Raw genomic sequence first — 68,158 nt, forward strand, 5'->3', positions numbered from 1 at the left:
CCGAAATGGATACAGCAGCGCAAATAAGGGTGGCACACTTTTTCCAGCTTCAGCGGGGGGCAGAAGGTGAGGGAAGCTTTGCAGGAAAGAATAGCATTGCGTATCATCGGGAAATCCCCCAGGCGACGATGACTGGAGTGTGACTACCAACTAGCCTTCGAGCCAACCCAGCAACCCGGTTCTTTGCTTTCGTGAGGCCGTACACTACGCGGATCAGTGAACCCAGGGTGGGAGCAAGCAAATGTGTCCGCGTACAACACAACCCTACCGGTACCGCGATAGCCTACGTCCAAATCCGACTTTCCCGAACATGTAGTCATCGATGGGACGTGGTTCACCTCTTTTCTTGTTGTGACGCTACAGGCCCGAAAAAAAGTGTGGCGCAAAGAGATCCGTATTTCCTTCGCACCAGAGATGGCTTCGGAGCACGATTCTGGCACGCTGTTGACAGCATCGAAAACAAGGCGTCGGCGAGCGGAGGTCCACCGTGTGACGCAATCAGGCACCTCTACCAGCAACACAACGAAGATAATGCAGAGTTTGAAGCGGGCTTTGAAACATAAAAGGGCTGGTAGTACCAGTTTTCTGGTTGAGAGTGGGCTGCGAAATGTTGCCGCCAGGAGGAATCACTCGGCGCAACCAGACCCGGTCCAACGCAAGCAGGACAGCCTCCGACTCAACAGAGAATGCACGGGCCACTCACAGCCGCTCGTGGTGTTGAATTCATTTCCGTAGTCAAATATCGTATAATTCTGTGTGAGTGACAATCGTATAACCTCTCCGTGCCTGAGCCCTTTCGTGCGGCGGAGGACAAAAGAAGAGGAAACCCCGTCTCCCCTGCGAATCTCATCTCAGCGTACACTCTCCTGGATGAAATGCTGTGGTATTCCCGAATACTAATAATACGTGCAGTGGGCTGCAAGAGCGTACACGCCGCTTATCTCAGGACTCTTCGCGGCCAAATAAGCAAAGTAAGCGGCTACGATCCGTGCAGAAACAGTTAATGACACGGGGTGCGCCCAGTCCACCCCTCGCACAATGCGGGTATTGACAACGCAAAGGTTTCGGTTAAGGAATACTGTGAATTGAATATAAGAGCTCCCACTCAGACTTAGGGTACTGCAGAAAAGCCAACGACCGTCCCTCTATGAACATAGTCGAGTCTCACCTACAGGGCTACGCGGTGCTCGCCGGGCAGTTTCTCAAAGTAACGCACAGCCGCCCGATGAGGAGAGTAATACCCAAATTGAGACTCATGCCGGTGGCAGCAAACAATCCACTACATTGAACGAGCGCATCCATCGACCGTGGAATATATCTCTGACGTTGCTGTCTCTTCTTATGTATCGGTTTTTGGGATTTCAGGACGCATTAAGGGCGTGAGCCTGTGCGCTTCGTGTGCGATCCGGAATAGAGGGGACTACCGTAGCGGCTGCGCCCTACGCTGGAGAAAAGAGTATGGCGGATATGCTTCCCGGATCGTTATTCTGTAGTTCCTCCATTTGACCACCAAAAGAAGAGGACGGTTCACGCGAAGGGACTGCAAACCCAGTGCGATCTTCCTGCTTGCGATGGCCTCCCTTTGAGCCAGATGCAAGTTCGAATACTAAGCGCGCACTGCGACTGAAAGAGCCGGAACACGCAGGACCAGCATCACCGTGCATTCTGTATTTGAAGCTTCTGAATATCGCGTGCTCGGACTCCAGTTCCCCGTACAGCATCTAAAAAACTCATGGTTCGCCACCATTTACACAGTGCAGCTATCGCCTTCTCTGGCAGCTTGATTCGTAGTCTCACTTATGACAGGGCATTCCCGAACTTGGATGCGGCCGGTACCGGTAAGTGACCGTGGGGCGCCGTCGGCCGCTCTGATTTTCATTCGTCCGCTTCGGCGGCGACCAGAGGGGACAGTCACGCTTCGAGAACTCTGCAATACGAAAAGCTACGAGTCACGAGTCCCGGCAATTGTTCTATGCGAGCAAGTTGGCATCCTGTTCAGCTACCTGGTGACCACAGCAAGGTGTCGGTCTCATTACGTCAACCACACTCTCGGTTTTGCTGACGTGCTACGGTGCACAGGCTTCCACAACTGCAGATCTTCGTGCTTGGCACACGCTTGAGCATACACCGAGTGGTTGACGTAGTATGATCGTGGTTAGTCCACGGCGGCACTGCGGCTTGCAGGCAAGGTCGTGGACGCATCTAGCGCTTCGCCAGAGGCGTTAATAGACCCAATGCATATAATGGAAGACAGCCAGAAGGAACTCCGTTCTCCGGTGTGCCACTGCCACCTAAGGCGACTCCACGGGGGCAACAGCGAAGGCCACATCTAACTCCGCAACCCCCGAAAAGGACAAGGCATGTCTGCATAGCGTGTACCTCGCTTCTTTGCAGAATGGAGGTCCGGAGACGGACGTCAGATTTGAAGAACGCGGAGGGGCGAGAGGTTTCCGAGTTGTTTTTCTTCACACGAGCAAGAGCAACGCTCGTACCATCCTCGTGGTGCCCGCTCCCACTGCGAATCACGCAAATGTACAGTGATGTTACACGCCTGAGACGAGCTGGTTTGTGCTTGCGTTGCATTGGTGACTAGTCCCGCCCTAGATTCACGCTGTCAAGAACCGGTACCACTGCATTCAGTATCTTTGTGACCCTCCTCCGGTGCTGTAGACTGAAACAACTGCTCGCGTGATTTTGCTTCTGCTCATTCCAGAATCCATCCTCCTTGTGCCCCGCGGCGGTAACCATGAGCCGGACATTCGAACGCATGCCGAAGTCTCTTGCGGCACAGACGACAACGCCTCGTCGCCCAACAACTTCGCTCCGCGGGTCGTCAAGCTCACCCAGTTGAAAGTTCGGACGTCTGTTGGCGTGAACCTAAATCCTTATTGGTGTCGACGACACTTGGGCAAAAGGCTTGGTCGCTGACCCCTTCCCGCCGCCCCCCTCCTCGTCCCCACCAGCGGGGCGTCGGCGAGCTTGCTTTCACGTAGAGGACATCCGACAGCGGGGGGGGGGGGGGGGCGGGGGAGAGAGCCGGTCCTTCCGCGCTTTCGGCCATAAGCCGGAATCTGCCCGGAAAAACTTTTCTCTGAGGGAGAAGGGGGGCAGTTGGAAGCGGCGACTGCCCTAGTGCTTCCACAACCGCCTGCAGATGAGGGCAGTTCGCCTTGCAGATCCTTCCATTCTTTCTGGTATTTCTTCCACAACTCCTATTTTGGCGGCGTGCGGTCTGAAGCCGAAGTGGGTCCTCGACTTCCGCCAGTCGCGTCGACGTCATTCACACACTCTTTGCCTCTTTCTCCTTCCACCATTCCTGGCGTCTCTACCCTGGAGATTTTAGCAGCCGTCACCTACCACGAATCATATACTTCACTATGTTGTTGGAGCCGCACAACTGACTTCATCAGTAACTCTCTGCGTTCCCGCCCTCAATCGTCCCAGTAGAGCTTTCCTGCCCTTTTCTCGCCCCGCCGCTCCTACCAAGTTCCATTCTTTGCCGGGACGACCTGCAAAGAAACTCTTCTACATTTTCATTGAAGGGCACCCAGACACGGCCTTGGTGTTTTCGGTGTGCGCCGCGTCTGCGAGGCCTCCTCTTCCAGCCTCCACTTTTTCCACGTCACGCTGGAGGGAACTGCAGCGAGCGACATCACCAGACTACTCAATCGTGGCGAGCTAGTTTTTTTTGGGGGGGTGTTCGTTCCTTCGTTATTTCCCGGAAAGAAGGATTATGTCTTGATAAAAGATCCACCGAAGACGCTCCACTGTGGCTCCTAGTTTCGTTGATGCGGGCAGGAGAGGGGGTTTTGCAAGGCCCGTTTTATATGTACCGTTCTCTCTTTGCTGCTTGCCAAGGCACGGAGAGATCTTCAGGCGACATTGAGGTGACTGCGCACTGTTCAGCTCCCTGCCGTCTTGAAAACCGCACGTGGCTGTTTACTCTGTTTTAATATCCTTATCGTCGGTCGCTGGTGACGCGCGAGACTCTCTAGCCGCCGTTAATCACCGGGACTCTTCTTTGATGTCACTTCTCTCGCGAGTCGCGAAAGTCTACACCACATTGGGAACACATACTGCTTGCTGCTGCTCTCATTCTTGAAGTTTTCAGTCGTTTGTGGTCACAGATAACCTGATACGTTCGTCCACCTGAGCGAGCACGAGCTCCCTACATATACTCTACCGTGTTTGACTGTGAAGAACCATTCGTTTTCCCACCGGTTTTCTCAGTTGTGGTTCGTCTCATATTTTCGCATCGCGGATCTGAGACGTCGCTGTTGAGAGCATGGCGTGTCCTTCCCCCTACCGACAGGGGGCGGTGCCGCCTCCGTCGGCGGGCGCGGAAAGGCGACCCAACACTCAGCGGCCGATTCACCGAGCAGACCCGTATGCGTCTTCCCTCTTGGGACGACTAGCAAGCAAACTGGCTTCTTCTGTGTCGTCGCTGTTTTCTTCGCCGGCGGATCGGAAACAGACGCACGCTTCCGCTTCACCGGTGTCCACTGTCTCTTCACGGCTCCTGTCGGTTCCTGGCGCAGTCCCACTCCCAGACCCCGTGGCTCGGAGTGTTGCGTCTTCGGATGGCAGAATCAGGGGCGAGCGCACGTCTGAGGTCACGTCGGCGCCGTCGGCCGGGCGGCGACGGTCCCTGTTTGAGAGTTTAGATCCGTCTCTGTGGCCCCGGGACAATGCCTCGTTTCTGGCTTCGTCTGCGGCTGCTGTCGAACCCTCCCTACGACAGGCAAGCCTGTTGCGTCGTGCTCTGCCTGGGTACGCCTCTGGGGCGGAGAACCAGGAGGCCGTCTCCCTGTCGCCCTGTCCACTGAACTCTTCGCTCGCTGCGTCCTATGCGGCTCCCGCGTTTGGGTCGCGGGAAGGCTCGCGCGCTCACTTCCGGCACGATGCCGCGGTCAACCTGGAAGCCTCGAGAGCTCAGTCTGTGCAGCAGCACCAGTGGCACGTCCAGCACCAACTAGGGGCGTGGGGCCCGCAGCCCATCGTAGACGGGGTGGTGCTGACGGCGCCGTCAGCCTCGGGTCGCTTGCAAAGTGGCGGTGGCCTGGACGCCTTGGCGCCGGCTGCCCCCGGTGTCTCGGCTGGGTATGCAGACCACGCTCAGACTGCAGTCCATTCTTTGTCAGCCCTCCCCCCCTCGGTAGACGCTCACGCTCGTACGCGCTTCGCTCCCGGCGGCCTCGCGGAGGCGGGTCCCATCCGGAGGCCGAGCTCAGAGACTCGCGCGGCGCGCGCGATGGCGCCCCCTGCCCCCTTGCTGTGCCTCCATCCTCAGAGAGGAACCGAAGGCAGCGGCCTGCTGCGCCAGGAAGAGGAGCACCTCACTGTGGATCAGCTTCAAAGGCTGTATTTGCGGTGCCAGCCTTTGCGCTGGCGCGTAAGACTGCGGGAGCTCTTCCGCCAAGAATCCGAGAGCCCCGGATCAGGCCTCGCTGCAGAAGATGTGCACGGCGCCGGAGGCTCGCTGCTCGAGGGGACTGCTGCTGGAAGGAACGCAGGCGCACCTGAGGGGTCCAATCGCAGAGAAGGCGCACGCGCGGCTGTCGACGGTTCATCAGCTGCAGGGAGGGAAGCATGCGGAGAGACAGCCAGGAGATGGGGCGGTCTGGCGGCCAGCGGAGCAGAGTCTGCTGAAGTTCTAGATCGCCCGAGAAGCATGTCCCGCGGGGCAGCAGCGGAGGACATGGAGAGTGACTGCAGCGCAGGAACCAGGCCAACAGGCGAGTCGCGCGAGGCTGCCATAGTATCCAAGAGAGATGCAATGATGAGCTCTTCAGGCCCGCTACAGGGAAAGCAATCTTTTCTCGCGGAGCGCCGGGGCGCAGCTGTGGAGGGCGCTCGGGAGACCTCTACTGTTTGCGGCTCTCCTATGGGGGCCGCGAACGAGGCGTCTCGGCAGTCCCACCTGCCCGCAGACAGCGGGTCTGGGGACTCTGCCAGCCGCTCTCTTTTCGGAAGCGCGGCGGCTGGAAAAGCCGGCTTGAGCCCTGACGCGGGCAAGTCGGCTAGCAAGGACGAGTTGAGCGCCAAACACGCCTCCAGTGCTTTTTCGCTTCCTTTCGTCGGTGGCAGTGCCAGTAGTTCGTTGCCTTCGCTCTTTGGTGGTGCACCTGCAGAAGACAAGAGCAAGACGGTGCAGCCACTGTCTGGTGGTGGAAGCTCGAGTTCGTCGTTGGCTGGATCGAGCTCCGGTCTCTCGAGCGGACAGACGGCTTCGTCTCTCTTCTCCGGGAGCTCTTTCGGCGCGAGCAGTGCACTTCCGCCCGGCGCCCTTTTCGGAGGGAGCTCGCCTCCGGCGGCCTCCGCGCCACAAGAAATGCGTGTGGGAGATCGCAGTAACGAACACACTGGTGTCAGCCTTTTTGGCGCACAGAATAGCCACGAGAAGAATAAGGGAGACATGAAGACGGCTGGCCAAACCAGAAGCGACGCTACGTACAGTAAACGGGGGTCGACGTCACTGTTTGGAGGAGGCGTCAGCTCCTCTCTGTCGGGACCGTCAAGTCTCTTTGGAAACCCGCAGGTTGACGACTCGACCATTGGTAAAGACACTCAGAGCGTGCCTACATTTGGAAAACTGATGACCTCTTCGGCGGCGTCAGATATTCCGTCTGCGACGGCAGGAAGGGGGGCAAGCTTGTTTGGGGGGTCCGCGTTTTTCTGTGGGTCGGTGTCTGGTGCGGATGCGAAGTCGTCAGCGTCAACGCAGCCTCAGGGCGGCGAGGCTGACGATCTAAGAAAGGAGTCGCCTCTCCCGAAGGAAGGCGCTGCAGTCAGTGCCAGTGGAGAGACAGGGACAGCTGCGCTTTCCGAAGCGAGCAAAGACGAAAAGAGCCAGGGAACCAAAGACGGGAAGAATGCGGATGAACCGGCGACCCAAGGCGAGGCGGCCGCCACGGTGCCGTGGTGGCAACAAAACGTCGGAAAGGCTTGCCTGGTGCAGGTCGAAGATGACGGATTCGCCCCAGACGCGGATGACGATCCGGAGGAAAAGGAGTCCCCAGCGGCTGCAGGCAGTGGCCTAGCCCCGAAACACAGTTTCGCGACTCCTGCGGCAGGAGGCAGCCTTTTCGGAAGCGCCGCGGCGGAGCTGAAGCCGCCAGCAACGACGTCGAGCCTGTTTGGGACATACAGTGCCGCGTCGTCGACAGCTGCTCCTAGCACGACGAGTAGCGCAGGCGGGAGCCTCTTTGGAGGCGCCACGACGTCGAACGTGTTCGGGACACGTATGGCGTCCACAGGCACGCAGGGGACTGGTGCCCAGACTCAGGCGGCCGCAGGCGTTCCGTCGTCCCTCTTCGTTTTTGGTGGAGGAGGGGCTGGTGGATCGTCCACTCCAGGCGGCAATGCAGGGAAGCAAGCGACCGGGAGCTCTTCTGGCGCAGCCGGCGCCGGTAGCGCGTCGGGGAGCTTGTTCGGCAGTTCAGTATTTGGTGCCAGCTCTACATCTGGAGGGATTTCCGGAAGCGCAGGGGGGGGAGGAGCCACCCCCGCAGCAGGAAGTCTATTTGTGTTTGGCGGCGGGGCGGCTTCTAACACTTCAGGGGGCGCCTCAGGGGATGCGGCGCCAGAGACAAAGAAGTCGGGAACGGGACTGTTTGTGTTCGGTTCCTCGTCAGGCGCGTCTGAGGCAGCTGGCAGCATCTCGGGTGGTGCAGCAAAGCGAGGGCGGGACGGAGACAATGACGGAGCACCGGCGGCAAAGAGTTTGTTTGGCGGAGGCTCGCAGACTACATCGACAACTGGAAGCGTTTTCGGAGCGAGTTCAGCACCGTCGTCGCTGTTCGGCGCGAGTGCGCCAGCTGGTGGCAGCGGTGCTTCGATTTCATCGAGCCCGTTTGCCTTTGGAGCAAGCGCAGGGGGCGCAAAGGAGGCGGACAAAGGAGCGGATGGGACTGCGCTCGGTGCTCCCGCAGGAGGCAGCCTCTTTGGCGAGCGGTCGTCAACGCCTGTGTTCGGAGCGACTCCAAGCAGTACTGCTGGTTCGGGCGGCTCGCCACCTTCGGCCTTTGGACAACCGAAAACGGGGGGAAGCACGGGAAACCCCTTTGAATTCGGAAAAAATGCCCTCGGAAACACTTCAGCTTCAGCTGTCAGCACAGGTTCGCTCTTTGGAAACAGCGGAGGGACCGCTAGCGCGACCGGAGCCACGAGTCTTTTTGGGACGTCATTGGGCACGTCAGGCAGTGGAGGAACACCAGGAAATTTATTTGGCGCAGCGACCACAGGCTCAAGCGCAGGAGGCACGGGCACTCAGCGGTTGGGTACCATCACGGGTTCATCTCCGTTCGGGTCGGGGGGCCCTGTCGCGTCTCAAAATATTGCAAACGGAGAAGCGTTCTCAGGTGTGAGCCTTTTCGGTGGCGGCACGACTTCGCGGCCCTTCGCCTTTGGAGACAGCCAAGGGGTTGGAGCACAGGGACAGAGCGGGGAAGACGGAAACCCACTCTTTGGACCGCAGGCTGGAGGGCCTGTTGTACGACGTCCGCGACTCACTATTAAGCGGACCAAGAAATGAAGTATGTAACACTGGAGACGTCGGTAACAGCATCGCTGCGGCAAAGGTCGATGCCTGACCGTGTCCTGTCGACTCTCATCGGGAGGGAACAGCTCGTTTTCGCGGATGCCGGTTGGCTAAATCACTATTTTCTCCCTAGTTTCCGACGTTTCCGCTGCTCTCATCATCAGGTCTTCATGTCCAGCCGCGCAGTCCCACGTTTTCTCTCTGCCGGCCACGCGGTCCATGGAAAGAGCTATCATGGAGCGTGCTCATTTCTGTGTTTAGGTCAGCCCGCGCACGGGGCTCATCAAGGCCGGATTTGCATCCACCGAGCGGAAACCTCTGCTTCGCCGATATGTGGGTAAACACATGGAAAGTCCTGGCAGACACAACTGCACAGACAATCACGAAGCCGATTGCCTGGTGGTACCCTGTTATCTAATGCGCACTTGAAAGACGCCGTTCAATCGCGCAACTCCTCTTCGCCCGCTTCGTCACAAGGCGATCAATATCTTTTCTTGGGACTTTCTGATGTGCAAGAAGCGTCTCTCGACCATGACAGACGACGTAACTACGCGGCTGTTCTCATTCTCACTGACTGTCTATCGCATTCTCGAACGTAGCACTTTGCAGTTTTCGTTTGCGCAAGGCACACTGCCGTGTATGCATCAGAGCAAGCGTACAGCATGCTTTCTGGCACTCTCTTGGGATCTGAAGGAACCGAATACCCCGGATGCTAGCGGGGAGCAACAGCAGGCCGTGACAGTTCGCCTTGCCGGGAATGGGAATGCATGGCAACATATGAGGAAACACTGTCGTTCTATCTCCTTGATTTGTCTATTCAAGGGCACTCGGACACTGTAATTTGTGGAATGAATGGCATCGTGCGTTTAGGAGCACTGCATTAGTTGTTTTTCTACGTTAAAAAAATCTGACAAACTCTGTCCGCTGCACATATGGACCGCCAGGCAGGTACTAGTCGCGGGGAAGGGGTATGATACCATTTTTCCACTCCGTAAAGTGACAGCCATCCTGGGAGGGTAGACAAAAGATATTCATTTATTCGTGTAAGACATACAGGCCCTGTTGGGGAGAGCGGACGGTTTAACGATAAGCGTTACGTCTGTCGAAGTCAGTTTGCCTCGATAGCAGAAGTTGGACTCCCCTTTATCAAGTGGATAACTAGCTTTGGATGTTGCGCTGGTCAATATGGAGAGGAAAGAACAGGTATTCCTTGGCTCTCAACTGCCGTTGTCAGGACCCAATCAAGCGCACCGTAACGCTGCAACCCAAGAAGGACGAAGTGGCCATTAGCCATGCGGCTGTTCCCTGCGTGTACTTACACTTATGTGGAGCCTGAGCCGGTGTCTTAGCAGTGTGGCGCTGGCGGTAGCTTATGAAGAAATAGGGGAGAGTAGCTTTGCGACGGACATGACGTCGATACGCGGACGCACTGCGAACAATCACTTCCGACTTCTTAACCGCTCGTGTCCCAGACCCCGCGGAGACCCCAAAACGAACTGAAGAAGCAGGACGTCTTCCACTCCTATACTGCATTTACATAATATGCGCCAGAGGCTTGTCAACGCACGCGATGTAAATAGGGGTGTCGCGAGCAGTCGCTCTCTCTGCTGCAGCTCCGACCCAGCACTAGGCACACAGGGCCTAGACCGCGATGCTTGCACGCACTGAAGAATGCACTGAAACAGACAATCGTGGAGGCCACGAGATGCACTGAGCCTCGCTATAAGAAGACGGCTCAAAAGAAGGTCACTATCTTAGTTCAGCGGGTGCAAGGCCATGGAGCACTGAATGCACGTGCTGGCACTGGGGGCGTGGACTACGTCGCGCTTCAAGCCCCAGGCCCTGTCGCTACTTCACTTTCACATGCACGTGTCTCATTCCGTTCAACTTCACCGCTGCAACTTCCGAAAATTTCGCTTTAAAAAAACCTTCAGCGGGAACAGCCTACCTTTGCGCGCACAAACCTGGCGGCGTTATGAAGAGTAAAACTCGTAGGAACTGTCGAGCGGCAAAGAAACCCCACCACCGGCACCCCGGGTTTACACGGCCAGAGACGTCAGTGGGTCCACCGACGACTTGTGCCGCGGAACGTTGCACGGGCTTCTGGCTTGGATGCCAGCTACATGGCTTACATCTTTATTTCTCGATGACGGACAAAGTGTTCTAGCTGGATTGAGTAGGCGACGCACTTCATGCGCATTAAAACCTTCCGAAAATTGGGAGTTTCTCCCAGTGAATGAATCTTAACGCGGCGTCCTTTTCTTCCAGTCCCGGCCCTGACTATCGCCCCGTTCAAACACGAGACCGACCGCGTAATAGATTGTTCATGGAGGGCGCACCGCTTTTCTCCATCGCTGCTTTGCCTTTGTCATCGTAAGTGGCTATCTAGTCGCAACTGCTGCCGCGCAACACTTCCCGGATGTAGACGACTGCACGGCTCTCGCCGGAAGGGCGCGAAAGAGCAAAGCGACGGTAGCCGAAGACGGCGTACCAAAGGAACTGCCGGTTCCGGATCGTCCTGCGTTGCTTTACAGCCTGTGGTCTTTGAACATTTTCCGACCATGACTCTGCGACGGCGACTGTGGCGCCGTTTTCAGGCTAGATGCCTCTTGACGGAATCCGCTCTGCGGCCGTTGGTGCCGGTCTTGGCGTTCTCAATCACGGGCACACTTTGCGGTGCGGTCTCGCCTGTGACACTCAACAGGCTGGCGTCATTCGCAGAGGGTAAGAAAATTTGCAGAGCCTTACTTCGCAGCGTAGTTTTCTGTGGCACACCCAGGCCTCCAAACGCATCGAAGACTTGTCGTGCTCAGTCCTGGTTGCGGGATGACTGCGGCAGGTGGGACTTGGACAGAAACCCAAATTAAACTGAACCTACAATCGGAATGCGCCCAGGGGCAGACCCCTGCCTGAGTCTACCTGGCAGCTATTTAATACATGCGGGGGCGGCCTGTACGCGTTCCCTAAACCCATGGTATGCCAGGGCTCGTACGAAGTTACCGCACTCCGTTGGGGTTTCCAGAAAGCAGCATATACGGGAGAGACATCCAGAATACCGTCGAAGAGCCACAGGGGGATGTGAGAGCTGGGAGGATTGTCGCTTATAGGTATGCTGTGAGATGCACATTCGGATGGATCTGATGTCGTTCTTCTTGATCTCGCGTGTTCAGATACGCGAGAACGCCGAGCCACTGCGGTTCACAGCCCAGGAGGGCGTGGGACGGCTGCGACTGAAGCAATGGCATTCGATCCTCCGGGTTCTGATGAAAGAGAATTCCATGCGGAGAAGTCGTACTCCTCGGTTTCGGGTTCGGACTCTACTCAGAGCTCCACCCGCGCTGTGAAAGGCGGCCACGTTGCTGTCATGGTTGCTGCCGGAATCTGCGTCATCTGCGGTCTCTTCATGTGCGCGACGTATATCTACCAAAAGTGGAGACGCCGAGATGGCAACAGGTGCGCGGAGAAAAGAAAGGAATGAGGCGTTACTTACTTACATCGACCGAAACTGCGCATCGAGACACGCTCAGACCATTAGAGAGACGAATTCCTAGCACCACTGTGTGTCATTCTACGTATGGATTTGTTCGTCAATTTACCTGTTTCCGTGCCGATTGCGGCCTATGTATTCGCATCTGTTGCCTGTAAACATCCGCGCTGACTGTGCCGTTTGCGCTTGCACCTGAGTTCAGGACGTCCGAGACTAAACCTGAGACAGCGGAATCTGGTAGAATCCACAGGGAAGCTGCTTCGTCTCTCCGTGAAGACGATCAAACGGAAAAAGGAGGTACGCACGCCAGTACCGCACCCAGAACCCAAGGCTCCTTACAGTCCGAAAATCTAATTGAGTCTCGACACAGCAAGGATCTGGATCCTTCCAGTTTCATCGCTGATACCCACCTTGGCGACCCGCTGAGCAAAGCTGTGACGCTCCTCGCGACTGACACTGCGTGTTGGACCGCGACCTCCTCGATGATGCTGACCCGAATTCTCCGAGAAGACTCTTCGCTATCTGAGGAGGAGGAGGCTCTGCCTCCCTCGATACCTGTTGCCTCGACACTCGATGAAGAATGACGGAGCTGGTAAGGACGCCCAACCCGTACACTCTGGAACACCGGTCCAGCGTTTTTCCTCTGAACTGCGAGCCGGCTCGATTACCAAGCAGGATGTGAACTGCGGCCGCGGTGTGAGAAGAAAAGAACGACCAGGGACGAGCGATGGGCTACACAGAGTCGGGTGAATCCAAGAGAACAGCCCACAGCGGAAAAGGCAAGATGCTAGAGGGCAGGAGGAAAGACAATGGGCCTTGTCGGTCTGCCCAGCCGCTGTGTCGCAGTGGTAACGCAGGTAAGGGCTAATGTGAAGGCGCCGGGAAGATGCGGATGCCGTTCATTAGCTGCCATTCGTGCGCATGTGTTTTTGGGTAGACTGGATTGATCATGGGGTAGGTTTCAGCTGCACGCAGCACTCAGCCCGGCAGAGGATAGGCGCACGAAGGTGCACGTGGCTAGATCTCGGTGACAATTTTTTTAGTACCGCAATCACAACCCGGGAAGCCTCTCGTGAGTTCCTGAGTGCAAGAACCCAGACTTCCGCCTGTACCGTCTCATGCTGTTCCAGAGTGATGGAGGGGCGTTTTGTATCTTCGACGGCAAAAAGTGGCGCCGCAGCTGTGCTTCGGCCGCCTTGTTTTTCAGTCACCGTATATTGGGCCCCGTTGGTCGCCCAGTACAGGGGGCACCCATCGTAACGGAGATTGTGCAGTACAGTGGAAGTCGAATTTTTTTCGTTGGGATGGACAAGGTTTGTTCAGCACATGGAATCTGGAAGATACTCGTTGCCGCCTGTTTTACGTATGCGCATAGATGGTTGTTTGGTTCAGCGGTTAAGGCGGCACCACACGGCGTACGCTTTGTGCGATGATCCTCGGTTTTTGGGGTGCGATGTGGTTGAACGAGAGGTATTAGTTTTTGGTGGTCTGCCTTCTCGTGAAACGACTACAGCAGGCATGGTTGGCTTTGGCAGCTGGACTGCGGCTGCAGTCAGAGATCCTCCAGAAGGCTTCTTTTGTCTCTAGGCTTCTACTGAATGTATGATTCATAGTACGCGGAGCTCCACATTTCTGTGTCCTTCCCAGTAACATATTTGCTGGGACTGTACATGTGCAGCAAGAAGGGAACCGACACACCCGGATGCCGCCCTGTATTCACGCATCTGCTGTTCGATGAAGGTCTCGGACCGAGCATGAGTCTTTTTTTCAAGCAGGCGGGGACCCCATGCTGCATCTGTATATGATCGCCACTTCGCGTTTAGTCCGAATCGTTGCGCCTGGCGGGGAGCGCCCTGGCGTGTGTAGCTCTTGTGTGGAAACCCTCCTTGTATGGTTTCTTGTGCGGGCAAGGGAGCGAAGGGCCGCGGAACCCGGTGTAGTCCCTAGACGGATGACTACAAGACATCAGAGCTTTCATGGAAGTATTGTTCGTACACGAACACCGCCACAAACGACAGCGGAAATCTCCCAACTCACAGACGGTGGCGCCACGTGACGGCGCTGAAGTCACCCTGACCCTCGGGTTGACCCCTCAAGGCGTACGCCATGGTCGGACTCCAGGATGCCGATTCAAGCAGGGAAGGCACTTGTGAATGGAGACACTAAGACATAGGAGTGTTAATTTTCTTTGACAACCGCGAACTGCTGAACCATAGGGAGTCGGTGACGTCAATTCGCACAGTTTCCGGGCCTGCGAAGTAAGGTGGATGCTGCCGACCAGCACTGACAATAACTTAACGCAGCACTCAGTATCTACTCCTGAAGACCGTTAGGCTGGGGCACTTGCGGGCATGTTCGCGGAAGTGAGAGCGTGAGGCTGACACACTCGTGAGACGACCGGCGCTTTGATAGCTTATCCCTTCCATGAACTGACGCGAACTTCAGAAGTTCACATCAGTATCATCGTCGGAATCGCCTTCTGAGGCACATGCGCACCACGACACAAAGAAAACGAAATCGGCGTTGGGTTGGTACAGTTTGGCTTCTTGTGAATGCGTGAAAGGTCGGCTAGCTCATTTTTGCGTGGCGTAACGCTCTCCTCGTAGTATTCCCACGGGCAGCAGTATAATATATTGGCGAGGCAGGGAGAGCCGCGCCCACGATGACGTAAATTGGCTACGACAAGTATCACAAAAAACTGCCTTTTTGGTTGGATCCGTGAGGCTCTGTGAACAAGCACTAGCTGCCTGCATGTTCACTGAAATTATGCACCCCTCTGCATGTTGTCCGAGTTACCTTCTGCCTGTCGAATGCGTTCCATAAGTGCAGCCATCTCCTCGCTCTCGCTGTCCTCTGCATCTTCCTCGTCGTTAGGCCCGCTTGAGATTCCACTCTCCTGACCGTCTTCTTCTTGAGACTCGGTCTGGTGTTGTTCACTGAGGGGCGTTTCGTGTTGCTCGTTCCCTCCCACCTTGCTTCCCTCTCCGTTGTCCTCCTTACCTTCCCGGTTTTCAGCGGCCTGGTCGTCCCCCGCCCGCACCGTTTCTTCTCGTTCGTAGTCCACCTCGTCGGCGCGTTGGACACCCGGGTGTCTCTCTTCCGCTGTGGACTCGTGACTGTCTCCTGCATTTTCTTCAGTTTCTGTCTCTTCGTCCCCTGTCTCTTCCTCACGGCCTCGGTCCGGCGCCTTCTCACGTCGCGCGCCCGGCCGACCCGCGCTCCGCTCTGCTGTCTTCCTCACCTGCCTGTACGCTTCTGCACTCGCCTCGATGGCTCCGAGGATCAGCCGCGTGCGCATTGCCTCCTCATACACGCCCACCAAACTGGAGCCGCTGCCACTCTGTCCCTCCTCATTGATGAAAGACATTGGGGAGGCACCTTGCCAGAAGTAAGCAGCGAGTTTCTCAGGAATGCGTGTGCCCCGTTGCCCCTGAGGCTGGGACAACCTCAGACTCGGACCGCATGCAGCTTGGCGCAGAGTCAAACAGTTCTTCACTTCGTCCACCGCTGCCACCAGAGCAGACAGCCGGCTGTCGTCACCGGCGGACCACGCCGAACATGGAAGAGCAGAGCCCGTCGAAAAAGCACCCATCCACAAACTGCGACGCCAGCTCTCGACGAGACAGTCTAGCCTGCCAAGCACGGTAGAAACCGTCTCCAAAGCTCGCCGGCTCGGCTCCACGCTCCCACGCGCTGCACGTAAGTAGCCGACAAGAAGCGAGAAATGGTAAAGAAAAAAAAAAAATCAGAGTTTCTATTTCAGCATAGACATACGTGTGTGCACTCGCTCATCTCGACTTCGCCGACACTTTCGAAAAAGTGCCAACACAATCGCATAAATAAAATGGCAAATTCTGGGAACCCTGTAGAGCGGAGACGGCTCACATAGACGACAGAGGTGCGCCAGCATCCACAAGGAAGCAGAGAGTTCTGCGAATGCGGAGACCAATCTTCTACTCCTTTGAATCATCATCAGCAGATCTCAAAAAACCTCGGCGCCATTTTCCAAACTAGCGGATTTGCACGCGAGAGTCTCCATCAAATGCAACTCATGTGTGTTTACAGAGGTCAGCCTTGGCGCGTGCATGAGCATGCGGACCCGCCATCTGCTGCGTTGACCCGAGAGCACACGCAAACCTACAGAGAGAGGAGTGAAGCAGCTTCAACGTCGCCGTCAAGCTGCCCGTATCGGAAACGACCACCTCCGCCAGACGTGAGGCGAGCGAGAGACACGTGCTGGGGCCAACGAGGCCGCTGAGGACAAAGTGAACAGCGGCGGAGCCGCCGCGAAGGAGCAGGTGAGAGCGGTACGCCGGTAGACAGGAACTGTGGTACACAGCCGGCTGGTTCGTGCGAGAAACGATGCAAGCGGAAGCGCAACCTGATGCAACGGTACCGTGAGTACATGGAGGAGATGAAACCCTCAGAAAAGAGCCGGCTTCAGTGTAGGCCTGGGTTAAGGGGCGAAACAAGGACGCATAGGCAGTGCCAGAGAGCCCTTGAGTATGCATGCCTGGGCGCTCGGAAGTCCTGTCTGGAAACGGAAACGCGTGCGACGCGCAGGCGACTGCGGCCGTCAAGCGGAAAAAATGAAAAGGAAACATTTGAGAAAGAAAGGTTCTGGAAGGAGCGACTCATCCTGGACACAACGTTAGGCAGATGTTGCCGAATAGAAACAGGGGAAATCGCGGATGCACGAGTGCTCAACGCAGAGAATTCGGAAGTCACACCTGAGAAGAATGTCCAGACACAGGCCATCGGTAGCTCCCCGCACGCGGGTAAGGAAGAGCTCGCCGCGAAGAGAGCGCGAGGCTGCAAACATGCAAAGCAAATCGAACACATGGCGATTGGGGCCTTGCAACATGGTTGGACAGGGAACAACAGACAAGCGAAAGCGGCAGTACAGAGAGCTGCGGCGCGTGCCACGCACGTGCCCTTTCGACCAGAACAGTGCTGCGCACATCGGCAGCGACAGGAGACACTGTGGCATCTCGTGGGCGTGAGCGATGGAGGCTAAATGAAGAGCGAGACGCTGAAGCGACCAACGACTTGAAATGAGGAAGACACAGGGCGCGCGAGTCTGTGGCAGGAAGCTCCTCGACTGTGTCACGATATTCTGTTGAAGACGTTAGCCTTGGTCGCGGAAGCAGGCGGCCATCGCCCCTCAGTTCACACTGCCTCAGCACTGCTACTGAATGCCGCTCTGCCGATCAGCTAGCGAGGGATCTTTCATCGGCGGAGCCGCTCTACGCATGTCTTTTCATACTCCCTCCCCACAGGCGCATCCCAGCTTCAATCATCCGGCGGTGCTTTCCGCAGTGTTCGTTCAGTAGCTCGTCCGGCATCTCACCTTCTGTCTCAATGAGCATTGCGAGAAGCCTGCAGTTGTCTTGCCAGATGTGAAGCAGAAGGCGGAGGCCGTCTTCATCCTGGAGCATCGAGCCTGGAGGGAAACAGTAAACACGCGCGCGTGGCACGCATACATGCAGGTGGTCACCCGACATAACGGCAGCGGGGTGCTCGGATCTCCGAATGACAGCTCGAATCAGGCAGCAGTGACCAGCCGCGCAGGCCAAGGTGAGGACCCCCCTCTTCCCCCCCCCTAAGGTTTCGGGTTTTGGATGACCTAGGCGCGACGCACGTGTGCAACTCGAATGATTGCTTACCCTGCCCAAAAATGATGCCACCGGTCGAGGCTTCCTGCGCGCCTCCGCGCCTTCTCTTGCGCCGTTTGTCACGCCCGTCTACGCTGGTGACGTCGTCGCCTCGAGCATTATCGGTGTTCGCCGCTCGCCGTTTGCTCTGCTCGGCGGCGCCGCCCCAGGCCGCGGGCTGCTGCGACCCCGTTAGCTGACCCAGCTGGAAGAAGGGGAAGGCGTAGATCGCTCGGCAGAGCTCAACGAGACGCAGCCTCTTGGCCGTTTTGGTCCGGTGCGTGCTGGCCTCCGCCGACGACGGCAGCAGCGGCAGTGTCGAGAAAGCAGTGAGGGAGGGTTCGCCTCCTCGACGCGACGACGCCGACGCCTCGAGAGACAGCGGAGCTCCCAGCGCGTCAAAGACGCGCGCCGCCCACCCAAATGCGGAGTCAGCCAGCGGCGGAAAAAGGAATGGCGCCGCCGTGAAGAGAGAGCGCAGAAACGATAACATGACACCGGAGAAACGAGCAGCTAGCACCGACGGAAAGAGATCGATGCTAGAAGGCCTGCAGGCGCACGCAACACGGGAGGAAAACGGACTTGCAGGCGAAAAGACAACAAGTCACAGGACACCCAAACAGGCACGGCACGCATGATAAGAGACTATCGAGCCGAAGCGGCGCCTCACAGGTAACGCGCAAAATGCGGTTGCCATGCCGACGACGCTGTAGTGCGGTGTGGCAGATGATGTCGCCTTGCCTCAACTGGTAGAGCCCGGCGAACGCGAACAGGCATACATAAGCAAATCCACCGCAAAAGAGACCGCAGTCTGCAGCAGACCGCCCGGCCTCTCTTCCGCGCAGACACACGCCGTCTCGCCGCGCGCAAAGATGTCGCGGTTCGTGCATGTAGCACTCCTCAGCGTTAAAACCGCACGGATATGCAGTATACCAACAGCGATGCCTAACAACATAGAGAAGCGTGCAAAGCTCGACCCCATTCAGAGCGTTTCAACGGAGGGGCGCCGCAGGACATTAACCGCTGCAACGCAGCTACTGTCGGCTTCCAGCTGGCCTCTTACTGGAGCAGCCGCGTGGCGAGGGAGGCGAAGCCATCGACGCTGGCCGTGACCCCCGCGTCTCCCGCGACGTCGAGCAGAACTTGCATGCATTCGACGGCTGCAGTGAAGATGTGTTCCACGTCAGGACTGGTCGAGTCGCCTTTACGTTCGTACTGGTGAATCAAAGCGGTGACTTGAGACTCGCGGACAGCGTCTCTTTCTCCGGTCGCGGATAGCAGCGCGTCCCGAGAGTCGGTCTCGTCTCTCGCGCCCGACAAAGATTCAGCGTCCTCGTCTTCGGTCCGTTCGTCTTCTTCGTCCTCCGACTCCGCGCGCCTGCAGGATGCCTTCCGCTGCCTCTCCTCGTCCCTCCTCTTCTTCCCCTTGTTCTTTCCGCCCTGCGCGCCATCCCCCCGGTCGCCGCCCCGGTCGCCGCCCCGCTGCGGTCCTCCTCGCGATGCGTCCCGGTTGTCTCTGCGAGCCTTGCCGCCTGGGCGCGTGCTCGCGACCGTCGCGCGGTCATCTTCGCTCTTCGCTTCCTCCTGTCCTCCCTCCTCGCTCACCGCCGCTTCGGCATCGTCTACCTCGCTGCCGTCCTCGTCGAGCCGGCCGAGGTAGGTTTGTGCGCGCTCGCGGAAGACAAACAAAGCGCCGTCGAGGAACGCCAGCAGCAGGTCGACGCAGGGCGCCACGTTGAGAATGAGATAGCGTCCGCCTTCCCGCTCGAAGGGCGCGAGCGGCACGCCCAGAGCTCCCTCCTTCGGAATCGGCTGTCCGCTGCCTGTAGGGACACGTACGAAGCGGTGGGAAACGAGGCACAAGTCCAAGGAAGCCGGGAGCCGCGCTGACCCCACAACAAGCCCCCGACTCTAAACCCTAAACATTTTCTTTTGGGATCTCGAGTGCTGCGGTGCCTACAAGTGTTCGCTCCGAACTGTGACGGAAAACTGCACTCAGCAGGGTCGGGGCATGCGGCTTCCCCGGAGCACAGGTCTTCTCCGCGAAGACGAAGAGTGTCAAGGCAGGCAACAACGTCTTACCAAACAGAAGAAGGTCTCTGAGCAGCTCAATCGCGCGCGCACTGCGCTTGAAGTCTCGCTCTCGAGCCACTTGTCTGTCGCCCGCCGTCAACGCCGTCTCGCGTCCCCTGTGGGCTTCGGGCGCGTCCTGTCTCTTCCGCTCGGCGGCCGCAGACGCGTCGAGCGAGGCGTGCCAGAGCCCACGGAGGCCGTCACACACAGCGAACGTCTGCTCAAAAACTGTCTCGAAAGAGAGCAGCAAGCGCTCGTGCTTCTCGTCCTTCGCAGAGGCCGCTGCGGAGCCAGAAACCGCCGGCAGGGGCGAGGCGCCCGCCGCAGACGAGACCCCGGATAGCGACGAGGCCGAAGACGACGAAAGACGGAAAATCCATGACAGGCGACAGAGAATGGCGCGACCGTACTGCAAACGCACGGAAGCGCACACGCCCCAAGGACGGCCTTCACGACAGAGACAGACACACGGTCGGAACGCTGCAAGAAGCGCTGAATATACATATATATATATATATAGTTGTGTATCCACCCGTCTTCCCTATAAGTCTATCTGTTTGTCTGTCCGCCCGTTTATCTATCAATCTATCTCTATCTATCTATATCGACGTATCTATCTAGATGATATGCGTCCACACACTGGTATCGAGTTCCTCCGTATCGCCATCGCGAGTGGACTTTGGCTTTTGTTTCTGTCCATTCAACAGACGCATCTTGTACATACACGAGCATCAAGAGCACTCTGTGCACGTGACTCGACCGATAGCTTCAATATGCTTGCGACTTAACCTAGACAACACTGCGGGGGTTCCATGCCTTCCTGAATTGCTAACACATGATGACGGCACGAGGCCGAGGAAAATCTGCCCCTCGTAACTCCACTATTCAAGTCTGATGTATGGGACACTTTGAGAAACTCCATTCCACGCATGCGCCCGAAACTCCAGGAGCAACCGCTTTGTGCAGGGGCAGATGGAGCTTACAAACGCCACATTTTCATCTGCGTCAAAGGCGAGGTCGAAGCCGCGCGCACGGAGAGACGCCGCGAGAGAGACGAGCGACGACGCGAAGAGGGAGAGACTCGCGGGTTGATGCAGCACGTTGTGGAGCATGTCTGCGCATGCAGTCTGAAGAACATACAACGCGCGAAAACGGCAACGTCTGAACACTCCCCAAAAGGACACGCAACAGCAGGAACCCGAGGCAATAACGCCGAAAGCGTGGAAAACTCGACTCTTAAGTCACAGGCACACCGGACAACTTCACCACTGTGGCACACTGCGCGTGTGGATCGCGCATATTGTCAAGGCTGAACTACACACCAGGAGCCCACAGGAGAAGTCGCCGCAGGTGAAAAGGGAGACGACGGACGGCGGTGTGAAATCGGATGAACGCTGAGTCCGCCAACACCCCGTAAAACGTGCGTGTAACACGACGAAGGGGAGACGAACCAAGAAACCAGAAAATACGGTTCCACACGAAGCGCCACATGAGGCGAGCATGGATGCTGCCTCGTTTTTCCCGGAGGCGGAATGGCAAGACGCCGGTCGAGTGAGCCGCGACCAGCGACGCCCGCCCTCCTCCTCCCCCCCCCAACCCCCCCTCGTCCCTCAGAGGCGCTGTGGCCTTGGCGGGCGTTTACAGCCAGAGCCATACAGGCGCTTGTTCCCCTTCAGCTCCCAGGCCGCCGCCCCTACCTTCAGCTCCGTCCGCCGCTCCTCCTCAACAGTGGCGAAGGCTCCAGTAGGCGGCGGAAGCGCGAGGACGTCCAGCACGGCGGCGACGCTGTCGCGCAGCACGCGGCGGAGGCTGGGGAAGAACTCAACGAGCAGCGAGGCGGAGCTGGACGCAGCGAGGCAGGCGGGTGCAGAATGCACGACCGTGGAGGGCAGCAGGCCCGCAGAGGGGTGAAACAGCGCGAGAAGAGCGAGACGGTGAAGCAGGCGAACGAGGGACATCAGCGTCGGCAGGCAGAGCTGGCAACGAAAATGGCGCACACCGGACAGACATGACACCAAGGCGTGGGAGGCGCGTGTGCCGCGGCGCACACTCGACAAAGAGGACGAGTGGGTGCGTGCTGGCAAGCAGAAAGGCACATCTACGAGGGGTGCCTTGGTAGGTCAAAATATACACAGACGGGAAGAGACACAGACAGAGACACGTAGAGCGAGGCACCCAAAGGCGAGGACCCGCACCGCTGCATGGGACGCGACCGCGTATGCCAGCCTCCACAGAGCGGCGTGCCGAAGTGGAGCAGGCATTCGGCGCAGCACGGGCAATCCGACAGAGATACACGCAAGGGAATAAGGCGCCAGAACAACGAAAGCGCAACAGAGGATGCAGAGAAATGTTCGCGCGTGGCCCCGTTTCGTAGGTTTCCCTGATTCTGCGCAGTACCTGGTCTCGGTTCGCCTCCTCTCGAGCCCTGTTGGCAATCGCGTGCGTGAGTGCGTCGAGGTGCTTCACGAGGGCCTGTATTTGCTGGTACACGTTGCTTCCTTCGGCGCGTGAGTCCCTCTCGGCGCCTTCACCTGTCTCCTCGTCCTCTTCGTCGTCGTCGTCCTTCGCAGAGCCGAGCGCGAGAGTCTCGCTCTCGCGCTCGGCTCTGTCTCGCTTACGCCTTCTTCGCTTGGCAGCTCGGCTGCCCTCGACGCCGCCGTTGCCGCCATGCTTCCCCCGCCCCCCTAGCGAGGAGGTGAGCAGTCCAGACTCGCCGCTCTTTGCGTTCTTCTCCGTCCCCATGAGCAGCAGAAACTCCTGTGCCTTCTCGAGCCACACGTCTACAGCTGCGCACATAACGCAGATGCGCTCGCGCGCCTTCCTGGGGTCGTCCGTGCCCGCTGCATGCGCCTCATTCTGCTTGGGAGGCTTGTGGAATTTCTGCGTCTTCTCTGAATTCTGCGTCTTCGCCGGCTCGAGAGCGGTGGCCTCCGCCTCCACGCTAAAGCCCCTCAGGATCCTGTCACACGCGCGACCGAAGCCGCGCCTCTTTCCAGCGACAGAGGCGCTGCAGGGAGAAGACAGCAGGCGAAGCAACGCGCGGAGGACGGCAGACGCAGACAGCTGTCCAGCGTCGTACGCCTCGAGCAAAGTGGCGACTCGCGAGACCGGCGCTGCCGCAGAAGCGCCGGTGGGAGTCTGATGAGGCGCAGAGGGCGGAAAAGAAGGGCCGGGCGAAGCCGCGGAGGCCTTCCCGCGCATCTTGCAGGAGCGCAGCAGAACTCGAGGGCCGCGGAGAACGAGGAGATGAAACACAGGAGGGCGGTACGGCGCCTCAGGAGCGAGTCCCCGTGACGCTTGGGTGTGCGTTTGCTTGGAAAGCGTTTATGCCTCGAGTGGGCGCAGATGAGAACTTGCTTCGGCGGGAAAGCCGCGGGGTGTTTCCATCGAGTGACGTGTACCGAGGCCGGGTGGAGACCAACAGAAAGAGAGAAGAGCGAAGAGACGGAACAACGGAGGCGAAGGCGGGGAAGAGACACACAACTGAGAAGACGAGAAGTGGAGACAGGAGAAAAACGAGTGGAAGTTGAGGCCCTTCACCTCGCTCGCCCCTCAGGACCGCGTCGATGATGGAGCACGCGGCTTCCAAAGAAGAGGGCACGCGTAAACATGCGATGAATTTCCGCCTCCCATGCCGCACTGAGGGTAGAGGCATAGTATCGTATTTTTTTCACACTGAACGGAGCTAAGGGAGAAGCGCAATTCTCAAGCTGTAGGAAACATCTCTCGATGCTACGCTCCCACTGAAAATATTTGCCGTTGCTGCAGGTAGCTGTCGGCCTCCAGCGCATGCAGAACAAGCTGGGAGACTCACCGATAGAGTTTGAGGCTCTTTTTCATTTCGCCCTTCCGAGAAATATCTACTGTCTCTAAGAGTCTTCATCTCTTTAAACCTGGTTCGTTCTGCCCCTCGAGGACTTTGTCTGCTCCTTCCTTTTCTCTGAACTTTTCCAGCGCAGCTGCGCTCACACTCTTGACTTCGCGCTCGCCGCGTTGGGGAAGGCTCTTGTCTCTGCTTTGCCGTATTTTCAGTCTCTTCTCTTCGCACATTTCTGCCCTTGTCACCAGCGTGAAACGCGAGCGCCTTGACGCTCTCCGCATTCCACAGAAGACCGTTACAGTTCTTCTTATCGTTGCATGCGCTGCTGGCGTCGATGACGGCGCCTGAGACACGGTCTCCCGTTCAGGGATCTTTTTTTTCCTTCCCCTCTGAGATCTCCAGGGCACCTTCCAAAGCCCGAGGCACTCGCGACGGTGGGGAGGGGCTCCTGGAAGTGCCAGTACGGGTTCTAGAACTTGATCGTCTTTTGCTCCGTGTGCCGCGCGTCCGTGGTCGTTGGACGATAAAAGGAGAGGAAATCCCTTTTCTTCGCTAAACGACATTGGGGCGGGGGGTCTATCGCTTCTGATGAATGACGTACGCGGCTCGCCTTCATCGCTATAGCGAGAGCTGTATCGATGCTGCTGAAGTCTCAGAGTCCTGCATCCGCCGCCGAGCGCCCTGCGGTATTGATCTCTATCCACGCAGGTTTGGCGTGCGTCACGCGTTTCCAGACGGAATCGGCGGAAGTGCGCGAATAGCTTCGCAGCTCCTCGGTCTCGATTGAGGCTCCGCTGTGTCCGGTCTCGCCCATAGATCGGCATTTTCATCATTCTGCCCGTGCCTTCTGTCTGCCGCCTCGAGATCGTTTCTTCGCACGCGCCGCGTCTTTGCGTGTTCGCTCCGTCTTCCATTCAATTCTGCATCTCCACGGCGGGCGCCATTATCGAGGCCACCCTGTCACGTAGCGGCGTTCTTGCTTCCTCCGTCCGCGCCCACTCTGCTCCTGTCTCCGCGTGTCGTTTGCGACCTGCGTGCGCGTGGCGGCGATGGCGGGAGCCGCGCGGAAAGCCCGCGATCACATTCGGGGCGCCCTCGACGCGGGGGACAACAAGCAGGCTGCGCGCCTCGCCTCGCAGAGTCTGCTAAAGAAATCGAAGGCGGCGTCCGAAGAGGCCTCCGCCCTGGGCTTCAAGGCACTCAGAGCCATTGCTCTCGCAAGAGATGGTAGGCCCCGTGCTCGCTGTCTGCTTTCGTCGTGTCGTGTACTGCCGCTCTGCGGAGGCGGCAACTCTGCTGGAGGGCGGGAGGGAGGGGTGGGGGAGTGGGCGGGCGCGCGGAGCGATGCGGTCCCCCCCCCGCGGAAGCTCGCGCAGCTTTTTCGGCGCCCACTGCTGATCGGGTGCGCCCCGTTTGCTGCGTTGATTCACATCTGTGTGGCCTTAGCTCGACCAGCCAAGCCTGCAAAACAGACACGTTCGTGCTTCTTTCGGCGACCTGCGCAAGGTCTAAGATGCGATTATTTAGTTCTGGCGAGGCGCACGTCGCGGCGCGACGTCGCTGTGCCCTGACCCCTCTTCTCGCGCTGCCTAGATCGAGTCCTGTCGCGCCCTTTTTTCCCACGCGCTCCGCGCTCCATTTTCTCCTCGAAGCGTTGCGGAGCTGGGAGCCGCCGCATGCGGCCTGGTCGTGCTGCGGCACAACTTGGCGTCTCGTCTCCGTTCGCTTTGCGCATGCTGCATGCAGGCCAAGAGAAGGATGCCGCCACGTTGGCGCGAGAGGTGGATAGAGCGGCTGAGAAGGACGAGGAGACTGCCCGACTTTGCTCAGTCGTCTTTAAGGAACTGCGAGAAATCTGTAGGTGACACGCCGCGGCTCCGAGGCAACGACTCTGCGACGAGCGCAGGAGGACTGGGCGGTGTAGCGACGGCGCCGAGAGGCGTTTGCTGGTCATGTACTCGAACCTATCACTGCGTACTGCGTTGCGAGTTTCCGTCACTCGTATTTATCCGCGAACCACATGCATATTGATATGCATATTATCTACCTACCTATCTGTCTATCGATCCGTCTTTCTATCTATCGCTGTCTATGTATCTGTCTATATATATACATATGTGTATGCCTCTCTTCTATACCGTGAGTAGGACATTTCTCGCATTTCAGTGCCATCCTGGCCGAGCTTGCACCTTTCGTGTTTTGTGCCGTGTCGGTACTGGGCGCTGCGTTTTCTCGTACTCGTCAGATTACCTGCCGCCCTCTCGCATCGAGGCGCGGGAGTATCCGCCGCTCGAGGAGACCGAAGAAGTCGCGGCGTTCTTGGATGCACTCGCCGCCTCGAACACAGGCCACTTTGACAGGCTCCTTCCCGCCGCCCTGCGGCTCTTCAGCCGCTTCAAGAAGCCTCGGTATCTCCAGTGGGCGCTAGCCTGTATGCTGCTGCATGTGAGCCAGTCACAAAGATGCAACTCGTAGCGCTGGAGGGCTGGTAATGCGGGCGGACAAGGAGCAGCCGCTGTCGCCGCGCCCCCAGGATTCCGCGCTTAGGGGTCGAAAAAATGACCCCAGCGCCACGTCATTCTCCGCAGATACAGACCCACAGCAATGCATCTGACAACAGCAAAACCCGCGTGAACGGCGCATGCGTTTCTATGTCGGTCGCCTGTTGGCTATTCGGCATATATATATATATATATATATGAAGACGTGTATGTATATGAACTTACATCTGGACAGCCTTCTTTTCACGGCTACGGCGCAGTGTGTGTTCGTTCCGACTCTGTGTATCTCCTCGTTTCCATCTCTTTTTGCGGTCCCTGTCTTCCGTCCCACACGTCAGGAGATGTCTGCAAGCTCGAAGGCGACATGGGCACTCGCGGCGAAGCTTCTCGCAAAGTTGCCGGCGCTCGAGGCCTCTCCTGTAGATTCGCGATTTCCTCCGAAGGTCATGAGCACGCCAAAAGGCTGCTGCGACAGACGGGACTCATACGCGAGTAAGCGACCTACTGAAACATCCGTTCTGAAGAGTCTAGGGGCTAGGGTCGACTAGAAAGCGAAATCGGTGAGACGCGCAGCGGCGAAGCTGCGCATGTCTGAGGTGTCTCGGGGTCGATGTCGGTCCGACTTGCTACCAAATTGAAAGTGCTTTGTGGATCAGACTGCGCAGTCATCGCGGGAGGCCGAGTGGACTCTCGAGCGCGCGAGCGTTTTGGCATTTGCAACAAAACGCCGCAGCATGAGATGCCGCGCTGAGGGAGCAAACCGCCGAAGGGCACGAGAGCCACAGCCCCTGAGCCGCACATGCACAGCGGAGACACATTCTACTGTGTGCGGTGCCTGCTCCCCTGCTTCGAATCAGGGCCGTGCCCCAGAGCAAATTGGCACTAGCAGCGGCCGGTCCTCTCCTCAGCCAGCATTTGTCTACAAGATATGCGAATATCGCGCCGTTCACTTTGGAAGTGGCCGTTTTGATGTTAGTCTAGACGGAGTACTCTCGACTACCTCTTCACAGTGGTGATGGGGAGAGGAGGCGCTTTGCCGGGGGATCACCTCGCTCGTCGGGCGCGTGCCAAGGCGCGGCGTGCGTGCTACCAGAATCGCGGCTGGCTTCACACGGTCCGTTGCCTCAGTGGCTTTCGCTCGGTTGTTCTGCAGGCTTTATTTTGCGGCTCTCCGTGCTGCGCCAAAACGGCCAGCACACCGACGCACTAGGTGAGGGTTGTAGGAAACCGGGGGAGCTTGCAGTCGGCGACAAAAGATGCTGCGACGTAATACCCCTTGCCCGGTTCTGCCAGGCCTCTGAGTGCCTGGCGATGCGTGTCGGGGGCAAAGGCGTCGCTGAGGCGCAGGCAAACAGAGTGTGAGGACACGAACTTCACCTGCTTCGTCTGTGTGTGTGGACGGGCCGCAGAGCTCCTCGCTGCTCACAAAGATCTCTGCCTCTATCCCTTGGAAGAACTCGCGCTGCGGCTCCAGTTGCTTCTCGAGGTGGGTGCACCGAGCAGGTCTGGACTGCTCTCCTTACGTATCCCTCTAGTCGAATTCTACTCACATCTTCGTACTCTCCTTGCTGCCTCCAGGCTGCGTGTACGCGCAGTGGAAGACCTGTGCGTGGCTCGACAGGTCCGGCGCCAAATCTGTATCGCGGGCTGAGCCACTGGAGGAATGATACTCGGCGTTGCCGGCTTCAAGTCCTCGTAGCCTAGGCGACAGCTCTGTAGCGGGATCGCAGCTCTGTACATCGGGCGCCCCTCGAGCCTTGCGGCACCCGCTTTATTCAGTGTAGACACTAGTGTGCAATATGTCGCATTTATTTCCGAGTGTGCGTAATTCCATCGTCGCGTCCGGGAACGATGTCGCCGTATTCCGGCCGGCCGTCGGTCACTGCAGTGTCTTCCACCTGTGACTCTCTGTCCCATCCTCACCCTTCAGACCGCTTCACGCGCTCTCTGCGGATCCACTTTCGGGCGCGGGTATCCGCATATGCATGCGCATAGGTCTGCGTATGCTTGTGCCTGCAGGACGGTCAGCTGCTGGAGGCGTTCCGGGTGTCGGAGGCGATGCTCGAACAACAGTGAGGATGCATCGGCCGCTGGGCATTTGCGTTCGCAGCACGTCACCTGGTTTTCCCCTGGCGTCTCTGGACTCGCACGCGTTAGAACGTTTCACCAGCCAACCTGTGTTTTCGCTGGCTCTTTCATGTTCGTTCCCGCCGGCGGACGTGTGCGCATCTATCTGCGCCGAACGATGTCGTGCTCTCAACCATGCGCTACACTGCATTTCTAGCTACCATTCAACTACATATATATATATATATATATATATATATATATATATATATATATATATTGCGTGAATGAATATTTTTGGTGCAGGCATAGAGTGGGTGTTTCTCATACGCTGCGACGGGCGTTGCAGCTTCTCATTGCCGCTGCTGGCGCACGAACGTATTCCGGATCGGAGTGTGTTTGTCGCGTTGTTTCACACATGCGTCGTCCCGGGTGTCGATAACGCGCCAGCTGGCTGGTTGTCCATTCCCTCTGTTCGTTTCGGCAGGCCGTCTAATTCGACGTTTGCTGAGAATTGCATCAGGCTGGGGCTCAGCCTTGAGGCCGACGCGGAGGAACCGGAGAAAGCAAACTTCTTGGATCCGTGGAGGAGGAAGTGGGAGGCGGACAAATCCACCTCGTAAGCCCACGTGAACGAAGAGCAAACACTGCTCTTTCGTCTAGGGGTTTCCTGAAGTTGGTGGTCAAACCTAGTCGCTAATTCCATGCTGCAAATTGAGTTGAGAGTCGACGGGCGAGACGACCGCCCGCCCGAAAAGACCGGGGTTTCAGAGTCAGCATGGGCAGAGAGCAGCCCGGCCTCAAACCGAAGAGCGTGAAACGACATGCCAGACCAGTGTCGAACGAAGCCCTGGCGCACACTCGACCTCGTCTAGCATCAGGCCGCGCTCATCAACAGTGGCTAGATGTATCCGAGTGAGACCAGTGAGGGCCTCCTGACTGCTGCTGTCTCTTTTTGGAGGGTGAATGCGTCTCTGAAAGTCATGTCGCGGTCAGTCACTGAGGATTATCTTTTCGCCCAATGGACAGGGAAGAGTGACCCTTGCTGTAGGCGTCTGACTCCACGAAAGGCGAGTATAAATGCCTGTGCGTCTCTGAAACCGCTGCGGAACCGGGTCTTTCACAGACCGTCCTGCGGACTAGTACAGACGGCCAGCCTCCACAACGTGTCTGAAGCCTGTCCATTCCCTGGTGCCTCTCTATTCGCAGCTTCAACGCGGGCGAGGCTCTGCTCGCGCTTCACCGCCTCCGAGCTGTTCGCCCTCTGTGCCTCTCGCGGGTCTCTGAAGCTTGGACCGGTGCGATGCAGTGCGGCTTCTTTCGAGATCGCGTGTCTTCTATCCACCGTCTGACTGATTCTTTTCCATTCACTCGCAGTAGCCCCGCACACACTGCGATGTTTCTGCACCGATGGTGTGCGCGTGTTCCCTAGATTGCGAGAGTCTTCACTTACCCAGGTTCTGAAGTGTGACGGCACCCGACACACAGAAAGCGATGGCTGTCGGGTTTCCTGCTCGAATGCGCGACTTTTAGTCACGAGCCCTGAAGTGTCGGTTGCGCTGCGACGGGGTCGTGTGGGCGCTGGGTGGGTTGCGTTTGCAGAGACCTGTCTCGAAGAAGCATGGACCGACCAGGCGCGAGACGCGTGCATCACGGAAGTCTTCAGGTGAAAAATCCGTTCGTTAGACGTGTTTCTTCTCACGCGCGGCGGTATACACGCCCGCATACATGTGGAAGCACATGCATAGACATGTAAATGCATTCGCGATTTTCCGCGTTTTCCCAGACGCGTATATACACATATGTGTAGCGACGAGCGGTAGGCAGTGCAGCAGCGCGTAGCCGGACAGCGCTGGTCGCGTGCGTAACGGATGCAGATACAATATGCGGCGCGGCGCATCTGCTGCTGGGCGGTGCCCTCTCAGCGGGGCTGGAGCGATTCTTACATGTCGTGCCGCGGTGTCCGTATATCTCGGTATGGCACGCCCAGAGAGAGTCAGCATTGTGTTCTTAGTGGCAGAGCCCCAGAGTGGTACAGCCATGAGCAGTCGTTTCGACAATGCTCTCACTCTCGATGGCATTGAGTCTGAACATCTGACCCAGCCTGAGCGCGCACGAAGCTCCAGAGGCTCAGGGACTAAGTGTTGCAGTGTGAACTCTGGGCAGCCGTTCAGTGGCGCAGTACCATCACTCTGTTTGTTGTCTCCCTGGATTGTGCCTCAGCTTCGTGACTGCCCACGGACATGACGCCCGATGCTTCTTCAGCCTTCGTCGATTGCTCAGTTGCCTCGTGAGTGGACCCCCGCCTTCGTCGTCCCTGTGAACCTCCTACCCAGCAGCGCTACTTTTCCCTTTCTCGCTTGCATTTTCTCGGGGTGCTTTGCCCCTGCACCAGTGGCAATACCAAGCAAGGTCACTATGTTGAACTAGACGCATATGCATATCGGCATTTCTCGCGTGTCGGTCTTCTGAGAAAACACCGAAAAGCCCGCGTCAGCGACCCGCCAGCGGTTTCCGTTCGTCCGGGTGTGTGGACACGTTGGCTGCCTGATTTCCCGCGCGCGCGATTCAAGCGTCGCGCAGTCAAGGGAGCTTGCGTGTTCTTTCTCTTCCTTTTTTTCAGCCATCGACTATGAGAGAAGCGTGTCTGCGAACCCTAGAGCCGCTTCGTGCGCCGTGGCAGGTAGACCTGGAGACGCTGTTGGCGGCAGCCGAAGAGGCGCGGGCTAAGGATACGCAGGACGCGGACGCGAAGACGCAAGCGAGGCAGCGTCTCTCGCAACTCGAGAAAAGCTTGAGCAGGTTCATCTGCCTCGAGAAACTCCTGCACGGTACGCGCCTCCGTGTCTGCGGCGTGGGTTCTTGTGGTGCGAGCTCTACACGTCTTTGGTCTCTGAAGGGCGCCCTAGCGAACATGCTGGATGCTGCGGCACTAGTCTCTCCATCACGCCTTAGAGCCTTTGAAGCGCCCTAAACGCCCACGCGGACCCCTGCGATGTGTGGCGTCGCTTCTTTCTTTTCAGCCCTGGGTCGCAACCTCGCTGTCTCCTCCGAGAGTGCAGCGGCAGTGAACGCGTGGATTCAGCTGAGTTCCTCCTTCTACAACGTAAGGGCAGAAGCGAAAACAAACCTGAACGTTTCCAAGATCTGCTGCGCGGCTGGCTGGAGACTGCTATGCGTCTTTGAAAACGCCACACGCGCAGCAGGGATTCCCTCGAGCCATACAGCGGCTCGCGTTGAGAGAAGAAGACGCGGCCGGACAGCCAGCAGGAGGTACACCACTCTTGCTGGGGTCCTGGACCCGCACAATTCCTCCCTGTAGTCCAGCCTTGGTTGACGCGCGCACACGCCGATTTCTTTGCAGGCTGCGCCGGAGAGGAGTCAAGCAGCTGACGATTTGATTCTCCTCGCGGTGGATGTGCTCCTGGCGTTCGATGAACACGCATGCCGGCGCGGCGGGCTTCTCCGCTGTGCAGCGCAGGAGAACGGCGAGGCGGACGCGCATCCGGAAGAGAATGGGGATGCGTCGAGGCCATCGGACCCGCTTGTACAGAGGCGGTTCTTCTTCGCGGCGCTCACCCTGCTGTCGATGGTAGGTTACGCTGCGGAACGTGTGCCGCGTCTCTGCTCTTGTTTAGGATTCCGGGGTCCAAGAATCCCCCAAGTGCTGCCCCGCGCCTGACTCTCTCTCTCTCTGTCTCTTGCGTATAAATATATATAGATATCTATATATATACAGACAGATAGATGAATAGATAGATAGATAGATAGATAGATAGATACGTATATGAGAGGCTGTCGCTGGACGAGGTGTCGTGTGATCTGCGCGTGCGCTGTAGCGGCTCGGTTTCACAGCCTTCACCCTGCTCTATGGTCGTTGCTGGTCGTTGCCAAAGTGCTGGACTTCTTCAAGGTAATGCATACTACACTGCGGGTCTTCAGGCGACCTGTGTGCGTGCATTGCCTTCATCGAACTGCGTTCTGTTTCTTCAGGTCACCGCGTGTCGTGACCCCCTTGCCTCTTCGCTCCCGGCCTCGTCTGCTTCGTCGTCCTCGTCCTCTCCGTCGCACCGCGTTTTGCTTCAGTGGTTGACAGGCTGCGTTGGGTTGATTGAGCGGAGCCGCAGTCTGTTTGTTTCGTCGCTGGATGTGAAGAACGTCATGCTGTATTCCCTGGGTCACCCGCTCTTGCTGCCGCTTTCGGACTACGGCTTGTCTGCCGAGTTCCTCGCCCTGGCAAAGCGCCTCCAAGAATGCAACGAAGAGAACATAACTTCGCTCTCCGACGCACTCACAGCGTCTTTCGAGGAAGGCACGTACGCGGCTCTCCCCGATTTCGTCGCGATTCGGTCCTTCACCTCGTCCTCCATGCTCGCGTCCCTCGCCGACCAAGACATGCTGCTCCACCAGTCTTTGGCTTCGTCTGCTGTCCCTTCGCTCTCGCTGCAGCAGTACGCATATCTGCTATCCTGCAGAGACGGCCATTCGCTCTCGGTCTCCCCTTCGGCTCTCCCGTCGCTGCTGCGGCTGTTCCGGGCTGCGCGCTGCGCAGAAGGCGTCGGCGCCACAGGCTACGCCGCCGACTTGACCGCGCTGGGCCTCTCGTTCGTAGGCCGCAGCGGCGAGGAGGCAGAGCTGAAAAACGCGAGACTCGCTCTGCTCCCCCTCGACAAAGAGACAGTTGTGGTCAACCTCTCCATCCCCTCCTTCTCCGCGGCGCGTGTCCGCGACCTCAGCGACCCAGTTCAACGCTCACTCGCGCTCCACTACGCCAAGAAGGAAAAGACGCAACAAGGCGACAACGGCGTCCCCTTCCTGTCCGCAGAGCATAGTCTGCAGCTAGCGACGCTATCAAGCCAAACGTGAGGGCGTCCGCTCAGCGCTTGTTGACAGCTTCGCTCACTCTGGCCTGCGGGCCGCCCCGTGTCCGGCTCCCCCTAGATGCTCCACGTCTCGCCGGTGCTGACTCCATATGCACCTTCCGTCGCGGCACATGCTGCGACGCATACGTGCATGCATACATACACGAGCAGATATATACAAATGTGGATGCACGTGCGTTTGTCTCGCCTAGGGGATTAGACGGCTCGCGTGCCAGCCAGCCAACACCTACCGGCGTCCTGCTTACCGGTCGCTACACCCGATCGTGCGCCTTCGAGAACTGCCTGATGTGCGGGCTTCTGGTCCCTTTCCGGTTCCCCCCTCACGGCGGGGGTTCGGTTTGCTCGTTGTGCGTGCCTGCTTTTCCCGGCTGCAGACTGGTCAGGCCGTGGACGCCAGTGGCGCCGGCGCGCCTTGTTGGCGCAGAGGCGCTGGAGACGCTGCCTCGCACTCTCCCCGCAGAGGTGCTTCGGCGCCTCCAAGCCGAAGACGACGCGCGGGCGTCCTCGCCCGTCGGCGCGAAGCGCGAGGGCGAGTGCGAGGGCGAGTGCGACAGCTTAACGCGATACATGCTGCAGGCTCTGTACGGCGTCACGTGGACAGACGAAACGAGCGCGAAGGGCAACGCGATCTGGGGCAGCAGCGCCGTGAGGGCTAGCCGAGCGACGCTCCTCGTGGCGCGGCTGGTCGAGGGCGTCCCGCAGCGAATGCGGTGCGTGTGCGTCGAGGATGGGAGGCCCGGCTCGGGCAGCATGTTCAGGACAGGCGCTCTGTTGGCGCTCCCGACGCGTGGTCTTTTGAGGCTGCACGAAACGCAAACGGTGACAAAAGAACGTGTGTGTTTTTGTCTGGTGAAACTGCGCATGTGTCTGCACTAGGTCGTGGTCAGGGTTGTAGGTGTAGGGCGAGCAGCTTGCGTGTCGCCTGTAGCTGCCGTCTCTCGGCTGTCCTTCACGAGAAGATGTGAAGGACCTCGCGCTGCTCACTCTTGCCCTGTCTCCTTCGCTGCGTCTCTTCCCAGTCTGCGTCGCTTGACGCACCTCGCGCTGCTGCCGCCTTCACTCTCCTCGTCCTCTTCGTCTCTCGCTTCCGTCTGCCGGAGCTTGAGGGCAGAGCTCTTGGCAGTGCTGCTGCCTGCGCCTCCGCTTTCTGCGTCGTCTCCTGCCTCGGCTCCTCTGGGCGCCTGCTGGCCGTCTATGAGCGTGGCGCTGCCGACGGCTGCTGCGCACGACGCGCTGGGGCGGGACCGCGCGGAGTTTTTGGTGCGCGTGTGGCTTCAGGCGGTGGATTTACTTGAGGCGTCCTACGATCCGCGTCGCCTAAACCGCAAGCAGGTGCGTCGCACCTAGGCTCCCCGTCTAGTCTGCGGGTGACAGGGAATGGCACGCCAAGATTATTCAACGGAGGACAAATCTTCAAGTTCACGGAGGCAGAGACAGACAGCCTCAGACAGACGCGCTTGTACGTATACGCTGTGTACAAAACCCACGTGCGAAAACGAAAAGGAGGAAGCTGGTGCGACTGGGGTCTTGTTCTCTGCAGGCAAAAAAGAGGCAGTCCGAGAAGGGCCGAGACGAGGAAGAACAAAATACGGAATGCAACACATTTATGTCGCATCTCGAGACCTTCGTACGCGATTCTTCGGGTGAGATACCAAGAACGAGAATGCAGCTGCTTAGACGTCTTGATGCGTCTCGTGTGCATGCACACGCTCCGGTCGCAAGCGGCACACGCCGTGTCCGTCGCGCAGGTAGTCTCTGTTCTCAGGGCCTCGTACTTCCAACTTGTATATGATTCCTTTACCTGCCGGCGGAGGCGGCGCGGCATATTGCATGGAAGAATGACGCTCGTCACGCGCAGGTACAAACAGCGACTCTCGTGCCTGACCAAATCCGGACACATGTGCTCGCAGGGATGTGGTCTTGAGCGTCGGAAGCTCAGTCTTATGAGTGGTTTCGCAGTCTCGCGTGCGCCTTGGGAAGCCTTAAAGGCTGTGCTACCCAGTGTGCAGCTCTTTGCAGTTCAAATGCCTTAGCGATTATATCAAGCAAGTAAGAGTGTGAATCTGGTGACGCCTCCGTCGGCGTTGACTCGAAGGTGTGTGACGCGGCGACCGGCCGCAGTGCGTGTGGGTTCGAGGCTCCAGGCATGCAGTGTGTGCAGCCCGAATGCTCGCTCCTCATGCTGCGCAGTTCACTGTCTCTTCACGTGTGTCAGGGCTTTTCTCCGGCTCCCTGAGTTCTATCCGGGCCGGCTTCGACGCCTTTTTGGAAGCAGGGCGAGCGAAAAGACACGGCGCGGCTTCTGGTGGCCGTGGACACAGTGCAACGAACGACAAGAAGGCGGGGCAACGTCGAGACGCGCTAGACGGCGGAAACAACGAAACACTCGTGGGGCCGCAGGTGCTCCCTGTATGGGACGCGTTCTATGCTCTCGCGTCCTTCGCAGCGTTCCCGCTCGCCCTCGCGGCGGCGGCAGTCCGGAATTTCCTGGTGCGGCTTCGTTTCAGCGACGCCGCCCTGGAGCAAATTCGCTGCAGAGACGCGCTGTCTCGTCGTTAACAGTGCATGCGCAAGGCTAGAGACGGACGCAGAGACTCGCATGTGTCCGCAGGGTCTAAATTCGCCCTCGCCTTAATAACGGGTGTCGGTTTCACGTTATCCATGGCTGCATCTCGAGACGCCTGGTCATTCGTCTCGCGCATGCAAATACCAGTGGCTTTCCCTGCCTATACATGTGTATAGGCAGGGAAAGCCACTTAAATATCTGTGGGATGTTACTGTGTCTGCAGCGTGTTGAGGTGTTAGTGTATGCGTTCGTCGTCACGGGGGTGTGGCCTTCTTGGATGCGCGACCTGTTGTGTACTTCTGCTTAGACTGTAGGAGGCGGTCGCGGCGAGGGCACGCCCACGCGGCAAGCTGTCTTGAAGAAGGTTGCGGCTCTCGTTGTCGATATCGAAGAGACACAGACCCAGGTGAGCCACGCGCGCGCGAGTAGGTGTAGGCGCACACCTGCTAGCCGCAAAACTCCAGTCTCATGATTGTGCGAAGAGACGCTGCTCGCGTGCGTGGACGGAGCTGAAGGTGGAAATCAGAAAACGTAACGCCAGTCGTCAACGCTGAAGTCAAGGCTGCAGCGAGCATGCGATCTGGTAGGGAAGATGTCCAGTGCGATTGCCGTGGGAGCCAACCACAGACAGGAGCATGGCAGAGGACCCGTGGTGCGGGTGCGGACGTGAGGAGTCGCGTGCGGTGAGACACGGATTGAACCAGAATGATTTATAGCAACAGCGATGAAGAGCGTCTCTGAGTTGGCGAACATATGTGTGCGGTGCGACTCTGATATTCCCGCCATCTTCGGACGCTGAGGATCCTGATTGGTGTGCGTTTTTTTGTTGTGTTGCCGCGAAGGTCAAACTCCTTCTCAGAGCGGCAAAAGATGCGGAAGCGGGCGGCAGTGAGGAAGAGGGCCCCAGTCCCGTTTGGGCGAACGCGCACGTCGTGTTGAGCGGAGAAACAGATCAGGTTATTCGCTTCCCGTTTACGCAAACTAAGGTACGTGCTTTCTTTTCCTCTGCAGTCAGCGTATGCTGAAACGGTGTGCAGCGTGTTCGTGGTTACCGTATTAGGTTTTCCGCTAGGCGAGGACGGAAGCTTTGAATGCTAGATCTGGGGGGACATGCGATGGAGGTCGGTGCCTTGCCGGCGGCAGCTAACAAGCTGTCACCTTCTTTTGATACAGTGTGCATTCCATTGCTCGTACGCACCCACACTCGCCGTGGACGTCTGTCTGCTGCACCGCGCGAGTCTACTCCTTGCGGACTTTTTCTGTTTGCGTTGCCTTTCAGGCGTTTGCCTCGGCCGCTCGCATGCTCGCAAGAGATGCCGTTGTATCCTACGTCCAGATTCTCTCTTCCATCTCCAAGGTGAGTCGCCCATAGCGCATGTTTGCATTTCGTGCTTGATCCCAGAAAACTGGAGGCGCGGAATTCTATGATTTTCGTGAGAGACACAATGGAGGGCACCCCTTCGAAAGTAGCGGCAATTACCTCTCTCTTGTCACATTAGCCACAGACAGTGGGAACAAGACCCCGCTCACCTGGCATACCGTACGTTGATCAGTCAGTGTGCACAGATCATGATTTTTTGGTACGTGACTCGAGCACATATCAGTGTCCGTGATGAATAGGCAGGCCTAGGACGCAAGATGTATTGCATCTTTATCTGCGTGTCCGTTTGCCTTTATTCTGGTATAGAAATCGTTTTCTTTCACGCTTTTCTGTTTGTGTGCGGATATGTGTCTCAGGCTCTCGCTTCCCGAAGAGCGTGGTTGCACGAAGCGGCCTCCTCAGTTCCGCAGTAACTGTCAACTAACTCCGTTTGCTGGTGCCGAATGCCAGTTGTCTTGGACTTATGTCGAGTCGCAGTCGCGATTGTACTGTGTGCGGAATTCCCAGTGTGAGCTACAACGAGTCTTCTGTATATGCCAAGTATTCTTTTCTTTCGGTTCTCTGTGTCGAATTCGTTTCGTCTCTGCATCGTCTCTTGCTTGGTTGTGTCGTTGAGCCTATACGATGCTGGCAGAGGAAGTCTGCGGTGGAGCGTGTGCGGAAGCGCATGCTTGTAGAACGCGGGATTGCTGATTGGTATCTTTCGTCTCGGTTGTCTCAGGGATTCTCTTCCCGCTCATAGCTACACCCTAGCAGTCATTATATTGGAAACAAATTTTTGCATCCCACGAGTGAAATTATGCGGAGTTGCGTATCCTCTTAACTATCGGCATGTCGGGTTGTAGCGGGAAGAATATTACCTCGTTTTACGAAGGTAAACAATTTATTCTAAAGGGCGACGCACCTCCACATGTCACCATATCCTGCGTACAAAGCAGGTATAGGAACATAAAGATCAGCTAGGCCATGTATCGTGATTAGCACACTGAAAGGAGCTAACGTCTCGTAAAAGTGATCCACGTTCCAGGCATCAGTATCTGACTGGTGTTGCATGCCTGGTGACTTATACTATGAATCTTGGTGGTTCGCACAAACACACACACACACTCCGACGGTCACCAGCATGGTGCTCAGTGTCTGGGAGCGACGTACAGGTCACGGAGATGCTGCGGTCATGTGTGTTCGAATTCACTAGTAACGAAATGCATTTCCCTTCTTGAATCCCCAGCTTGCCCCCAGCTATGTTGTGCGTTATTTCTAGAGCGAGTGAACAGCGGCGCCCTAGCAAGGCATTGTGAGGAGACTGCTAGTGTCGTATCCGCAGGTTCTACAGAACTTTGTCTACAATAGCGCACCACTGCATGGCATGCCACGGGGGTGAAACACGTTGGAGTTACTCATCCTCCAACAGTGGGCGATGGGGCGTCTAGGAGAGCTGGGTGCTCGTTGCTGAGGCATTATGCGGCAGCTCCTTCCTTCGGCTGCCGCGCTTTATGGTTTGTCGTTGCCTCTTCGTCGCCAAGCCAACGCTCGTCCCGAGTACACAGCAGACACCATGTCACAAAGTTTCACAATAGAGGGTCTCCTAACGTTCCGTATGACAGCCGAGTACATAGCATAGTACAGCAAGGGGAAGCGTCAAAATAAAACTCATGTATCACAACCGGTAGTGGGGTCTGACAGCCGCTGGAAAAATAATGCGATAGGCCGCGGGTCTACCATTTCAATTTATATAGATGCAAAACGGTAAGGAAAGATAGAAACAGGTAGGGACTAGCACAGAGAGAAGTCGAGGTACACGGGATGTATCTATGTATGTGCTGCCGAGTCATCCATGAGGTGAAGAGTCCCTTCCTACCAATATACACATGGCCGGTCTCCTCTCCATTCTGTGCGCTCGGCTGGACAACTACCTGAATTCCTACACTTAAAACGAATAAGCCAAAGAGCGGCTTCACACGAATCTGCCTTCCAAGCGTTCCGATGATCCCTTCGCTGACACCGCTGCTTTTCTCCGGCAAGCATGACTACGCGCATGACGCGTGCAGTCGATGAGGCCAGCCGCCAGCTGCCAGTTACATTGCAGACAAGATCTTTCAAGGAAACTCTAATTCAATGGGCAGAAGAAAGCAGAGATTGACTACTGCTGACGGAAAGCGGAAAAAAAGTGTTTCTGCGCGCGTGAAGGCGGAAGGACTTCTCACTTGCATGCGCAGACAAGGACGACGCTGGAGATGCAGGGATTGACCGCGCAAAGCTTCTGTGTGGGTCGGTGTACCTCTCGCACAGATCGCAGATGGGCACCCGATTCGATTTCATCCTTTGCGCATTTCTTCTGCTTCTCCGACCCTCATTTACCGGTTCAGGAGGAGTTCGCACGCAAGATCGGAGAGGCGCACGCAGCCGGGGCTGGCTGGGGTCAGTTGCCTCTGCGGACGTCGATGCACCTCGAGGGGAAACTAATTGCGCGATAGTTTTCGTTAGAAAGCGTTTTTTAGGGTAGCGAACAGGAAATTCTTCTGCCTTCTCCCGGCGGGGGAGCGGTCTCGTGGCGTGCTGGGCTCAGCCCTGGTAGGCCGCGTGTGTTTCAAACGTATTGCACTGCCTTCAACTGACCACTCCTCGCCGCACACATTTCCTCTCTTCTTCTGCGTCAGCGCCTTCCCTCTTCGCCTTCTTCCTGTGTCTGTGCCTTCTCTGGGAAGTATAGGGGCCTCTCCCTCTAGACCGCTGGCCTAGGGAGACTCAACTGCGCAAGAGACGCGTGTAACTGCGAAAATAGAAAACCCTGACTTCCTTCTACCGCCTCACACATCGTCTCAGGATGCCGTCGATGGTCGCCTTCCGGGGGGGAGGCAGGCCCTCGACAAACGCTGCATCTTCCTTCCGTCGTCGTTGCTGTTTTCGGTCGCCCTCTTCAGTTTCGCCACTGCCGCTCAGAGGAAGCCAGGTGCCTGCAGGCCGTCTGGTCGCTTCGTCTGGTGTTCGTGCAGCCGCGAGGCAGCCTTCGGGGCTTGCTTCCGCGTCCGCCGGGTTCGCTGGGAAAGGGATCTCGCCTTCGCGTCAATGCGGTGCGTCTACGGGCTTTCTCAAGTCTTCGACTCGCATGGGAAGTCTCGCGGGCGTAAACCCTTGTTATTCGTGTAGACTCCGGTCGCTAGGTTCCGTGCGGCAACTTTCCACCTCCTCTGGAGACGCGCCGCTTCGGCGTCTGCCTGGTGAAAGTCCCACGTCCGCATCAGTGAAGCAGCAGCGCAGCGCTTCCGCCCGCGGTAGTTCTTCATCTTCCCTCTTTCCTGCGTCCTCCACCGATTCGGCGACGCAGTCTCCAGGCTCTACGCCGTCCTACCTTCCGTCTGCGTCAAGTTGGATGCCTGCATTCGCCGTTCGGCCGCGACCACAGCCCGGAGGGGTGATCCCGTCTGTCCAGCCTCTCGCTGCGCCCTCGGCTTCCGCTGCCTCTCCATCCTCGTCGCCGTCTTCGTCTCCTTCGCCGTCCGCGTCTCAAATCCCCCCCGCCTCGCAACCTTCTAGCTCTCCTCAACGTCCCTCTTTCTCTTCCGCGCGGCCTTCCTTCCCTGCCTCGCCTCACTTCCCACCTCTCTCCGTGCAGCGTCCTGCACCGTCGCCGTCTGCTGCCGCGCCGCAGCCGCATTCTCCTGCGTCGCCTCCGCAGTTATCGGCGGGGGTCGCTTTCCCCTCTCGTCCTCTGTTTCGTGCTGCGTCGTCACCCTTCTTCGTCCGTCTCGCGGGCGCTCCAGCGCCGCCGCCGCATCTTTTGCAGGGGTCGGCGTCGAGCGTCTCCGAGGCCGTGAGGCCCCAGGCGCCCTCTGCCGCAGGAGCCCCTTGGGCGTTGCCGCCGGTCTCCTCTGGGACGCCCCCTCAGGCGCAGCAGCACCCTGCGGGAGGCGCATCGCCTCATCCGCCCGCGGCTCTTCCTGTGGTGCCGCACGTCCCGTGCCATGGCAAGTATAGCTACCACCGGCCGCCCATGTTCGAGGAAGGGGCGAACCATGACGACGAAGTCCAATGCTTCCATACGTCGCTGGAGAGCGACGGCTCGCTTTTACTCTCGGGGGGGTCGCCGATGGGCATTCTCTCGTCTTCGGTTCCGCAGCGCGTCACGGAGGAGTTGCAGATTCAGCGGATCCACCGCGATGTCTCCAGCCGCTCGCTCCCGGCGCCAGTCTTGGTCGGCCGTTTGTATACGCTCGCGTCCTTCGCCGCCAAGTACACGATGGTCTCCGCTTGCCTGTCTTCGGCGTCATCCACTTCGTCCTTCGTTCCAGCAAACTCGCTCTTTGCGGGCTGTCTGTCTCCCTCGGGCGCTGCGGCTGCGGCTGCGGCTGCGGCGCGCAAGGCGGCGCCCCTGTCCCTGGTGTCGACCGCAGGGCTGGTGGCGGGAGCCCTGTGGGGCCGCGTGCCGGAGCTGGAGGTCACCGACGTCCCTCCGCTCCTCGACGGCGTCTCCGTTCTGCTTCTTCTCCACCAGCAGCAGCTGCAAAGAGAGAGGCAGAAAAAAATGGAGGCCCTTGTGGCCGCCCCGTCGGAGCGACAGGCTGCTGCTCCGAGCAGCGATGGAACTGTCGAGTCAACTCAACAGATGGAGCGCGACTCGGGCGCAGAGGAAGAGACTCGATATGGCGCGGCCGGACTCCAGCTGCGTCTTGTGGCTCGAATCCTGCTCGATCGCCTTGAAGAGCTTCTGCACCTGCTCCGAATCGATGAGGTGAGTGACGAGTTGCCCGCAGGAGAAGGGGTCGCGCTCCCTCCGCCCCCGTTCTCGTGAACATTTCAACGAAGACGCGATGCTTGGGGAGCGCCGGTTTCACGGCGGGGGGGGGAGGTCTTCCCTCTCGAATGCAGCGCCGCTGCAACACGCTTGATCTGCTCGTTGTGCGTATTGAACGGGGTCATATGTGCAGGTTGCTCGGCTGAGGTGGAGCGTCAAGCTTCTTACCATTCGATGTTGGGGTCTGGCGGAGATTTAGCGGCGTTTCCGTGTCGCCCCTATAGGGCCAGGGCGTCTCTCCTTTGTTTTTTATCACGCTTGTGTGCGGCTGCCTGTTTTTTGTTTTCGAAAACTCAAAGGTATCACGCGCAGCATGGCACGCCGCGTGCGTTCTCCCGCCCTCCGTTGTCTCGCCGTTTTTTTTCTACGCCGTGGACCTGCGCATGGGAGACGCCATCTGCCTCCTTGCGTCCGAAGGCGCGAACAACCCCGAGCTGTTCGACCAGCTGCTGCCTGTCGGGTCTTCCTCGAAGTCACTCGCCAGTCGCCCAGCGGTTCCCGCAGAGCTTGGCGCGGATGGCGGAGAAGAGAAGGCGCGGGCGAGACTGGCGGCTTTGGCACGGGTTCTTCATCCCTTCGCGGCAAAGCCGGTGAGAGACGCAGAGAGCAGGGCGACACGATGCCGAGTCGCCTCAAGCGACTCAAGGTCAAAATTCAGTTAGGAACGCTAGTTCACCGTCAGATGTAATACGTGAGCTGGGTTAAGAACGTCTGGAGACAGTTTGTTCCCTATCTACCATATTATCTAATTGGTTTAATTTTCTGACAAACGGCTTTTGGTTTGATTGAATCAAACCAAATGGCTGGAGGCCGAAACAACGCTCGCTTGTCTGCGCGCCCTGGGATCTCGCGACGCGAAAGGGCGTACTCAAAGTGATTCTCTCAGGAGCGCTGGGCGTGAAGAAGCTGCACGCGCTGTGACCGTAGCGATACAGGTCTTCCGGCGTCAGCGTTTGCAATGCCAGCCGTGTGCGAAGGGTGTGACACATTCCTGCACAAGTACATAAACACGTATATATATATATATATATATATATATATATATATATATGGATAGGGTTCCATCAGCTCAAGCTGAGTGCTGCGTGGTTTTGAAACGTGTCATGCATGGGCGCCGTATGACAGCCTGCCGGGCAAGTGCCGCTTGCCGAGGAGCAGAAGACCTACGGATCGAAACGAGCGCATGCAGAGATGGGGAATTTTCAGAGCAGGCGTTGAGCTATCGGACCGAGCATCAGAAATCTTTTGCTGAGGACCTGCCGATTTTTAGCGCGGCTGTGAGGAGAGCAGTCTGTTCTCCATTTCGGCGAATTCGGAAGGTCTTGCATTATCAAGCCACATTTCTGCATCACACGCTGGACGCTCGCGTCTCGTGGAAGGGGTTGTACTCGCTCCGTGAGCGCTGTGCTCTGACGAGGCTACTCGCCGTGTCTCTTTTTTGCCGTCATGCTTCAGCTGATTAACAAAGTCTCCTTTCTCCGGAGTGCGCCGATGTTACAAGTAGTGTCCCGCCTGCTGGAGGCGACAAAAGGTGAGAATTGAAAGCACTTTTGCCAGAGGGCTTGCCCACGTCTTCCCGTAGCCTCATGTGTAGATTGCATTTGTGTGTCTGGACTGTATGGAATGACTTTTCATGCAGACGTGCGAGCAGACATACTTGTGGCCCAGCCACCAACCCACCCTTCGTTGGGGAAGCTGACGCCCAGCGCGGGGGTGCACATGAGCGCGTTGGCGTGACTGCGGGAGTTGTGGCGGTGGTCGTTTGTCAGTGAGCCCTTCTTCTCTTTCCACCCGAATCTCCTGTGCGTGTTGTGGCGCTCCAACTTCGTGTCAACGAAGCAAGCAGCACTCCTGATGAAAGCAGCGCGTTTCTCTTTGTCCGATTGCTTCGACAGATCCTGACTCTGACACCCTCGTGCGCCTCCTCCATCTCTACGGCCACTCCGTCCGTAAGTCACGCCTGCGTCTGCGTGGAAAGGCTGAAGCCGTTAATGCGTGAATGTCGACACTCAAGAAGGGCGACCCTTTCCGTGTCTGTCTGTCAACTCTAAACAGGAGGCACCTGTGTTGCATAGTGCACCGCCCTGCGCCGTGCAGTCTCTGAGGAGCCTCGGGAGACTCGTGTGACGCTCGCGAAGCTTCTTGGACATGTAGCGCTCCTAGAGTTTATGGGGTAGATACGGAAGCCGACACGGAGGCCGCTTCTTTCCTTTTTTTCTTCAGTTTTTCCGACAGCCAGATCTTCGAACTTCCGCAGCTCGTTTCCCAGCCGAGTCCTAACGCAACACTCTTGTCCTGAGTGCGCCGTTGCCGCTTGAACCTGGCCCCTATGTGATAGCTGTGCTGCGTAGCCTACCTCTGTATTCGGAGGTTCATGAGCCAAGCACTGCTGTATGCTCTATCCATAAACTGTGTCGAAGGGTACTTTTCCCGTATTCATCGAGGAGTCTTCTGAGGTCGTTTGTCGGGTGGATGTCGTCACTCAACCGTGCTTTTTGTGTGGCCTTGTGAAAACCTTCAAGAGGCACGCCGATTGGTGACGTCGATCCTCTCGAGGCTAAATATCGAGGGAGACGCCGACCTGCCGGACGCAGGTGAGCTGGCTTCCCCCGTCATCTGGTTCGCGTTGTAAAGGAACACGAGTTTCAGGAACACAAGGATCTGAATTTTGGTGTCCATTTGTTGCTTCGGCATTTCCACGTGTAGGAACGTCCGTGGAGTGTACATGGAAACGATTCCGGATATCAGATCAAGAGAACCAGATTCCCGATGAGTGCAGTGCGCCAAAGCCGGGCAAACCGGACTGACTGTATGTGAACGACTACACGCCGTTTCCCTGGTTCTCCTTGTCGCAACCGAAATTGGTCAGTCCTTCTTTCTGTCGAGAACCAGCCCATACAGTTTTGTCCCTCCTTTCGTTCGCTGTCGATGCAGTCCTCGTCGATGTGTCCCTAGCCGCTGGTGCGGGCGAGCTGCCTCACAACCTAACATCTGCATGCGTCCGAAGACTTCTTTCCCGAGCTGCACAAGGAATGCATACGCACGCCTTGGCGGAAAGCGTCCTGGCGCTAGCAGGTAACCACGAAGCTCAACCGCATCCATCTATATAAATGTATACATGTGCGTCGCATATAACGTTTGTTGTGCTGCGACTTTGTGCTGACTCGCTGATGTGCCGGCATGAACGTCTATTGCTATCCGACTGCATGTAAGGGCACCCGCGCATATGGAGCATGTGCGGCGCCTTCACCCCCGTCGTTCTGGCATTAGGGCACATGAAGCAAGTATGAAAATACGCCAGGGGAGTTGTCTGTAGACTGGTCAGGACTGACCATTGAAAACAAATAGACGTACGAACGACTCTGTTTGATTTCTTGGAGGCGGGCCCGATAGAGCGTCCCTTCAACTAAAACGGTTTCTTACGTTTGGGAACTCGAATGAGCATCCGTCGGGTGCGTGGCCTCTGTGTCTTCCTTGTTTGCTCATGTCTGAATTGCTCGGTTCGCATTCCCCTTGGTCGCACGTCGACACCATGTAGCTTCTCACTCGTGTTCGCTGTGTCCTTTCCGTGCAGGTCACCTTACACTTGAGCAGCTGTTAGATTTAGCAACGCCCCTCCGCGAACGTGCGGAGCTTCTCAGCGCCAGGCAGCAAGCGGCGCTTCTTCTCCTGTACTCGCAGTCTTGTGTTGCAGCAACGGACCTTCTCCGAGCACTTGAAACAGTGAGTGTGGCGCATCTCTCTCGCGTGAGTTGTGCGCCTTTCCGTGGTTCCGTTACTGTAGTTCTCGGCTTCAAACGACTCTCGAGTTGCTTTGGGCAGTCAACAGTCTGTATAGCCCTTTTTAGAAGTCGGCGCTACGCCTTCTCGGCAGGCAAATGACCGGGTACACCCGCGCTGCTGTCACAGGTTTAGTGTTCGTTTTCATTCACTTCCCTTCTCTGTTAGCAATATTTCTTTCCCGCTCTGCGTACGGCAGGTTCGTTTTTTACACCCCTCAAGGATGACTCGGGGTCGCGGCTGTCATGCCAAATCAGTGCCGGCGTTTTCGTGTGTGCTCACGCAGCACCTTCTTGCCTCCATGGAGACCCTTCCGGTGGATCTCTTTGCGCGAACGGCTCTCGCATTCTCAATGAGCACCTCCGTCTCTCTCCTAACGGTCAATAAGATCGCGGACACGGTGCAGGCTCATGCGCTTGCCAATACGATCTCTCCAGAACGGGTATGTCTCGTGCGTCGTGTTTCCCTTGCATATGTCACGCGTCTTTCTTCATTGGTCCCCTTGTGTCTTCAGTAGAATGGACCTCAGGCCACCACCGAATGACGGAAGTCCGTATCTGGCTTGGTCGGGTGAGGTTGGTCCGTGTACTGTATGGCATCCGAGATGGCTTCGGCGCGAGATCAGATCTAATCTGCTCACAACATTATCGTGGAACCCAGATCTTCGGAAGGTCTCACTACATGGGCCGGCGCAAGGGGAAAGTACAGCTGCACGATGTGACGACAGCCGCATTGCTTCTGGGGAATGTGCGAGCTGCCCTTACTCTCTTGCTGCCCCCCTGCTCGAGGTTGATCGACTCAGTGACCCCCGTGACGTTTTTTGTCTTTCCGCAAGCGCCTGTAGCCGCATCTGTACTTGACGAGGTGAACGCATGCATCCCACCAAGTACAGCATGTACATCTATCACACCCTGCCCGATAAACGCCATATCGGGCTGAGAGTTGTACGGACCGTAGACGGAATGGGCTGAGTCAAGCCAACGTCAACGTTCCCGACAGGGCGGCTGGGGCTTCCCCACAGCGAATAAACTCGTCATTCTGCTTTTCCTTCATTATCTTTCTGTAGTGTGTGTGTCCCTTCGTAGCTTGTCGACGTGACGCTCGCTCTGGCAGTGGCTGGGCGGCAGAACCTGCGCTGCTGGGACGCGTTTGGAGTTTCCACCCGGATCGCCGACTTCAGCTGGAGATCTCTGCCTATCCTGGCTTGGATTTTTGCCATGACAGACTATCGAGAGGTTTCGGCGTGGCAGTCCATCGCACTGCTGTAAGTCTCCCATTCCAGACCAAGAGGGGGGAAGCTTCAAAGAAACGTTCTGTCTGACTACATCCGTCAGGCACAAGCTTGCAAGCTTGCTCTCTTTTCGATCTTCGGTTGAGTGTGACTGCAAGCAGTCTGGCTTTTCTGCGTCATGTGCAAGGCGCGCCCACTGCAAGCACCCGTTTGCTTGCCTTGTCGGTGGGACGCTGCGCTCTGCATGACTTGGCGGAGCTCAGGGTGACCAGGCCTCGCGCATGCAGAGTCGCTCAAATTCGTGCACTTCACCATAGACTGGGCAGGTCTATGCTCAAGGGCGAACTGCGGTTTGTTTGTTTTCTACCAGGATCCCTCAATTTGCCGCAGAGCTCTCCATGGTGCAGCGGAGCCAGCTATACGAAGCTTTCACTGCCGCTCGTTTGATCGGATTCTTCAACGCGCAAGATCAAGTACCCGAGCTGACCACGCGCTTGGCGAGCTGGAGGCGATACTGGACTCGCTTGAGGTGCCTTCCTTCATCTAGTTCAAAGATCGGAGGGAGACACGCAGTCGCTACCGGACATGAGAAAAGCGAAGATGATGAGAAAAGGCACGTTGGAAACCCGACAAGTCCCGTGCCGTATGATGCTATGTTTTACGTTGCAAAAATTCCATGCGTGCAAGGTCGCGAGACCGAGCTGTACCCTATTCCGTTTCTTGTACCGCAGTACAACCTAATCTTCGAGCCGCTTGATGCAACTCCGATACACCAGGTGAGGCTACAGAGAAGACGTTGAGAATCATCGGACTAGCACCCAACAGAATACTGTCGTCTGATGATCATTGCTTGTGTTTGCGTCAACTGTTGTGTTCACTGCGCAGTGGGCGCTTATTCGTTCTCTGTGTGGGTCCACGGTTCTCGCCAAACCAGGCGCCTGCTGCAGATACTTCACGATCGTGCAGTTGGATTTTCGGCCAACTGTGCTTTCTATCTGGGGCTACTAAAAGTTAGTGGTCCGACTTGTTCTCCCGGTTTTTATGAGCCGCGTCATTCGGGCTTGTTTCGAGCGCATTCGCGAGCTCGGTTCTTAAGTGCTTCCCCGCTCTGTGAGACGGTTGTGACTTTTGATCAGGGAACCGGTATGAAGCTTGGAGAGGTGGCGCTGCGCCATCGCGTCTGGTCTGCTATGGGATTCAGCATTTTAACGGTGATGCACTCCGAGTTCCAGCAGTTTTTTGAGTCCGCGCGTGTCGTGGACCGTCCGGAGGCAGCGGGCGATGCCAAGTCGGACGATGGCGATGTCCAGAAGGCGGCAGATCTTCAGATGGTTCTTGAAGACGGGCGAAAATTCAACGTGGGAGCAGCATCGAAGTTCCTGACGTCCCGAATCGAAAATGTAGCGCGCCAGGCCTCCACGTTAGACTGCTGGCTGAGCGTGTTGAAGGGAGGGGCGCAGATGCAGCTACAAACTTCGCCGCCGGTCGCCCCTTCGCACGTTTCCCGGCAGGCCCCGCAAGAGCAGCATCAGTCGTGGAACGGTCATTAGCCCAGTTCTACGGTTCACCAGGATGGGCAGTGTAGTGGAAGAAGCACTCAGGAAATGTCCAGTTTCTGTCGTAGCGTCATGGCGTGGTGGTTCTCTGATACGGCGGAAACTCGAAACTATGTCGGGGCGGGGCCTGTGTGTGGAAAGAGATCGTGAGCAGTGCAAGGAGACCAGTCTTCAGTGCGAGCAGTATAGCTGAAATTCAGCTGTGTCACAAACAATTCAGTGTTGACTTCGTCGCGGGCGCCGTTCTCGCGCCCGTGCTCTAAAGCGAACTATCGTCTTCTCCATCGGAGTATTTGGCACGTTGGAGAGCTCAGACCAGACCACGGTTTTACGATGGGGGCAGTCTGGCGCGCTAAAGGGCTGTCTTTGTCGATGCAGCTGTCAGCTACATGCATTCCGTTGAAGGCTGTCGCCGTGCATGCGGTGCTACAGTCGTACTCTTTGGAGAGCCACAAAACAAGCACACTGAGTCGCAATCGCGATACCAAACGAAGCGGTTGCTGAAGCTAAACGCTGTGTCGCACTTAGACTATTAAGTGTCCGGAAAAAGGGTGCTCACCTCAGCAAGGTGGACATGGGGTGGACTCGAGGAAGATCGTCGGGATTCTCTGTTTAACCGGGGGGTATGAGCGTGTGTGGTCTGTACCCGTTGCTACTCTGATAGGACCCAGTGCAAGGGAGCGGGGGTTCCGTAGGAGATCGTCAAAGAGGGCGGAGCTAGTGCAACGTGCCCTCAAGTTTTTTCGGTATCACTGTCTTTGGACACTGTTTTGTCGTGAGAGAGCGTTGTCGCATATTCTGCTGTTCTATTTTGCGACTGGAAATTTAGGAGCGGCTGTTCTTGTGCAATTCTCAGACTTAGACTGTGCGAGAGAATTCGTGCACGTAGCGCGAATATCCGCTATTTCGTGGTTGCAGCGCTAAAGGTATCGGTCGACCGGATGTGGTTTCAAAAAAAACCGCAAACATGCGAGGATCCGGTGAGCTATCCGCTCACCAGAACGTCACCTCGGGTCCTCGGGTGCCCGGGGAGCATCTCCAGTTAGCCGGTACAACAGAAAGCACAGTATGGTTTCCACCTGCTTGCGTCCTGGGCGGTGCAAGCACCAAGTGAACGATTGCATCCTGGCACTTATAGCCGGGATGACGCCTCCGCCGATGCATGTTGCTACATAACCTACACTGATGTTCCACAGCCAGCCGAGGAGGCTTGGCAGCGGCGAAGGATGACTCTCAGCTTGGTGCCCCCCGAGAAGATGGGAGGTGGACGATCTGCTTTTTGAGCCTTCCACGGCAAAAAAGTTTTTGACCGGCGAAACCGCAGGCCTGCAAAATCGAGGACGCCCGTGCAAAAACCAACAAGCGACGGAATTCGCGAAGCTCCACAACTGCGGGTCTTGAAATTTTCGAAGGCTCTCGGAAGCAGCGGAATCGGGAATTCGTTGCTCGAGTTGTTCTATACTGCACGGCAGCTACGCAACATAACGTCAACGCTTGATGTTAATCGTGGATTTATTCAAAAAGGACTGCAGATCATAGTTGTGTTTAGAGGCGTTCGTGTTTCCTGAGTGAATCGCAAGTAGTCAACGATAATGGCTTATCTTCGTCATACGCCCGTTGTCGCGATTCTCTCGCTAGCTGGTCTGGCGCTGAGTTTCTATTGTATCCATGTACAACAGCACTCGGAGACAAAGCTTGCTTACAAGCCGTACTGCGACATTTCGTTGAACATGATGTGTTCGAAGGTCGGTCACAGCAGTCCGGAAGCACGTTGTTGAATCGGGGGGTCGGACGGACGAGGAGAGAGCGGCGCTAGTACGGAGGAGTTCCTGTTTTTTCCAAAGAATTTTCGTCGGTGCGGTGGCACATTTTCGTGTGTATAGAGCTATCGGAGCTAGTGTGTTGGTTTACGATGTTCCTTCTGGTTCATGCTTAATGAGCAATCAATACCAGTGCAGAAATTCCGAGGTATGCAACCGCTTTGCATTCTGATATCATGTTCTAAAACGACACGAGGAACCTGTACGTTGGTGCAGGACCGAGCCGCCTCATACATCGGCAACTGCTTAACTGAATAGGTGATTTTCACTATCTCAGCCAAACTAGACTCACACGCGTGTTGTATGCTGCTGTCGTCTTCCTTTGTCCCTTTTAGGTCGCGCTAAGTCCGTATAGTCATCTGCTGGCGCTTTACGGACTTGTCGAGCCCCATGGGCCTATGGATATTTCAAATGGGCACCTTGGTGAGAATCCTTACAACTAAACAGCACGATGCGGTCTGTTTGTCGTGTGGATGCAATTGACTGCCACTGCTATCGGCTTCTGTGTGTCGAGAAGTTGTTCTTTTGCGGCTAAAGTGTGACGGCCACTTCCAGCTAAGACGCACAACTACATGGTTGTTGGATTCCTCGAAACGAGCTGAACACGTATGCGGGTATGTACAATACTGCGTAGAACGAGTGTACGCAAGTGCTCATCATCACTGTTGTACGCTTTTCCATCTTACGCTGTGCGACGGCAATGTCACTCAAACCTTGACCGTTTCCTCCACTAAAACTGCACAGCGGCAAACTCACTTCGCCATTCGGTTGCGGATCTTCAGTTCGTTACCCCGCCAAAAATGGTATCGTGCCACACTGAGTGCTACGCAAGTAAAACGGCAAACGCGTGTCGCTCACCTCTGGTTGAGAGGAATCTTTCGAAGTTTTGTGCGTGTTGCGTGTCCTTTCCTGCAGGTGTCGCCTTCTACACTTTCATGCTGACATACCCCCTGGGTAAACATGTGTGCACAAGCGTCTATTTCCTTGCAACAGTTGCTGCTCTGGTAAGCATTTCCACGCGTTTGACCGGTCTTTCTGTGGTCGTCACAGGCCTTCTTCAATGCGTGTGGTTGTGCACAGGGGGAGCGCGTCTTTAAGCAGACATTATTTGATGCATTTATGAAAACACCGGCGTCGAGCCCCGCAGTGCATGTATAATAGAGTACACATTGGCTCAAGTTTTTTGGGTACGCGGCTAGTCGTGGATACAAGGGAAGAATGCATAGATACCCGCGAGGGTGGGTCAATGCTGGGGGATAAACAGCTTGCACTGGACGCTGTTCTGGACGGTAGAGCCACCAAAGGGCAAGCTGTGCGAAGCACAGTGACGCACTGTCCTTCGAGGACAACAACATGAGCCGAGTGGCGTTGCCTGAGGAGGAATTGTAGATGAACCCAGTACCGAGGACGGCGATTGGTACTGCCCGCTAATGGCGCCGCTCATGTGGCATTCGGAGACAGAATTTCGCTCTCGCATTGGACATGGGTAGTACCGTGGCACTTTTCCATTTGATGGCAGGGCGCCTGAGCTGTGTGTGTGTGTGTATGTATGTTAGATGTTCTCGGGGTACCTGTGCTACGTTATGTACGCAATCCTATCCAACATCTCTATCATTTCGGCAGGTGTCGCAGTGGTGAGTCAAGTGCGATTGGCTGAAGCCCGTTGTGAGAACAGTACACGCTCCTTTCCAGTGCTGTGCGCACCAGAGACAGCACGCAGGATCTTCGGCATTAGCATACAGCTGCTTCCAAAGGTCTGGTCTGAGAAACGTGTTATTCGTCGCTGTAGGTTGTATCAGCGGGCTGTACGGCGGTACATGGCTTCGCCTCATAAAATTGGTTTTGTACCGTGCAGAATGCACTTGCTGAGGCCTTGTCAAACCCCTGCCTGCCCCGAGTGGCTTAACGGGGTTTAGTGTAACGTCAACTATGAGTCAACGTTAGTAGTGCTGAGATGGGGGCATTCACGCCCAGTGTCTGCCTCTGTTATTTTCCGACCATACCTGTCTCAGATAAACGCCCTACTGTTTGCGACCCTAGTTGGAGGCGGTCGTGCGGACGAGGTTACGGCAGAGGAAATTGCAGGGCGTGAGCATCGTGTCGAGGAGCCTGCAGTCCCTCGGCGAGAAGAGAAGAAGACGAAATAGGTCGTTGGTTGAGTCCAGTCCAGATGTCTATGTGTGGGAAAATGCTCAGGGATTTCCTCGGGCACATGGGGTATGGGGTACCCCGAGTGCGTTGAGGTGGCATACAACAAAGGCGCTCGATAAATGCTTATATATATCTTTTGCTTTGAAGGCAAATTCGGAAGGGATGCTTGATAAACTTGCATGACGTTGATACCCCGTAGCTGTCGACGGTCTGAAAGCTCCGGCTCTGCTCGGCCGTATTCGGAGGGGATGATGTTCTCTCAATCATTCTGGCACGGACGGTTCGCCTGCTCGACCACCGTTAGTCTTTACATTGAGTTGTCAGACCATATGTGCAGGTTTTGCAGGAGTACTGAAGCAGCAGAAAGCTGCATCTGGCTTCTAAATGGCGACCACATTCGGTCGCATAGCTTCTGGCTCTGGATCCGCCCGCAGTCTGTGCGTATTCGAGCACGAACTACTACCAACGCGTCAGCCGCCGAAGGAGCCAATCACTCGTAGTCACTTTCATATGCAATCGCCATTCATGATTCAAGGAACTCAGGAATTGTAGTTCTCAGCAAAAGCCAGTCACTTTCACACGCAGTCGTGGTTGCGATACATGAACAAAAATGCTACCGATGTTCGCACTTTCACCACTACTTCCGCATATGTCTCAGGCGTGAACAACGCGAAATACGTAGCCTGAGATAAGAACAACACATTCTACTGGAGACTTTAAAGACATTTTCCGCGACAAAGGTCATGAGGGAAGAATGACCTCGGAACAGAAATGCAACATTGGTTCGTATGTGTACATTCGACATGGACAACACCTACACGGTGTCGCGGCTGAAAGTACTAGGCGTCCCGTACACGTCACTGCGGGCCTCAACAACACTCCCTCAGAAAAATGCGTCCTCATTTAGTGCGCTGCCTGGAGCCGCCTACAATCAGTAATTCATATATCGCCTTTCCGGCTTTTTCTCCCAGAAAGGAATCTCCTACAGAGAGAGGTGCAAGTAGCTCCTTCAGCGTGTCCCGTCAAAAAAACCCCTTCCTTCTTTCCCGATAGTCTGTTCATGGAACCGGTATGTTATTGTGGGGAAGGCAAAACCCGTAAACATGCATACACGTTCTGCCCGACCCTCAAGAAAACGTCTCGGCATGAACCAAAATCTACGAAACAACTGGCGCGTGTCGTTTTAAATAAAAAACATTTGCGCCGACAAAAACATGAAAATGACAGGGTGACTTCCCAGCGCTACCTCTGCGATCGAACACCTGTACGCACACGGTCTCCTAGGCTGTGAATTTTTTTGGTTAGGCTTCCCCGTGGCATAGTGCTGGTAATAAAAGGTGGCGCACGACAGTGCAACAAATTATCGAGCCCGACTGCGTACGATGCAGCCCGCTCTAATAGGAATATGTATACGGTAGACTAATGGGAGCAATACTCCATAGCAGCCCAAGTCCGCCGTTCACACGCTTGTATGTCGTTACATCAATGCAGACACACATCTGAGAATGAGTCTCACTGTAGGCCCCCTTCCGCCACAGCTGTAGATATCGCAAAAAGAACAGTGCCATGCACTGAGACCTACCGCTCCGCCTACGTGTACATAAACCACTCTCGCCGTCATCAGAGACTTGATTTCACGTCAAACATCTTACGTGTATTTGGGAACGTCCTCTCTATTCAATCCATGATATGGCACCTAGCATGCAGCGTCGCCTTCGGGCATAGTAAATCTGCTCATTGCGTCGGTCTCTCACAGACTGCCTGCGCGACCGACCCCTCGGCGCGAAGTATTAACCAATCTTTTATTATAGGGACCGCTTTGCCTGCTCCCCCTGCTCCTGTGGCCTCGGCCTCTGTCAGCCTGTCCTCATCTTTTTGTTCAACAAAGCAATATCGAATTCGGAATTGTTGCTGAGTTCATTTGCTCCGTCATCGTGCCCCTCATACTCCAGATTTCTTTTCCTGTGCTCATGTGCCACAGCTGGCTCATCGCCGGAATCGCCTTCACAACGCTCCATGGGACTCAATTGACCAATTCCCTCTTCCAGCCCGCTCCCATCTTGTGCGCTTGCCATCGTCAGTAAGTCTCTGTTGGCAACTGAACCGTGCATTCCATCCTTCACCGGTTCCCCGCTTGGCCCCTTCGAACCAGCTCCAGCCAACAGCGCGAGAGCCCCTCGGATGTCTTCAGGTATCGGTGTCTCCGGCTGGAGCGGGACGCTCGAGTCGCTCGCTGGTGCGCCTGTGCCTTTGGCGAGTTGTTCAAGAAGCGACGTAAGCATGCCCACTTCGCCAGGTGGCCTCTGTGGCGCCATCTCAGAGGCGCCCGAGCTCGCCTTCAGGCCCGCACCGTCTTCGGAGGACGCGCCCAGACACCGCATCCATGCATCAAACGGACTGTCCCTCTGTTTTCCGTCCAGCACATGTTTGTCACCTCTCTCGTTCACCCAGTCAGTTTGACGCATCCGCGATCCGTCCTCCTCCTCCTGATCTTCTTTGGAGCTTCCTGAGCGGGACTCCCGCTTGGCGCTTGTGCCAGCTTCACTTTCACCGAGGAAGAGGAACGCTTCCTCTTGGTCTTCCTCATCCTCTCCCTCGTCTTCTTCTCCTGCCCCTTCATACACGCGAGACGTTCCACAGCCTTCGTTTTCAAGGAATGCCATCATACCCTGCGGGTGGTCCGTCACCCCCGGACTCCGAGCGGGTCTCTTATCGACGAGACGGCGGGTGCTGACACCCTCTGCACCGCCGTCGACCTCGTGCTTCCACTTGACCGCGAGGTCGTACGCTTCCTGGAGGCCGCCTAGTCTGCGCGTACTGAAGACTTTAAAGCCTGCCCCGCAGCTAACTTCCCAGCACGCGCACTTCACATTATATTTGATGCCGTCCACCCGAGGGAAGTCGCGTGCCTGAGATGCGTAGGTCCGACGTCCTTGCTTGTGAGTATACGCCACGCGGTGCCTCCGTCCTCGTGCTGCGCTGGCACCACCGAAACCGGCACACATATCTGTGAGAGCCGCTTCCGGGCTCTGACTCCCTCCCGGATACGGCATGCTTGGGGGAGTGGACGGCGGATGCTCTTGCATCACGTCGCTTTCTCGCCTGCGATGAAACTCATGTCTGGAAAACATCGCATTCGAATCCAGGAAAGCCGGTGACATACTGTCTGACGTCGGCGCTCCGAAAGCCAATGATGAAGGCCGCGAGCCTGCGGACTGCATCGATAAGGCCCTCGATGACACACCTGACACCCGAGAGAGTCCAGGGTCTGACGAGAAGGATGAAAGGGCTGTGGAAGTCGGAGACGGAACCTGGGAGTTCGATATGAACGAACGGGGTCCCGCCGCATTCGGTCGAACCCCACTTAAATTCGATTCTACACCTCTCGCCGCGTGGGAGAGGCCTGCGCCCAACTCTGCGACATCCAAAAGAACATCAGGGTCCTCTTCGCTACCCAGGACTGGTGAAGTGCGTGACACTCCACGAACTTGCGCGCTCAGGAAAGCGTCCCCAGACAAGCCCGCTGCGCTTGAAGAGTTCCGCGACCCTTGAGAGCGTTGATGAGGCAGGATCTGATCAGCGAGCTGCTGAAACAACTGCAGGTGCTCCGGGGATACGGAGGTCAGAGGCTCGCCCCCTTGACTTCTACCTGAAGCCGCCGGCGACAGAGCAGAAGCCAGATTAGGGAAGGCTTGCGCCAACACCGCCGTAAGGGAGGCCAACGATGGAGGACCGCCAGCTCCGCCGCACTTTGGCAAAGACGAGGAGGGCGCTACAAGAGGGGAGCCTGACGAACAAAAGCAGACAAGTGGACGAAGCTTCCGGCTGGAACAATAAAAATACACGCACGCCTACTCCGAAATGTGTAACCGTACGACTACGCAGCCTCTCGATTCACTTCTACAGGTGCCCACGTGAGCTGCAAGCGCAACAGAGGAACCAACACACTCACTCCCCAACCCACTGACCTGCTCGATGTGCTCTTCCCCAGCTGCATTACCCTCGGACGGGAGGCATTTCTCCACAAACTTCTCTCTACTCCAAAAGCCACGTGACAGCAGACCACCGTCAACCACTTGACGTGTTGTGTGTTCCCATGCCAAACGGGCTCCTACTCCCCCATCCGGAGCCTTGTTTCTGACGCACTCGGTTCTCACCTGTTAACGAAGGCGAGACACTCGCGCCGTCCTGCGCAGATCCAGCAGCTTGCAAGGTGCTCAGGCCGGCGAGCGCTGGGCTCGAGCTCGATTCGCTGACCGCTCCTTCACCAGCTAGCAACCGGTTGAGCTCCTGTTCCTTCTCCACTTCTGAGTGCTTCGGTAGAGCCGGCGAAATCGGCAGGGGCCCCATAGGCGAAAACACAAGAGGCGGCGCAGAGGCTTGGAGACTTCCACGGGGGGAAATGTGGGAGCCGAGCTCATTCGAGTCTCCGCCGCGCTCTTCCCCTTGGCTTGCTCCGCCGACCTGGTCATCGCACGAAGACGTCGGACACGATGGCGAAAGGGGCGGGCAAGATATCAGGGACTGACCAGCCTCGTTTCCGCCATTCGCCTGCACAGGAGCTTCCTGCGATGACGCGGACAAGGAAGACGGCACGAGGCCGGCTGCCGCTGCGGAGTTTGCAGACAGCGAACGTAGGAGATCAACACTCGCGTCGCTCTCTTGCTCGGTTGGTGTGGACAGCCCCCCCTGGAGGAGGATGTCTGCAAACGAGCAAGGATGTCTCGCACGCTGTAGACGGAAGGCTGGGCACGCTCTGACGAGAAACCAGTCGGCGTTGTCGCGCCGTGGGAGGCACTAGCGTGCTGTCTCCTCCCCGCGGCTCCGTGAGTCGGGGTCTCTCTCCCCTGTGCCCACCCCGCACTCCGCGGTGCAGCGGACCCCTCCGTCTCCCTCAACTGGTTGACAGCGGAGGCTCCCGCTGCAAAGAGCATGCCGCCAGACGGCCCGCCGGGCCCCACACCTGCGCCGCCGTTTGTCGGCGCCCCCGCCGGCGAGGAGGCTGCACCGAGCCGGCGACTGTCCGCCCCGCGACTGCCTCCCTGTACCACTACAGGGGCGGTACCCATTTGTCTTTGTCTCTCCTCAATGGCCTTTTGGCGAGCTACTTCGAAACCGAGCGTTTTGATGTTGTAGCATGTTTGACGAGAGCGACCTGCGGGGGGGCCAGACAGAAGGAACCCTGGACATATTTGCGCGGGAAGGAAGTTGCTACTTTGGCGTTCCCGACGGCGCAGCGGCGCCCACCCTCTCCACCACATGAAATGACCGCTTCACTCCACACCGAACGGACAAGGCATCAGAATCTGCATACGTACACGTCATTCCTATACGCTCGCAAGGAACGTGATTAAGTGAATCTGCCTCAACCGAAACGCGGATGCAAAATGCCTTTCTTACCAGAGCTGTCCGTCCACTGAGCGACCCAGCAGGTGTTTTTCTTTCCGATGAATACACCCTTGACCTTCTCGAGCGTCGCTGCGCGTCTGGCGTACTCCAGTCTCTCGGCCTGCTCCTCTCTCTGCGCGGTTGCTGCGTCTCGCCCGGAGTGGCCTCCGCGGCCTGAGCCTGACCCCCCGCCGTGCTTCCCAGCCCCGCGCCCGCCCTCCCCGGCGTCTTTGGAGTCGTGTCGCCGCGAAGAAAACTGGCTGGGGGAGGAAGCAGGCTTCTGGCTTCCGCGCTCGCCAGATGGCGGAGAAGCATCCCGCGGGAGCACCTGAAACGACACGTCGGAGGGGCTGAGCGAGGCCGCGCGGCCCGCCGACGTCAAGCTGGTCTGACGAGTCGTCGGCAGAGAAAAGCGCGGAGGTGCGCGGGAGCCGCCAGCGCCAGAGTCATTTTGAGAAGAGACAGAGGACAGCTCGTGCAGCAATTGAGAAACGGTGCACTTGGAGGCTGAGAGAGACGAGAGAGGGCCGAAGTCGTCGTCCGCTGAAGACGGCATACCGTCCTGGCGCCGGCTCACGCCACTGTCTGTCTTGATGCGTTTCGCACAAGGCTCTGGGCCTATGCCTTTGCCCCGCCTTGCCACGCCGCTCTTCTCAGTTCCTTCGACTCCCAGGAGGTCCTCGTCTGTGCAGGCCAGGGCGCCCGCCCTGTCTCCTCGCTGTTTCAGATGGGCTAGATGCGGGCTGTGCTCGAAATCGCCGCCGCCGTCAGCTTCCCCCCCTTGGGCTGCGAGTCCACGTTTATTGGAATATGGTACAGAGACTTCGTTTGCCTCCAAAAGCGGGCTGTCGAGGGAAGCTGGCGCCGACGAGACAGCGCTCTGTACAAGGTGGCGGAGGAGTCTGTGGATTCGTTCCACAGCCCCTGGACGACCATAACGGGCATCGTAGGATGATGTCGGCGACTGGCCCGAAGAAAGGAGACGCTGAAGAATCTTGACTGCGACTTCCTTTCCTCCCGATCGGAGAACCTGAGTAAGCGCAATGCCAAGAGCATTGGCACTGAGCCCGTGTTTCTGAAGTTGTTCCTCGAGATGCTGCTGTAACGCCTGCGTCTCTGCATCTGCTGAGCTCGAGGCCCAGCCTTTCCCGCCAGCTGCGACACCATCAAATGCATCTTCGTTGTCTTCTGCAAACACGTAGCCGGTGTCGGCGGAGCCCCTTCCTCCTGGTGTGCTTATCGGTTTCCCTTCGCGGGGGTTGAACGCCTCGGAAGAAAGCTGCGGAAGCTCGTTTTCCCTCTCTCTGAAGAACCGAGCTCGTGCCACACTCTCGCCGGCCTCTTCTCCACGCCTCCTCGATCCCTTGAAAAAAGAACTGCCTGTAGAGACGGCGTCATCACCCTCTTCAAAGAGATCCTTTGCCTCTGGACGAGACACGAGATAATCCTCCGAGTCGAGCGCTCTGGAGCCCCTCCCCTCTTCACCGAGGCAGGCGCAACTCCCGCCTCCGCCGTCTTGTCTGCCCCCGCGGTGCAGCGGACGAACAGAGCAGGGGCGTTGATCAAGGCCCTCTCCCATGGCGAAGACTTGAGACATCGCGTGTTTGTCCTCGTCGCCTCGCCGCGAGTCCTGACTGTCGGACTCTCCGTTTACCTTGGGAAGAGCTCCAGCCGAAGACTTGCAAGCTTGCTCCGACGCGTGGGCTTTCTGGCGATCTTCTGCGCGGCTCTTGGCCACGGCGTACAGACAGTCAAGGTCGTGGAGCGCGTCCAGCAAGCGCTCCTTTCGCCAAAGACGCGGCGGGACAGAAAAGAGCTCCTGGAGGACGACGCGGTAGTTCTGAAGCGTCTGCGAGTGCAGCGAACGCACCTCGAGAAGCCGCTCGAGGTGAAAGGCAAAGCCGCCTTCTGCCTGAGACGCCCACGAGGGTGCCAAGGAACGCAGAGCCCTCAGCGAGGCCACAAGCGCACTCTTCTGCGCGCCCACCTCCATATCCGCTGTGCAGAGGAAAATGGAGGGATCGAGGAGGGCCTTCGACGGCGCAGAGTTAGAGAGACGCGGTGCCGACCCGGTGACGGAGTCGTCCTTTCCGCCTGCGTCCTCGCTTTCGCCGGCCGTTTTGCCTTTGCGGGCGTTTCCTTCGCAACCAGACGCCTTCCCTGCCCCCTCGTCGCGCGAGCTATCGAGTCCGTCCTCGAGGCCCGCTGCCGCAGCTGCTGCCACTGCGAGAGCTGTTTGGCCACGCGTGGAGACTCGCCCGCCTCCATAGGCTCCACTCTTCCGCAGATCGTCAAAGGCAGACACGCCAGGAATGTCTGAGCAGGCCCCGAATTTGTCGCTGCCGAGGGCGCCGCCGCTACGGCCCCCCGGAGCGCCGTCCGCGCCTCGCCCGCCGTAGAGGCCGCCCCATCCGTACGCGCCCTGCTGGTGGGCGTGCCGTGTGAAAGCCCCCGACCTGTCCCGGTCTCCCGAAAAAGGGCTCTTGAAAGGGTTTCCGCTGGACAGGGAACCGAGACAAGAAACAGACATCTGATCTAAAATGTGCTGGCAGCCCGGCTGACCCGTCCACAGGAAAGCGTTTCGAACAAGAAGCCTGTTGGGCTCTTGACGCAGCAGGTACAGCTCGCGGACGAGAAACTGCTGCTGCAGCGGCGACAAGGTGGACGGCCGGCCGCCACCGATAGGCTGGAAACATATACGGAAAATGTGTGCATAGGCAAGCTGTTCCACGAAACACCTTGAAGAGCGGAGACAGTCTGTGTGTTCGAAGAAGAGAGCGTGGAGTTCAGGCCCACACCGTGGAATGGCGCCAGCCTGGCACGACGCAGATACGGTGGACGGCGACAAATAGGCAGCGAACGGGGAGACAGCTGGCGCCCGCTGCGGGAGAAAAGCCCCTGACAACGAACACGAAGCTGGCGAAGCTGACAACGCACTCGGAGCCTTGTGGGTCTCCGCGGATGAATCCAGTCCCAGTTCTGAAGCTGTGAACGGGTTGAACGAGAAGGCACCTGACGTCATAGAGTTCGATGAAGACGGCGAGGCAGCGGGCGTATCGAGGCTGCATCGGCCACCCAGAGCTACATTTTTGTCACTTGCGGCAGGGCACCTCGTCGCCCCGGAAGAGACAGACGCGCGTTCTTCCTCCTCCAGACCCTCTCGGCTTGCCTGAGCGGGCAAGAGCCCCACAGATGCTACGTTGTGCAGAACGGCGCCATCGGCCGAGGCCGCCACTTCTCCAAGCTTTTCAGGCTCCCCCCCCCGCTCGGCTTGTGCTTCCCCTGCTGCAGAAAACCCTTGTTCGATTTTCACTTCCGCCCTCGCGCCGGCGCCATCCTCGGATGGTCCATTCGAGTTCGACGCCCCTACAGGCGGCTGAGGCGTCTTTTCTCTCTCGCTCGAGAACGCTTCGCTCGGCGGTTCGCCCAGTCGACTGATCGCCGCCGGAGTCGCGGCGCCTACGACCACTCGGCACGGAATGTCGACACCGAGGCATTCAGCTGCCGTTGGTGTGCAGAGCGGTGTAACGGCAGACGCCGTCGTGCTGATTGTTGTCGTGGCTTGCGCGCGCAGTCCTCGTTTCTTCTGGATAGGCGCGCATGGACCATCGCCTGCTCCAGCTCCTTGCTCCTTCGTGCCGTCTGTAGACGCGCAGCACGGACTGCAGTCGCTCGGCACCGTCGGCTCTGAGAACTTGGTTTTCTCGTCACTCTCTCCAGCTGAAACCCGGCTTCTGCAGCTGTCGACCTCGGTCTTGAAGATGCGGATTTTGCCGGGCGACTTGACGCCTGCGACGCAGATAGCCGATGGCGTTTCCCCTCCTCTCAGGGCGTCTTCTCGAAAAAGTTCACGCGGTCCCATGGGAGACCCAGCCGTGGCACTCGACGGGGACGCTTCGGCTGCGAGGGCATCCGGGCAGAGCGGCTCCAGCCCAGGCGGCCGCATCGTCTTGACTGCATTGGAAGATGCAGGGCAAGGCGCCGAGGCGAAGGGCACGCCTTGCGCCTGTGTGGGAGAGGCGGAGGCCGCCGGCGAATCGTCCATCTGCGGAGACGCAGCGGACGCCGGGGCAAGCCCTGCCGCTCCGACCACGGGCAATGACGAAGAAGGGAAAGCAAGCGGGAAGTGGTACGGGCAGCAGGGGCTGGACTTAAGGCTGGGTGCCTTGGTGGTCGCGCCGTGGCAGCAGCAGCACGCCTCGTGCAAGTCCTCGAGGAGACTCAGCAGCGTCGAGCGGGTCTCCAGGAAGAGAGAGAGAGAGTCATCTGGAAGGAAGCAGCGGCAGTCGGAAGCCAACTTGGCTCCGCCGAGTCCGTGCCCCTGTGTCAGCACGCACACAAGCACTCCGAAAGACAGTTGACTCCTCTGTCGACGCGAGCAACGAAACTTGAACACAGGGCTTGGCACCGCAGAGACGCTAGAATATGGCGCCAGTCTTCGCCTGTCGCTAACACGCTGCGCACCCCCGCTGACGCACAACTCCACTGCTTGCACGCAGTCACGCTGGGAGATCGGGTGTGTCACTTCCTTCCGATATGGCAACGACAAAACAGCGGAATTTGTTTATCTTCACACAAAGTCCATGAACCGCCTCTTCTCTTGAGAACTTACCTCACATACAGCCCCCGATGCAAGGCCGTTCAGGGAGCCCTCTAAGGCTGACGAGCCTCCGGCTGATGCGGGCCCGACTAGGAGCGACGCGCCACAGGCATTCCGTCGGCTCTTCGGAGTGAGGATGTCGGGATGGGGAGGAGCCAGCGGGGAAGCTAGGAGCAGCTCGCCGTCGTGAGAGAACAGAGAGGACGAGCGCCTCTTCCGAAGGAACAGCGACAGAGGAGAGCAGCGTCCCTCGCCGTCGTTGCCTGTGCTGCGCTTCTCAGTCGGCCACGCCCCGAGCGAGCCACCGCAGCCGACGACGCCGAGTCTCGAGGCCGCAGAGCTGAAGGCCTGCCCCCCGCGCTTTGCGCCGTCACCCGCCTCTCCCCGACCGCCGCGCAAGTCCGCGCTGCGAGCATCTCCTCCAACCGTCCCTGCGTGATCCACTTCTGGCATGGCCTGGGATGCAGCCCCTAATGCAGGCGCGAACGCAGAAACGGATGACAGCCCCGATGCGTCAGGCCGGGCGGCAGAGAAAAACGGCGCGGCGCGCGGCGAGCGCGCCGCGCTGAAGACCAACTGACGCGCAAAGCGCGACCCCGCGGAGAGTGGAGACGCGGTGGGCGTGGAGGGCGAGCAGTCCATGATTTGGCTTAGGGGATACAGGGGCAAGGACACATCCTCGAGTCGGAGCACCGGAGTGCCGTCGCGGGACTGCGACTCGCCGGTGCCTGGCTCCGAATCCAGCGTCGAGTCATCCCCTTCTTCTTCGGCGCCAGCATCCGAGACGTCCGCCCGTGCGGCGGTCTCCGACGTTGTCGGAGTCAGCCGGCTCTCTACGCGGCCGTAGATCGCCTTCACCGCTCCCTCGTCTCTCCACTCCCCCAGCCCAGGGCCCTTTCCATCGTCGCTCTCGCCTTGAGCGCCCGCCGCGCACTCTTGCTCCTTCATCTCCGCATCCACACATGAAGCGGAGTCACCTCCCGCCGAATCGCCGGCGCGCTCGTCTAGCTCGGTCTTCCCTGCTTCGCGCCCGCGCAGTGCTGCCATCTTCTTTGCACCGCTCACACCCTCAGGCGGCGCCTTCGCAGCGTCCTCGAGAACGACCGACAACGACAGCATGCGAATAACTGCGTCATCAGGAAGCGCTTGCGCTTCTCGCGCCGCATCTGCGTGCTGGCCCCCGGCGACACCTCCGCTGAGGTCCGCTGTGTCACGCGTGCCCTCAGAGACTTGCACGCCTTCGGAGCCGCTCTTCGCCGGCTCCGTCTGCGCCTCCGCCGTACCAGGGCCGCCAGAGGACTGCGGACGAGATCCGCCGTGTCTGCTTCTCCCGCCGCGGCGTCGGGAGCCACTGCTGAGCCGTCCGGAGCCAGCGCCCGGCACTCCCTCTTCATCCCGCACAGACGCGCTGGCAGAGCCCGACCGGGAGTCGTTTCCAGAATCTTCCTTCGCCTCTTGCTGTCGTAGCGCGCGAATGCTGGTCACGGCCCCCAGTTCCTGTTCGCGCAGCGCCGCTTGAAGGCGGACATGAAAATCGGGCTGCAGGAGCGTCTCCTCGCACTTCTGGCGTCGTCGAGCCTCATGTGTGAAGCTGTCGACCGGTTGCGGGCGGGCTGCGCCCTCCTCTGCGTGTGCGGAATTGTCTTGCACTTTCCCCGGCTCAGTCCGGCTGGTCTGCCGCATTTCGTCATCCACATCCCGCACGCTCTCCCCTCCCCGTCTCAGGAACGGGAACGCGCCCTGCACCAAGGCTGCGCGCGCGGAAGGTGAAGCCGCAAACTGGGTGCCTGATTCCCGAAAAAAGTCTGTTCGGCGCCTCCGGCATACAGCGAAGGAAGAATCCACAGACGCAGAGCGCGGCAGATGCATGGAGCCGGCATACGGCTCGGACGGCAAAAGCCGGTGAAGCCCCGCGTGGTCGTCGCCTAGCGGGCACCCGGCCGCCTCCCCGTCCCCAGCCGGCTTCGCTGCCATACCAAGCGGTGCAGAGCGTGTGTCACGTCTCTCTCTGTTGCTCGCTGCCAGGTCACCAGCCTCACCCCCTCGGACGGACCGGCTTCCCTGCCTGCCGCCGACGAACGACGAAAACACGGAAGGCCCAAAGGCGTCGGAGCCGTACGCCACGCCCCGTCGCTGCACCAGCGCACTGGAAAACGAAGGGCGCTTCGCCAGCCAAGCAGCGCCCCCCGCGGGCAAGTTGGCCTGCCTCATTTCAGCGAGGGTGGAGACATCTTCACCTCCGTGCTGCTTTGACAACGGAGACGAGACGTCAGTGACGCTGGCTGGAAGGTAGGCGATGCACTCATCGTACTCTGTCAGGCACCTGCGCAGGCGGGGACTAACGACTGAACCCAAACCGTTGTCTCGAACAAATGCGCGGGAAGCGTATTCGACAGTGGACGCCTTCGCCGCAAACAAAGTGTGCGACGCCTCCAAGGACATATCGGTCTCAGATGACGAGGGATGTGGGGGAAGAAGAAGCTGAAGGTGCAGCGCATGGCGCTGCTGACTAGGCAACGGCTCTTCTTGCTGCATCGTCCTAGCTCCCACGCAAAGATCGATGAACAAGAAACGAGCACGAAAAACCGCGTTGCCGCGGAAAGCTCAGGGGAGCCACTGCGTCCGTCAACACCTTGTCCCGATACACGCAGTACCACGTCTTTCCGTCCCAACAAGAGTGTGAGAAGATGCCGCGTATGAAAGCGATGTAGATGCGCGACGATGAGGCCTCCACTTAGCAGGAGTACAAAGCCGGCTGACAATAGAATCAGATATTCGCGCGAGAGCGGTAGGCTCAGACGCACGGTGCTTCTCTTTGCTAGTAGCGTCGCCTTGCGTTCCAAGCTTTACAATTATATCGACGTGCTAGAAAGGAAGATGTCTCCTGAACGAACCAACAATAGAGGGAAAAAACTTCCAGTTTACAAGACTGGAGTGCCCCCTGTCTTGCCTCACCGCAAAACGTCAGGCCACGATCCATGCACAGAACAACATAATCAGATCCAGCGAATTTGGACGCGGAGAGGCCACGTCAACTCGAGGTCAGCGGCGCCAAGAGTGGGGCGTGTACACAACTCGCACAACGCGATCGCGAGCATCTCAATTGTTGCGCCTAGCGTCTCGCATCTATCCGTTAGCGCGCTCACTGCATTTGCGCTTTGGCTAAAAAATTAACGTTGTGCAGGTTTCGGTTTGCAGCCCACGTGACGCAGGCGGGTGTCAACCACAACGGGCACGACACAAAAGGAGATTGGTTCTGCTCTCCCGGCGCATTTCACACAATGCAGGGGAAAAATCAACGGAACCGCGCCCGGCTGCGAAAAAACTTTGCGGAATTCTTCCCCGGCGCGTGGCAGTTAGACGCCACATTGACCAACAGAAGAGCCCAAGACATATATATTCGTCTCCGCGTCGGAGACGCCGTGCATTTGCACGACTTCACTTTCGCCTCCGCCGCACGAGCCGCAGGTGCTGGACGCGCGACTCTGAAAGCCAGTATCTTTGAGGAGCCGCAGGACGCAGCGTTTCTACCTGTCCAGAATACCAGTCGCGGAGAATGTCAGACGCAGTCGCGCTGGTGACCGTTTGCACACAGGCTCGCGCGACGACGGCGACAGATCGCGGCGGTCAACACTCCTCCTTTCTCCCCTTGTTGGCGGAGTGGGGGGCGGTAGCAGATTGCGAATAGAGGCCCAGCCAGGAAGAGGACGGAACAAAACCAGAGAAGAGGCGCGACAGAAAGTGAAAAGAAAAAGCTCTCGCGTCCCCAGGCCCCATTCCCGCCCAGGTCGACCGACTCACCTCGTCGTTTCTGCTGCTCACTCGACGACGGTTGCGCAAGGGTGCGGTGCTTCCACCAACGCAGTGTGCGCGTCTTCCTTGACCTGTATAAAGCAGCCGTCTTCTTGATTCGCGTCCGCGGGAGTGGGGACGGGGGAAAAAGCGAAGCGGTGATTCTCCTCCGGAGTCCGGGGAGCAAAGACAAAACACACCACACTTCCTTCTCAATTTGAGTGCTGAAAGCAACCGTTAAAAAAGAAACGCGACGCGAATAACTCGCGCGAACTGCCACGGGATTTGAGCTCGCGCCGTCGCGTCTGCAGATATGAGGGGGGCAGCGGCCTCCCCTACGAAACCGCGGAGGACAGATGGCAGGCGCCCACGACTTTGGATCGCAACCAAAAAAAGTCACAACAACACAAGAAAAAAGGCCTGCCAAACAAGTTTGAGGGTGCCCACGCATAGAGATTGAGGCCGCACCCGGAAGTCTGCGAAAAAGGAGACGGCCGCGCAGCCCATGCCGCGCGGCGCCTATCCTCCTCTCTCTTGTCGCCCGGCGGAGACACCGTCGGTTGCATGTACTCCCGGTTCCTCCCTCTCCAGAGACCTGGCGGAAGTATTGCGCGCCAGGTGCCGATGGAGCTGCTGCAGCGGCAAAACACGCGATAGCTCGTTGATTTCCCTCAGCCACATCACAGACTGGGGAAAAACACGCCAGAGACAGGTCCCTCTTGGAACCTGCCACAGCAACAGACGATGGTCCAGAACGCTGAATTCTCGAGAGTGTGCGAATTTCCGCAGCCCGAAAGCCGACCGCTCAAACTGGACCCGGCTCAGTCCGCGGCCTCCCGCGGCCTCTCCCGAAACAAACGCATCACAAATGCGAGGCGTGCTGTCGTCGTGTTGTGTGCGGAGTCCGGAGATAAAAAAGGGGTAAGGTGGCACAATCCCGAACACACACTGAGTACACGTAGGCATCATCCACGTGGAGAGAAGCACGCAACAACAATGAAACACGTGTGCGTCCAGAGCCGTTCCTGAGTTGCCTAAAAACTGAAAATGGCGCAGGTGGGACGACAGACGTCTTTGCAGCGTCTTGACGCGAGGGCAGCTGGTAGTCGATGCCAGCGCGCCACGCGCGCGAAGAGCCACTCGGCAGGTCACGGTTAGAGTAGGCGAATCACGGCGCGCAGGTGTGTAGGGTCGTGTGTATTCAATCGGCAGCGAGCTGTTCAATCCTCTTCGCAGACAAAATGCCACAGGGACAACCGGCAAAGGTAAATGGAAGACAACAGAGGCACAGCAACAATGGGTGGTGACAAAAACGTAGCGTCCAGCACACTGGAACACTTCCCTCCAGTGGCAGGGGACGAGGGGACAAGAGAGAATCACACTTCTTTCTGTCGCCCGCGGGCCGTTTCCGGGACGGATTGCGGTGAGCAGCCGACCACAGGGGTCCTTTCCCAGCAAAACACAGTTTTTATGTCTTCACTCACCCCCGAAAAAAAATCGCGGGAAGGCAGTGCCACAAGCATATGTAAAAGACGGCGCTCGGATATTGGGAAGAACCCCGCAGGGAAAGAGTTCACGAGGATAGAGTCGCGCTTTTGTACGCTGCTAGGCCTCTGTCCCGCGAAGCCATGTTCCTCTTTCAGTTTGCGCCGGCGCGCCCTCCTGCAACGAATGATCTGCAGACAAGGAAGGAGGTGGCTGTATCGGTTGACCTCTCGTCCTCGGCCCCTGCCCAACTGCACAGCTGTGATCGCCTACCAGCTTCACCGCGCGGCAGTCATCTGCGTCACCGGCAACGCCAACCGACCAGCGAAGCCTTATCTACGCGAACCGCGCAAAAAAGGCGACTCGAGGCGAAGGCGGGATTCGCAGCGCTTGACGCGATCAGAGTGGGGGGGCCGAGGGGGGGGGGCCGAGGGGGGGTTGGGCAGCATGCATGAGAGGTTGAGGGCAGCTCCACCTCTCGGCAAGCGGCGTCGGCGGCGCCTGTCGGCGGGACGGGGGATGAGGGGGGTGGGTGGCAGGGGCAGAGCACGGGGGGGTACGTGCGCAGAAGCTGCAGGTTTGTGTGAAGAGA

General features: G+C 57.7%; 7 protein-coding genes across 7 annotated transcripts; 5 read left to right on the forward strand and 2 right to left on the reverse strand.

Annotated features, from left to right (window-relative positions):
* Positions 1-4,285: 4,285 nt before the first annotated feature.
* On the forward strand, positions 4,286-8,533 carry BESB_065520 (uncharacterized protein; the record flags this gene model as incomplete). Its single annotated transcript, XM_029364946.1, has 1 exon — positions 4,286-8,533. The coding sequence occupies one exon, from the start codon at positions 4,286-4,288 to the stop codon at positions 8,531-8,533; it is 4,248 nt and encodes a 1,415-aa protein (XP_029218529.1).
* Positions 8,534-11,100: 2,567 nt separating this feature from the next.
* Positions 11,101-12,610, forward strand: BESB_065530 (uncharacterized protein; the record flags this gene model as incomplete). The annotated part of the gene is made up of 3 exons (XM_029364947.1): positions 11,101-11,263; positions 11,710-11,992; positions 12,229-12,610. 3 exons carry the CDS (start codon positions 11,101-11,103, stop codon positions 12,608-12,610), a joined length of 828 nt encoding a protein of 275 aa, XP_029218530.1.
* Positions 12,611-14,790: 2,180 nt separating this feature from the next.
* Positions 14,791-22,954, reverse strand: BESB_065540 (uncharacterized protein; the record flags this gene model as incomplete). The annotated part of the gene is made up of 9 exons (XM_029364948.1): positions 14,791-15,658; positions 16,757-16,838; positions 17,377-17,469; positions 17,693-18,228; positions 18,744-19,503; positions 19,763-20,162; positions 20,737-20,880; positions 21,451-21,729; positions 22,151-22,954. The coding sequence occupies 9 exons, from the start codon at positions 22,952-22,954 to the stop codon at positions 14,791-14,793; spliced, it is 3,966 nt and encodes a 1,321-aa protein (XP_029218531.1).
* A 1,668-nt stretch (positions 22,955-24,622) lies between these two features.
* On the forward strand, positions 24,623-37,384 carry BESB_065550 (uncharacterized protein; the record flags this gene model as incomplete). The annotated part of the gene is made up of 23 exons (XM_029364949.1): positions 24,623-24,800; positions 25,320-25,430; positions 25,819-26,018; positions 26,413-26,566; positions 27,228-27,284; positions 27,484-27,560; positions 28,094-28,146; positions 28,629-28,760; positions 29,351-29,439; positions 29,744-29,807; positions 30,365-30,431; positions 30,765-30,972; positions 31,165-31,247; positions 31,506-31,733; positions 32,135-33,003; positions 33,399-33,734; positions 34,044-34,356; positions 34,565-34,667; positions 35,240-35,514; positions 35,898-35,996; positions 36,433-36,576; positions 36,870-36,947; positions 37,328-37,384. The coding sequence occupies 23 exons, from the start codon at positions 24,623-24,625 to the stop codon at positions 37,382-37,384; spliced, it is 3,975 nt and encodes a 1,324-aa protein (XP_029218532.1).
* Positions 37,385-40,077: 2,693 nt separating this feature from the next.
* BESB_065560 (uncharacterized protein) lies at positions 40,078-48,324 on the forward strand (the record flags this gene model as incomplete). The annotated part of the gene is made up of 11 exons (XM_029364950.1): positions 40,078-41,700; positions 42,063-42,353; positions 43,219-43,294; positions 43,659-43,712; positions 44,286-44,357; positions 44,698-44,838; positions 45,338-45,486; positions 45,830-45,985; positions 46,629-46,807; positions 47,145-47,550; positions 47,911-48,324. 11 exons carry the CDS (start codon positions 40,078-40,080, stop codon positions 48,322-48,324), a joined length of 3,561 nt encoding a protein of 1,186 aa, XP_029218533.1.
* Positions 48,325-49,922: 1,598 nt separating this feature from the next.
* BESB_065570 (vitamin k epoxide reductase family protein) lies at positions 49,923-52,297 on the forward strand (the record flags this gene model as incomplete). Its single annotated transcript, XM_029364951.1, has 5 exons — positions 49,923-50,075; positions 50,486-50,573; positions 51,066-51,154; positions 51,707-51,784; positions 52,163-52,297. The coding sequence occupies 5 exons, from the start codon at positions 49,923-49,925 to the stop codon at positions 52,295-52,297; spliced, it is 543 nt and encodes a 180-aa protein (XP_029218534.1).
* A 1,860-nt stretch (positions 52,298-54,157) lies between these two features.
* Positions 54,158-64,824, reverse strand: BESB_065580 (AP2 domain transcription factor AP2VIIa-4; the record flags this gene model as incomplete). Its single annotated transcript, XM_029364952.1, has 5 exons — positions 54,158-56,088; positions 56,459-57,004; positions 57,166-57,456; positions 57,702-62,010; positions 62,302-64,824. 5 exons carry the CDS (start codon positions 64,822-64,824, stop codon positions 54,158-54,160), a joined length of 9,600 nt encoding a protein of 3,199 aa, XP_029218535.1.
* Positions 64,825-68,158: the final 3,334 nt, after the last annotated feature.

The sequence above is a fragment of the Besnoitia besnoiti genome, chromosome VI (assembly GCF_002563875.1).
Source record: "Besnoitia besnoiti strain Bb-Ger1 chromosome VI, whole genome shotgun sequence".
Lineage (NCBI taxonomy): Eukaryota > Apicomplexa > Conoidasida > Eucoccidiorida > Sarcocystidae > Besnoitia > Besnoitia besnoiti.